At 37.5% G+C, this 64053-nt stretch overlaps 3 protein-coding genes across 3 annotated transcripts; 2 read left to right on the top strand and 1 right to left on the bottom strand.

Annotated features, from left to right (window-relative positions):
• The first annotated feature begins 8750 nt into the window (after positions 1-8750).
• LOC123273366 lies at positions 8751-10437 on the top strand. The gene is made up of 4 exons (XM_044740768.1): positions 8751-8966; positions 9053-9283; positions 9461-9658; positions 9791-10437. The coding sequence occupies exons 1-4, from the start codon at positions 8780-8782 to the stop codon at positions 10435-10437; spliced, it is 1263 nt and encodes a 420-aa protein (XP_044596703.1). The 5' UTR covers positions 8751-8779.
• Positions 10438-37917: 27480 nt separating this feature from the next.
• Positions 37918-38803, top strand: LOC123273367 (metabotropic glutamate receptor-like protein P). Its single transcript, XM_044740769.1, has 2 exons — positions 37918-38012; positions 38129-38803. Exon 2 carries the CDS (start codon positions 38165-38167, stop codon positions 38801-38803), a length of 639 nt encoding a protein of 212 aa, XP_044596704.1. The 5' UTR covers positions 37918-38012; positions 38129-38164.
• A 270-nt stretch (positions 38804-39073) lies between these two features.
• On the bottom strand, positions 39074-41524 carry LOC123273368. The gene is made up of 4 exons (XM_044740770.1): positions 41200-41524; positions 40858-41054; positions 39752-40684; positions 39074-39159 (listed from the first exon to the last, which is right to left on the bottom strand). Exons 1-4 carry the CDS (start codon positions 41352-41354, stop codon positions 39074-39076), a joined length of 1371 nt encoding a protein of 456 aa, XP_044596705.1. The 5' UTR covers positions 41355-41524.
• Between the last annotated feature and the right edge of the window lie 22529 nt (positions 41525-64053).

Raw genomic sequence — 64053 nt, forward strand, 5'->3', positions numbered from 1 at the left:
GTTTAACAACTGACGGCTTATGTTGCAGCTATAACTATTTTTACAATCATCAGTCAGAATATCTAAGGTATTATTTATAGCATGAATAAAAGCTGTGTTTATGTTTAATGGATATTTATCGAATATTTTGTCATCATTAATTTTTCATTTAAATGATCAGAATTTAGTTCAGAAAAGGTAACTGAATTAAAATACATTAAAAAAAAAATTGATTTTTTTTTCATGGTTCACGTAACTACAACACAAGATTCTACTTCCTCATGGCACGTGTAAAAGTCATCCGAACAAAAACAGTTTCACTGTAAAAAATTGCGCCAAGTCCACGTTCATAAAACTCATCTCAATAACATTTGCACTTTACAAAAAAAATTAGGCTCGTTTTAATAATTTTCATTATCTACAAAAAGATGTGAAATACAAAAAAATACCAAGAAACCGTCATAATGTTGAAAAAATTGAAAAAAAATTTGTTGAAAATTAAAAAATAAAAAAAAAAATTTTTTTATCGTACTTGGCGCGCGTCATTGAGTACCCCAAATTTTTTCAGGATAAAAAAACATCCTTTTAATGCTGAGAAATTTATAAGTAAGTCAACTATGAGTAAATTTAATTTTTTTCTAATAGTTAAGGTCCTTATTTATCTTATAGTGAGGTTTAAATTATACTTTACCGGACAAATTTTTGAAAAAATAAAATTTTTAAATGTTAGTATTTGTTCAGAGTCTTACGAGAAAATCAGACGTTTGCAGTATTTCTCGAATTATACTATCAGTCATGGATTAGATGAAGTAAAAAAAAACTAAAAATCAGATTTTCGAAATATTCAGGTTTCTTTTTGTGCAATAAAATATATCAGTTACCGATATATTTATTGAGAAATTAATATTTAAAAATTACAAAAAATTCTCAAGTTACCTACAATAAAATGGAGTCAAAAGATTTGGCAACGTTGCGTAGCGCGCGAGCTTCAGACCATTCAATAAATTCAAACTAAACTTTAACGCGCTTATGTTTTTCATGCATACTTATTAGTTAATTTATTGATAACAAATTTTCATAATTCATAATTGAAAAAAAAAACAATAATTAAAAAATACTAGCATTTCTGCCATGAGACATTAGAATGTTATGGTTTTGTGACTAAACATTTTTAATCAATTTATTTATTTACACTGTCTGCAAAAATTTAAACATGGTTAAGGTTATATTGTGCAAATGAAAATGTAAACAACCGAAATAAAGCGTTGCCAAATTACAAACAGGTTACTAACAGCTGATTTACAACAGTCAAATTAATTTTTGTATTTAACTATTTTTTTTTTAATTTTCAAAATTTCAACGATTAATGCCTCATATACTATTTATTTTTTAATTTTAGGAATTTTTATGGGTTTTGTATTTTAATTTATTGAAAATTTACTACTACAGTTGTTATGACTCAACTGGAGCGAAAGGACTTCCTTAAGGTGCAATTTCATGCTGACGCTTGACGCTGATTCTTATGAACTAAACAATGTTTAGTTTTAACTGACGCTGCATCAATTTAAGATGGCGCTCCAGTCGAAACTATATACAATTTAAGCTCATTTGACGCTCTAAGCCAGCGTCAAGCGTCAGCATGAAATTGCACCTTAAGACTTTGATTAGCTGACTTTTTTAATGAAAGCAAACCCAAACAATTTTAGCTCTCTTAAGTATTGACTGTTGTTACTAAATAAAATTTAGTTAGAAGAAAATATGAATAATTTTAAAAAATTCACATGTAAAGTTGTTTGATAGTTAATTCTAAAGATTTTATAATAAAAAAAAAATCTTAACATTTTTTGTGATTAAAAAAATGTTTAATTCAAAATTGCACGCCTCATAGCGCGAAGCGCGTGAGGTTGTGCTTTATACTCGACTAGTCAAGGTCAAGCAATTTTGTGATCTTTAAAAGCCTCTATCCCAATCATATTACACTTATACAATGATATAAGTAGATGTAAACCGGAAAAACACTTAAATTAAACCATCTTTTACTTTCTAAAATCATTTCATGTTGCTATTTTGGAAAAAAAAACGTTTTGAAAAAAATTTTACGTGGACGTCCGGATGTCACCCCATTAAGGATGTACCAACGATTACTCCCGAACAAATTGATATTTCAAGACCGGACCTTTTTTATTAGTTTAAGAATTCGATTAACTGGGTCCGTATTTCATATCAGTGGTCTAGTTTACGTATTTTTTTTTTAATTGAATTTTTATTAAAATTCACTATCACTACGTGATACAACCGTACAAAGCCAAACGAACTTTTCTAATTTGTCACGTGGAAACTATGGCGCCACTTGATCAAGCTAGATTTTTTTAGACTGCGTGCGCATATGACAAGAAAAAAGGGCGACGATATTTAAAAAAAAAATATAAAATACTCTGTAAGAAACTACTTAATTATAACTTTTTTTTTTTAATCAATTACACAATTAATTATTTTCTTAAAAAATGAATGAGCGTCATGAGGCGTGCACTTTTGGATTTTCCAAACTTTTTGTACCTTTCCCGCGAAAATTAAATCCCGCGAAAATTAAATGTTCCTAAAATTGTAATATTAATAAATTAATCTTTATTTTTCGTACAATATCTAGTTGCATTAATAAAATTTTATATAAATAAGCCGCATATACTCTTTGCTTAAGATTAATAAACTAAATTATCAATCAAAATCTTTATATTTCATATAATCGTAGAAAAAAAATTGATAATTTTTGTAACTCAAAAAATTGATCATTTAATTTCAATACTGTTTTGTTGGAAATTAAAAGTGAATAAATAACAAAATAATTGCAGACAAGATACTTCAGTTCATTAACATTTGTGAGAGTTTCTAAGATTTTAGTTTACTTCATCTATTCTACAGTACCAACTTTAATATTACGTTGGCTGCATTTTTCTTTTCATGGAAAACTATTTCGATTAAGCTATACTTTACGTAAAAATAATTCCAACGCACCCCGGCATGTGTAAATGCAGGATGTGAAATATCTTTGGGTGCGTTCGCGTTGGATGCATTAAGCGCTTACAGCACTACACCTATAACACGTTATACGGCGACATATATATATTTATAATATACACACGTGCTCACAGCGCATAAGCTTCCGTCGCGTATCCACCTTTTTTTTAACTATAGTTTCATACTTTTCTATCATCGGGAGGTTATGTTCCCCATAAGAAAAAAGTTAAAATCTAAAAATCTGGGTCGCTATAGTTTGTGCCAGTGAATTTTATGAATTTTAAATAGAATTCATATTTATCATTAACTATAATTAGTTAATATTGATAATATAAGATGTAACGTATTATTATAAAGTATTCTTGAAGGAAAAAAAGGTCTGTAAAATTAATAAAATTATGCAACCTCAAAAAACCGTTCTGCTTACGGTATATACACACTCGGTAGTCTGGCTCTCCGTTTGAACGGGACTTGGCGCCAGATTCTACCGAATCTGTGGATAAACAATACACCAGCACACAAAAAAAAAATCTGAAAAAGGGTTAACCCTGCGGGCCATTCCTGGAACTTCCCGCTTATTTTTGAGCGTAACGCTAAAAAATCAATCCATTTTTTGAGCTCTTTGAACTCAAATTTTTAAATGGCTATAATTTTCAAACGCGTTGTTCGACTTCGACTTGCTTGGTGGCATTCGACGCAATTTGTTTAGTACAAAAAAAAATCCGAAAAGAAATGTGAAACATACACTTGTTTCCAAATGTTTCATCAACGATATCTCTTGAACCAATCAAACGATTTGAACGTTCTTGATGGCGATCGACGTGGTTTTCTAAGCTCATATTTATTCAATTGCATCAGATACGATCCAAGAAGAAATGTCGGAGTTTCGTGAAAAAAACACTTGTTCCCAAATTGCATGTCTTAAGCACAAAGCGCGCAAGTATGCTCTACTCTCGCATAAAAATCGTGATTTCGATTTAAACGTGGTTTTCAAAATTTAAACGAAAATAATTATGGATAAAAAGCATTTGAGATAAATAATAATAACCAGGGCCTGGAAGTTGGGGCAAAACAATTAGCGATAAAAAGCGAGCAAAACTTTAGTAACAACGGCATGAAAAAAAACGATCGCAACGTAAAAAAGAAGCAAGTTTACACGTATCGATTGATAAAATAGTCTAATTCGAAATGTCAATAAAATTGAGGTTGGTTGTAAGCACGTGGATTTAGAGAATTACAACCTAAAAAAATTGAGATTGGCACATGCGCTATAGAACTTTCTTCTCAGAAAATGATGCAAAACTTGAATTTGATAAATGATCATTTTCTTTTTTGTAAAAATTGAACGACCGCTATGAAGCTTGCATTTTAAGATTTGCCAAACTTTTTTTTTCATTATTATAGATTTCATGTATAACAGTGATAATTGCTGTTTACATTTAAGGACTCTACTTTATATCATTCAATCCTGCCTTTTACTTTTATTTCTTGCCATTTTTTGTAGCTATGGCCGATTTTTAATTAATCTGTACTTGCATTTGCCTGTATTGAGAATGCACTAGTTACTGCTTTTTAAATATAGTGACTTGATTAGGGAAACCACAGAAAACCCGGTCGTAATTACTGTCGGCGCGCCATCTAGCGGCCTCCCAGTCCAAGTATACCTGAGGTACTAGTGAAAAAAATCCTGTTTATGCTAGAGTCTGGATTCAGTACTTTATTCGATCTAGGCGTCGGTTTTATGCCTTAGACTGCTCGGCTATACTGATCGGTAAATATAATAAGTTGATATAATTTTTGTTAAATTAATTACAATAAAATAATATTCATTAAGTTGTCATTGTATAAGCAATGAAAAAAAAAAAAAAATAGCTGTTTTATGCTTTTGAGCTCTTCGAGCTCAAAAGTCTTATCAAAGTTCGATGAAACACAATTTTTATAATTTTCAAACTGTTATAATTTTCGAATGAATCAACCGATTTTCACGTGGTTGGCGACAATCGATGTACTTTTTTTAGCTCTATAAAAAAAGTAGCTGTTTTAAGCTTTTGAGCTCTTCGAGCTCAAAAGTCTTATCAAAATTTGATAAAACACGATTTATTCAATTTTCAAACTGCTATAACTTTTGAATGAATGAACCGATTTTCACGGGGTTGGCGGCAATCGACGCAGTTTTTAAAGCTCCATTGAAAATTTTCAACTTTAAATCGATCGAGCCATGAATTTCGAAGTTATTACAAAAAAACACTTTTTTCGATTTTTTTCGACAACGATATCTCACGAACGCATCAACCGATTCTAACGTTTTTGGTGGCGATCGATGAGGGTTTTCAAGGTTAAGAGCTGATTAGATTTTGAGACCAATCGGTTCAGCCAATTCGGAGATATTTGAAAAAAATTAAAAAAAAAACAACTTTTTTTTTCACTTTTTTTGGATTTTCTCGAAATCTACCAGTCCGAATCGGTTCAAATTTTCAGGAAATCTAAGTTTAGTGATGCCCTTTCGAATGCCACCAACCGCGATGAAATCGGTCAAGTCGTTCAAAAGTTACAAGAGGTTTACATACACACACACACACACATCGACACACACACACACACACACACACACACACACACACACACACACACACACACACACACACATACATACAGACGTACGGACATCATCGTAAAAATAGTCAGGGAAGCTTCCTGTGACTTTCAAACGTCGAGATTTGATGAAAACTCGATTTTTGTAAAACGGGGTGAAAACAATAACTTCCCGATTTTTGAAAATCTGAGATTTTTAGCGGGAAGTTAAAAATTAGGAAAATGGTTGACCCTAAAGGCTATCCCTGCAACTTCCCGCTAACTTTATACTTAAGCGCTCAACATTTCACTCATTTTGTTTTTGAGCTCAGAGAAATGACTGTTCTATGCTTTTGAGCTCTTCGAGCTCAAAAGTCTGACGGAAGTTTCATATCACACTATTTTTTGAATTTTTGACCGTAATAACTTTTGAATGAATCAACCGATTTTTTCACAGTTTAAGACATTTAAAGCAGTTTTTTAAACTTTTTAAAAAATTTCAGAGCGCGAACTAGTCAGATCAAAAATTTCATAGAAATTAAAAAAAAATTAGGAAAACAGTTGACCCTGAAGGCCATATCTGCAACTTCCCACCAATTCTATACCTAAACGCTTGAAATTGCACTTATGACGTTTTGGAGCTTTTGAGCTCATAAATACAATTTGTGTATTATTTTGAGCTCTTCGAGCTCAAAAAAATGGCTTTTGTATGCTTTTGAACTCTTCGAGCTCAAAAGTTTGATAAAACACTATTTTTCTAATTTTCAAATCGCAATAACTTTTGAATGAGTGAACCGATTTCCACGCAGTTAGTGGCATTCGACGCAGTTTTTAAGCTTCATAAAGAATCTTCAAGTTTAAATTGATAGAACAAAAAATTCCGGAGTAATTCCGAAAAAACACTTTTTTCGGTTTTCTATCGTCAACGATAACTCACGAACGAATCAATTGATTTTGACCGGACTGGCAGCGATCGACATGGTTTTTTTATGTTAAGAGCTGATTAGTTTTTGAAATTGATCAGTAGAGCCGTTTAAAATTTATTGCAAAAAAACCTTATTTGAGAAAATTTTTTTTTGTAGTTTTTTTGCGATTTCTCAAAACCTATTAGTCGGAATCATTCCAAAGTAAGTTAAAAATCTAAGTTCAGTCAAGCCTTTTGGAATGGCACCAACCGCGATCAAATCGTTTCAGCCATTCAAAAGTTATGAGAGGTTTTCATACATCCACACACACATACATACATACATACATACATACATACATACATACATACATACAGAAGATCAACCAGTGGATGGATACAGTGAACCTACAACTGGCCAAGCAGAAGACCGAAGCAGTGCTTATTACCAGCCGAAAAGAAGTTGAAACAATTAAGATTAATGTCGGTGACCGAGAAATCACATCACAACCTCATATACGATATCTGGGAGTGATGCTTGATGCCCCACTCAACTTCAAGCAGCAAGTGGAACACGTCTGTACGAAAGCGTCAGTAGTGAGAGCTAGTCTCGCACGATTGATGCCGAACGTCGGAGGCCCAAAGTAGAGCAGGAGGCTACTATTGTCATCAGTAGTCACATCGGTGCTCACCTACGGAATATCAATTTGGGCTGACGCACTAGAGGTGCAAGATTCATGGAGAAAAGCTGGACGAATATATCGTATGAGTGCCCTACGAGTTGCAAGCACCTTTCGAACAATATTAGAAGAAGCAGTGTGTGTCATTTCCGGAACTCTGCCGCTTAGAGTTCTAGCTGAGGAAAGACGGAACCTTTACCAACGAAAGAGGTCAACCACACTAAGTGCCGAGGAACTCAGAGCTGAAGAACGGCAGAACAGCATCGCACGATGGCAATCGCAGTGGGACGCCGCGACAACAGGAAGATGGACACACCGTCTCATACCGAAAATCGACGTTTGGATAAACCGGAGTCATGGCGAGGTCAATTACTATCTGACGCAGATGTTGTCAGGACATGGATGTTTTCGGACGTATCTTCACCGCTTCAAGCATGATGATTCACCGGAGTGCCCGTCCTGCCCAGGAATCAATGAAGACGCGGAGCACGTTTTCTTTGAGTGTCCACGATTTTACCTACAGCGCGATGAGCTGGAGATGATCCTGAAGAAGAAAATCCAACCAGAGACAATAGTAGAAGCAATGCTGTCATCAGAGGCTGCCTGGAACGCCGCAAACACGTTTGCAACAGAAGTCCTTATAGACTTGCGTTCCATCGAAAGAAAAAGAGCAAATGACAACAACTAGAAGAAAGGTAAAATAATACCTAGTTACCAGAAGGAAGAGCAGTCGCTATATCCTCCCCCCACGAAGTAATGCCTAACGGCGGTTTCCATGAGGGATTTGAGGAAAGAGGAAAGGGGTTTAGGGTTTAGTGGGTAGGGGCGTTAGCGTCGAGTTTTAGTATGACGCTGCGTCGAGTCGCCACATATCCAGGCCAAACAGCTACGCCTAGAATCCGTAAAAAGGATTCCCCCCCCCTATGGGAAAAAAAAAAAAAAACACATACATACATACATACATACATACATACATACATACATACATACATACATACATACATACAGACATACATACAGACATTCAGACACCATCGCGGGAATAGTCAGGAAAGCTTCTTAGGACCTCGAAACGTCGAGATTCGATGGAATCTCGATTTTCGTAAAACGGGGTGAAAACGATAACTTCCCGATTTTTGAAAATCTTCGATTTTCTTAGCGGGAAGTTAAAAACATTTTTTCTAATTTTTTTCGACAACGATATCTCACAAACGAATAAACCAATTTTGACCGGGCTGGTCGCGATCGACGTGGTTTTTTGAAGTTAAGAGCTGATTAGTTTTTGAAATAGGGTTCCGTTTTGCCAAACTCAGCCACTTGAGAGCAGCACATTAGCAAGTTTTTTAAAGCGCAAGTTTTCAAATATGATCACCAAAAAAAGAAAAAGATTCATATGAAAAATTAGTTTACTAGTTATAATTAAACGAAAATTGAAAATTAATCGACGCAATAAACAATAAAACGTATATAACTATTTTTTTTTCATAAATTATGAGAATTTAATAATAATAATGATAATAATAATTATATTATAGCTATATTCAAGTTATACCTGATGTTTTGGAGTGGCCACTCGTGTTGATAAGACATTGTGTAAAAAATAATTTAAAAATATAATTAATACCGAAAAATGGGAAAGTGTTCAGTTCCTTTTTGTAAAGGAAAAGCTACTTTTACTTTTCCAAAATACGAAAAACGTCAGATTCTTTGGGAAAAAGCCATAAGTATCAATTTTCAATCATCAAAATCATCAAGGTTATGGTCAATCCATTTCGAAAAAGATTTAATTGTTGAAAAAAAAGAGAGTTTTTATACAGGTATGAAATTTATTTATTCAACGTAGATTTATATTTTAGTAATTTAATATCCGTATCAAGTAACTTTAATAGGCGGTTTTTTGTAGGAGTCACAACATCCAAGAAGTATTTAAAACCTAATGCTGTACCAACACTTATGTTGGAGCTTGAAGCAGAAAAATCAAGGCGTTCAGAAAAAATTCGAAAAGCTCTTTTCGAAGAAGGTTCTAACGATTCATCATCATCATTGCCTTTATCGCTTTTGGATGATCCAATGAATATCTCCGAAAATATTGCCCAGTTTGATCGAATCACTGATAAAGAATTGTATATTAACAGTATCATCATCATCAAATGAAAATAATGAAATTACTGAGCCACAAAAAAATAGAGCTTCGAAGTTCACTAATAAGTAAAGATACATTGATAGATCATCAAATTGAAGAGCCATTTGCATCAACTAATTAATATTATTAATATTATTAATATTATTAATTATTAAAATAATATTCAAGATTGTTCAACAATCTCAAGCATGTCATACATCCCCACTGATTACTATAATATCGATGTACAAATGGAAGAAGAGGTCTATTCATTGCCAATGCCAGAAAGTAGTAATGCAGATGACATGGAATCAAATCATGTGAAATCTTTGGGAGTGAAAAAACAAAAATCATCTGCCGTGAGAAAAAAATGTTTTAGTTCAGTTGGTATCCAAGTTGGCCGTGGACCTTTATCTGTTTAATCAATTTCTCACCGAGATGATGTAATACATTACTATACTGGATTAAGAAATTATGCTAAATTTCAATTTGTGTATGGTACATTAAGTAATTATGTAGATCGCATTACATATGTTAAAGGTCAAGTTAACTCTGTAGAACCTGAGGACATATTTTTGTTAATACTTATGAAGTTACGAAGAAATATTTCAGATTTTGGATTGAGTATCTATTTTGGAATTAGCGAAGCTGTTGTCCGCAATATTTTTAATACTTGGATCCATATGATTCACCAGCTTTGGTCATTGATAGATACTTGGCCATCCCGAGAAGTTGTCGACTTCTATATGCAAGAAGGATTTAAAAAGTTATATCCATCAACAAGAGTCATTGTTGATGCTACTGAAATACCCATTGATAAGCCATCAAATCTAATAGCTCAACAAGCAACATTTAGCACATATAAGAACAAAAATACTGTGAAAGTATTAGTAGGAGGATCACCTGACGGCATTTTATGCTATCATTCTGCAGCGTATGGAGGTAGTACAAGTGATAGGCAAATAGTAGAAAGATCGGATCTCGTTAAAAAATGTCAAAAAGGTGATTCCGTAATGGCAGATCGTGGTTTTAATGTGCAAGATATTTTTGAATCACAGGGAGTAACTGTCAATATACCTCACTTTTTGAAAGGTAAACAACTTCCTAGTGTGACAGTATTATCCGATCGCAAATTAGCATCGAAACGGGTACACATTGAACGATGAATTGGGTTGACAAAAACTTATAAAATCTTACGAAAACATTTGAATCCGAATTATACGCGTCTAGCAACGAAAATTTTTTCTATATGTCTAACGTTATGCAACTTTCGTGAATTTGTTGATAACTCGCTCGCATAAAAATGATATCTCCAAGACAAAGGACACACTTGAAAAATTTTAATAAAATAATGAACTTAAATTTATTTCGTGTACATTTTGTTTTGTAATTAAAATTTTTATATTTAAAACGATTCAGTTCTGATGCATAACTAATATAACAATAATTATACTTTTTATAAGAAAATATAAATCTGATTATAAATACATTAACTTTTATGTAAAACTTAAATTTTCATTACTTCTTTTTTACTTTTTAAAAATAGTACTGTAATTTTTGTATAAATAACGATCTAAAATAGCAACACTAAAATAATCCTCAAAGATATTTGTTAAACGTTGAATCATTAATGTTATTAAGTTGTCATCACGGTGAATAGTTATAACAATTGTTTCAATTGTTGTATATACTATAAACTTTGCAATGTATCTGCCTGTAACAAAACGCTGGCCTTGAATTTGGTAGTAGTACAGATGGTTTTTTTTTAATTGTAAATTGTTTATTTCGTCAAGATACAGGTATGGCAAAGTTTTTTCCGTTATAGGAGAGAATCTATGGGAATAAGGACACAACTTCTACTACTGTGTCATTTCCTATGAGCCCATCTGGAGAAGCTCCTAAAAAAGGGTGAGTTGGACTTATAAATAGTCCGCATTTATCTATTTTAACACCAGTGGATTCGTAGATTTGCAGCGCTTTACTTTCATTTTCCTTACCCCAATCTGTAGACTTTGATTGAAACGGTTCTTGATTAATCAAGCTAATAGAAAATTGTATTTGGGCTTCTTCATCTCGAATTATGCAGCATTTATAAAAATTACTGGCTGTGATTCTATTTTGACGATATTTTAACCAACTTTTACTTCGACTTTGCTCTCTTGTTTCTTCTTCAATTTCTTTAATATCATCAGTCGTTATTGACAGTAGTTTAAATTCATTTAACAGCTGTCTTCTGGATTTACATTGGTGTAGTTATGGTCCTAAATTGCATAATATATATTAGCTGGTTCGAACAGACAAAGGAATGGCATCGTTGTTCGATTAGTTGCAGCAAAATTTATTGCTCGATTGCGTTGCTTTTCGCAGTACAATTGTTTGTTGACAATACTTGGATCTAAAACTACTGGATCCGAAAATGGTTCGAGATTTGGATTTTTTTTTGGACAACAATTCAGCTTTGATGGGCGAACCAAAAAAAGATTTTGCCGGCTTATGAAATGATTGAAGTTTTTGAGTACAAACTGTTCTCAAAGTAATTTTCTTGTCTCGACCCTAAAAGTAACAACCATAATTATTAAGGTACAATTTTCTAGTCATGAAAGCTAAATTACTGCTAAGATTTGTAATATCAATCCAATTACCATTTCTTCCATTGCCGAAAGAAGTACTGTGACGTGCTCACAATGAGCTGTATCACCACCACCTACAGCATATTCGCAATGAGTCCCTTCAATAAAACCAGTATTTGACATTTGAATATTACATTTACATTGTACTGATATTTTCATTTGGGCCAAGCAATGTCCTTGAATGAAAATTGAGCTATTACTTTGTGCTATCCTGGCATGAAGAAGATATCGATTTTCGTACATTTCTTCGCCAAGATTTTTCAGCACATCATACCTGCAAAAAAATTTACTCTTTGTTCCATTGTCATACATTCTGTCAATTAAATCATGCGTATTATTATCATTATAAACCTCTGCGAAAAAAGTTCTACTCGTTCCTTGGTTATTAGTGGAATTTTAGTTGCAGCATTAATATCTCTATAATGCGTATTGTCTGGTGTCCAAAATACTGCATCAGGATCTTGTTAATGTAATTGGAAAAAACCTTTATTCTCATCCGCAAAAATTAACCTGCATAATTAGTAATAGTTACTTTTTTTTTAAATTAAATAAATTTTATTATTAATTAGCTAATTAAATATTGTAATGACATACGATATTGTTAGGTTAATTACCAAAATTTAATATTTACTTACCGTTCTTGGAAATTTTTTTTTAAGTGAAACTTCTTTACGGAGGGTAAAATTGAACGATTTGAGGCGGAAAAGGGGAAGTAGCGCTAGAGGAGAAGCATTGAGTGAAAGTTTAGAGTAGGCGAGTGGGGGAATCGCTTGCATAGCAAGCCAAGCAAGCCTTATATATTTTAAAGAGTGGGGAGAGTTATGAAGAGTCAAGTAGAGTGGACGAGTGCAGTGCGCGTGCGTCGTAATTCTACCACGTTACTTATATATATGTGTGTATATATTATATGTATATGCGTATATCAGCTATATGTATATGCGTATATCAGCTGTCGCAAACCGTTCTTATTTGAAACGTTTTAGTACAGATATATGCATAAATTAATACGTAAATACTTATAAATACATGAAAAATACACTTATTTGATATATATATTAAAATTTATTCCTGGAAAATTATTTTTCATTATATTTTTTAATTATTTTGTGTAAATAGTTTTGGGGTATAGTGGGGTGTATATATATTTACACGTGTTGACTCAAATATAAATTTCTCAATTCCTGTTTATACATTCGTGTTAATAATTTCATCATTATATTTTCTTAATCCTGGTAAGTAAATGATAATTATTGTAGGTTGCTTTATCGAGAGTTACTACGATTGAAAAATTATATATCGTTACAAAAAATAATACGGCTACTTTTAATCATGGGCGAACAGAGCCAGCTGCACTTCGTCCGTTAAAACTTGAGCTTTAAAGACTGTTATTAAACCCATTAGTGACATTAGAATCACAATTACTTGAATTTATCACTAAAAAGCCTGGTTTGTCAATTTATAGTTTGAATATTCAAAGTTTACAAGCCCATAACAATGACATTATCGACAAAGTAGCTGCTAATTCAAATATTCTACTTTTGTCTGAAACGTGGACTCATAATGATGAAGACATTTCCATTCCTAATTTTAATTGTGTAGTTAAATATAAACGCCCTAATATAAGATCTGGAGGTGGAGCTATTTATCAAAATGATAACGATACAACACACATTGTAACACCATCAATGGACATTTCAGTACATAATATACAGGCACTTGGAGTACAACTCAGTGCTGTAGGAGAAATCTGTGCCGCTGAATGTACAACGGAAAATGGCCAGTCAATTTTACTAGTATCAATTTATATATCACCGAATAAGTATATCACAGACATAATAAAATTTATTCATCGTGCACTACTACCATTTTCGGCTGCTGTTGCGGAAGAACTTAATCAAGACTTAATCAAGACTTAATCAAGAAAAAAAACCTATAATCCTTAGTGGAGATTTTAACGTAAATTTTTCATCGGAGTCATCGGCCGTTTTGGTTGATTTTTTAAAGACCAAATTTAATTTAGCGATAAATAATAATCCAAATGAACCAACGACAAAACATGGGACAACAATAGATGCGGTTTTTTCGAGATACTTAAATAGAATACAGACAAAAATATTTATTTCACATTTTAGCTATCACAAGCCGCTGATAACATTTGTTGATAATTCAATTAATAATAAATAATAAATAAGATGATAATTCTAAAAAATAAAAAGGAAAAATTGAACTTACATTTGTTGTAAACATAATATTAAAATTATATTAATATAATAGAATTAAATTCATTTAAATTTTAATTAAAAAATGTGTAATTGTTTTAATTCTTAAAAACCGAATAATTAATCCAATAAATTTATTTTGTTTGAGAATAAATGAAATGCTATAATATATATTTATATATATTGATCTGTTTATTTATTTAAAGCGGCTTAAAAAAGTTTCACTTCTATTGTGACCTTATGTCTGTGAGGCTCGCTCATTTTTTTTTACCTATGGTACGAAGTCCACGTCTTTTTAATTCTTGCTTTAATTGTTCAATATTTCAGGTAAAATATTTGTTTTCTTTATCCATTTTCTTTGTAAGCACATAACAGTCACTATTATTAACTTCGAATATTTGCGTGACAGAAAATGATCTATGCTGCTGCCCCCTGACTCGAGTTTAATGAAAACGGATCCCCATTGATCGGTAGATCAGTTTAAAAGTTATTAAAAAAAAACGAATTTTTGAAAATTTTATTTTTGAGATTTCTCAAAATTTATTGACTCGAATTTTTTAAACTAGTATAAGAAATCTAAGGGCAATGGAACTCTTTAGAACGCCGCTTATTTCGATTGAATCGGATAAGTCGTTCAAAAGTTATGAGAGATTTACACACACACACACACACACACACACACACACACACTCGGGGCAGAAGAGATACTGCTACCGGGCGCGTCTCCCCGAGCGGATGAGAGAACGCTCGCTGTCCTTGGATGACACTTAATCTCTTAGTTGATGAGGTACAGCGGGTAGGAGTCAAGCAAAATAACCAAACAAAATAAGCTCCCGTGGACAAAACTCCCCTTTAATGGGTTGGTCACACTAACTGACCTAGCAAGACGATTGGTTCCTGCTGTAACTCACTGGGAGTGTCCGGAACCTGTATCGTAGTTTCCGACGATGCAGGCCACGGCTGATGTGAGCTTGCTCTGCCGAGGTGAAAGTTGCAGCAGTGGATCAGGAGCCAGCCACATTAGGCCTTGATCAGAAAGTACGCAGTGAGTGTTAGAGATCGGAATCTTCACCGCTCCGAGCGAGTCTAGCCCGTCCGTGTATTCCGGGACTGGCTAAGTGTCGGCTAGGCCTCAGGGAACTGGGGTAGGAGTACTATCTCCGAGGGTAGACTTCGTTCCTAGCTATGGCAACCCGCTCCACTCCGTACGATGCGCTGGTAAATCAAAAAAGTATGAGTAAGTTACAGGGAACAAACAAGAATAGAAACGGGCTTCATGCTCAACAAGCAGCGATTGAAGCAAGCGCTGACATGAAGAGAACGCAAGCGTTGGAGCGCCATGAGAAGCTGACCATTGAGCTGCAAGAGTTTGTCCAAACTAAGGTCAATATCCACAAGGAGATAAAGACCAAGACAACCGGTGTAGTCAATGCTCTTGGAAGATTCAAGAAACTGGACGAAGAATGGCGCTCATCATTACACCGCACCCCTTGTGCTACATCGGAGAGAAACAGTCAAGTGGTTGTTGAAGAAGCGATGGACACTGGAGCCGAAGGTGACGGAGAATCAGTCGCTGAAGAAGAAAGTGTGTAACGGGTAATTTTTGATGTGTTTAAAAATAAAAATAATTAAACTAACGAAACAATGCTGCGACACAAACGCCCCCTTGCTCGAATCTGAAGCTCGCCGAATTCCAGGGTCCAAAGGGGGTTAAAACGGCAATAAACGTCAAACAAAACTCAGTTAACTGTAAATAAACTATAAGTAACTAAGTCTAAAAAATAAATTCAAAATGTCCAAAACAGGTTATGATAAAGTCAAAATAAAGAATTTATTTATCAAAAATCAATAAAGTAAATAAATGAACAAGATTACAAGTAAACAAAAACACACGTGGTACAATTTTAGGTTATATCAAAAACCCCAAAACTAAATCAACCAAATAATATTACGTCGGTAAACGCACGCGTACCTTCCGTCGGTAATCAAAACTGGTCTTTACAAAACAGACTCCTCTCACTCTTACTCTCACTCTCACTCGTCGTGAGCGTCAAAATCGCGAACTACTCTTCAAAAACTGGTTCCCCGCTTCCCCAGGAGACTAGCCGTCACCCCTGGGCCCTAAGCTCTACCCCGAGAGCGAATGGAGAGTGTCCTCTTCGCCCCCACCTACACGGCGTATGATCACCTACTGGAGTTTGACAGAAGGTCAAACGTCCAGGGAAGTCAAATCTTGTTAAGAGTGCAAAGGTACTTACCAATGTTCTAGACGAAACCAAGGTAATGTCCCTCCAGGTGTTATTTGTTGGAAGAGTATTCACCACAAATAACCACTCTGTCACAAGACTTGCCTTTCCCGAGCCAAATTTTGGCGGTTATCAGTTTTTTCCTAACTCTCTTGTAACGAAAAGGAAGAGTCGTTTTAGACACCTGTCCGGTGTTCTCGAACTAGCATTCAAAAATAATGATTTATTATTTTAATCGCAATTTCCTTCATTTTCTATCCATTCGTCTCGCCAAATTCTAAGTTTTTATTTTTGAAACTCAAATCTTTATTATTTTAATCGCAATTTTCTTCATTCTCTATCCATTCGTTTCGTCAAATTCACAATTCTTTATTATTTTAATCGCAATTTCCTTCATTATATATCCATTCGTTGGCTTTTCCATACTAACTTGTCCTCGGGACTTATAAAATTTTCGCTTACCTAATTTATTTCTTACAAAAATAATAATCGTCATTTCTTTCATTCTATATCCATTCGTTGAGTTTCCATACTAAATGGTCCTCGGGAGAATAATTTTGCCAGTCTTTTAAATTCTTTTACACTGTAATCATACCTTCGGTAACAATAATATAAAATTTTTAAATAAATACAAAAAATTAAATAATTAATCGCCGTACTAACAACAATAATTGTTTCTATTAATTTTTAAGTAATAAAAAAGAATAAACTAAAATACTCAAATACAAAAAGTACAATCTGGGTCATACCCCTCTTTCCTCGGAAAGAAAAGTGGTGAACTTGGTTTGCCACTTTTCTTTAGGCAAACTTTCCCACCAAGTCTTCAAGTCGTTGCTGGGTCAGTCGTAGAGTCGGTTTTGCTTGGTTGCGGGTCTGGGTGACCTTCCAGATCCGCCCTTGTTTATCATAAGCGCTGAACGTGCGCTTGCCTTTCTGTCCTGGTAGGAAAGGTCGACTCTGGATGTTTTCCCACGGTACCAGGGTCTCCTTCAGCTTTTCCCATGGCGTCTTGATCTTTTGGGGACCAGTGAACAGGTCTCTAAGTTCCTCTGAGAATGACTCTGGGTAGTCCTCCAGTGTTGGGAACTCTGGCAGGACCCAATTGTCGCAGGTCGGTGTGGGTGGAGCACTCGTCTGTGGTACTACTATTTGCACGTTCTTTGAGAACACACTGGAGTCTCGGATCTTCGGGCCTACCCGTTGGGGACTGCGTCTTGGACGTGGGCTCGGACGGGTGATGTCTCTCTTTTTAGGTGCAACTGGTACACTCTCAACAGGTTCTACAGCTTCAACGGCCGTTTCAGCGGCAGGTTTTCTACTTTCAACAGCAGGTTCCACAGTGTCCATAGGCTCGACAGGTTCAGCAGCAGGTACAACATCATTAGCTGGTACCACAGTGTCCATAGGCTCGACAGGTTCAGCGGGTGCAGCACGATCCCCCATAGCAGTTTCAGCAACTGGGTCAACAACCGTTTCTGTAACTGGCTCAGCAACAGGTACAACCGGTTCAACCCTGGCAGGCTTCGTCTTCTGCGACGCAGCGATCAACTGGGGACTGCGCTTTTGACGTGGGCCCGGGTTGGTAGTTGTGTTGTGGTTTTCGTCCTCATTGTTGGCACTGTCCGGTACCCTTCTTGGAGTCGGAGGAGTTTCCCGAGTGGGGCTGGCCCCAAAAAGGTCCTCCATTTTGCTGGCACTAGTTCCTGGCCTCCTAGCCAGTTTCAACGAACCGGTCGTGGCTGGTCTGATCAGCATTTTGGGCCTCTTGCGCTTAAACAGCCCGTGGCTGAATCTTTGCGGCTGAAGTTTGGGCACACTGGTCCCCATGCTGGGACTCACTGTCTCCGTGCTCGGCAACTTGACTGGTCTCTGATCAGGTCTCACAAAACCCGGGTTGGCCGGATCGTAAGGCTCTGGTGCTGCGATGTTTTCGGGACTAGGGCTCGATGATCTCGCTGTTTCTGGCAGTTGGTTGAGGATGAGGTGTGGCGGCTTCTGCAACATCTCCTCCAACAACCATAGTTCTTTTTCCATTGTGAATCGGGACTCCATCTCGGTTAAATCTAGATTATAATATAAATCACAATAAAATCTATTACGCTAGCGATACCAGTTTTGACCCTTAAATATAAATACCGCTTTAATTTTTCGAAAATATCTTTGTATTTCGTTTGATCTATTTTATTCATAACCCTGTATAGACATTTCGATTATAAGTAACAATTATCTGATTGGCTGCTATAACATTCGAGCAAATTTTTCAAACCAACCCAGTCTAAATCTGTCCAAAAAAAAAATGTACTTGATTCTAAACGTTTACCTGGCGTCCCGCTTTCAACCCGGTTCTCCGGCGGCAGAGGCTAATTTTGCCTTTTTGGCCATAGCTCGCGTTATACGTCGCGGTCCCAGGGCTTCATCTACAACCGGTTCAGAATTTCCGCGGTCAATTTGCTCATGGTCCGATTTTCCCAGGTTCAATTCCGGGGGGTTCCCCTCATGGAAAGGTTTCAAATCTTTAATATGCGCAGTGAAAGTTTTACCCTCTTTGGTAACCTCGAATACGGAAGGCCCGACGATTTTAGTTACCGTAAAACCCGTCGCGAACTTCTCCGCAAGTTTAGCCGAAAAATGATCAATCGCGGATGACAAGTGATGTTCCCTTTTGCTGACCAGGTCTCCAAGAGCTGGTTGCCAGGAACCACGTCTGCAATTGTAGTACCTGGCTTGTTTCCCCATAGGCTTGGGCCAGATTAACCTTGACCAACTCAATGGTGTCTTCCAAGGTCTTGGCTGCCTGATGCGGATCATAAACCTCGCTTTTCCCTCGGTCGGCTCGTGCTCTTATCGACAAAGGAGGCAGGATTTCGCGGCCATAATTCAAATACGCCGGAGAAAATTCCGTCGCGTCATGTTTCGCAGTATTGTAGGCAAAAACGAACTCTGGAACCTGTTTGTCCCAGTTTCTCTGGTTCGTGCCGACGAACTGGGCGATCATTGTCCCGATCACTCGATTCGTTCTCTCCACTGGATTGCATTGCGGCGAATATGGTGGGGTTCGGACGTGATTTATCCCAAATTGTTGCAACAAGGAGGTAAACTCCTTGCTTACAAAAGGGGTACCATTGTCGGTAATCACCGTGTCTACCCTTCCAAAACGCAGCAAGACTCTTTCCCTGAATGCAGTGGAGATCGCGGCGGCTGTTTGTTGCCGTAACGGTTGAACTTCTATCCACTTGGTGAATTTATCTTGGAATACTACTAAATAGCACATTCCTCGTGAAGATCGCGGCTTGGGACCTATTACGTCCGCAGATACCACCGACCAGGGCCTCAGAGCTGGGATTGTTCCCATTGGGGCCGACGGCGGTTGTTGTGAGGCCTTGTAAGCTTGACATGTCCTACACTGGCGCACATAGGTCGTGATTTCTGCCCTCATGCGCGGCCAAAAATACTGGCTTGAAACGCGGGCAATCGTTTTTGCTATGCCTAAATGCCCTGCCAAAGGGGCATCATGGTTCTCGTGGAGTATTTTGCTGACCCCTGCGACTGGAACACATAGTTTCCAGACGTCGCCTCGGTCTGCGTAGTCCAAACTATGATACCGATGTCGGTATAACAGGCCTTGTTTCAGGCAATACTCGGGATAACGTTGCGGATCGTTCTCGACTCCTTTGACGATTCTCTCGTACCAAGTGTCCCCAAGCTCTAGGGCTTCGAGAACTAAATCGGTTTCTGGCTCATGAGGATCTTCCTCGGCAGAGTTTTCCGGAGTACTTCGCGATAACGCGTCCGCGACTTTGTTCCACTTCCCTTTTCGGTACACGACGTCGAAATTGTACTGTTGCAAGTACAGGTTCCATCGTGCTACGCGCCCACTTGGACTTTCTATGGATCGGAGCCATTTCAGTGACTGGTGGTCCGTGATAACCGTGAACTCATACTCTTCGAGGTATGGTCTCAGTTTCTGGATTGCCCAGACCACTGCGAGGCACTCCTTCTCGGTCACGCTGTAATTCCGTTCGGCTTTATTCAGCCCTCGGCTCGCATATGCAACGACTTTTTCGGCGCCGTCATGGTCCTGTGTCAGGACAGCGCCTATTCCGACGTCGCTCGCATCCGTTTGTAGCACGAAACGTCTCGAGAAATCCGGGGACCAATAATGGGTCTGATTTCAAGTGGGTTTTCAATGTATCGAACGCGGTTTGTTCTGTGGTTTCCCACCTCCAACGTTTCTTCTTTGGGAGACGGGAGGACAACGTTTTGTTCAATTCTGCGCAGTTGGGGATAAACCGACGGTACCAGGATATCATCCCCAAAAATTGACGTAGTTCTTTGGTATTACGCGGAGGTGCAATCTCTGTGATGGCCCTAACCTTTTCTGGGTCCGTTCGGATCCCTTGTTCATCGATAACATGACCTAAGTACACAGTACTTTGCGTCAGAAAATGCGATTTCTCTAGATTCAATTTCAGGTTCGCCGCGCGAAGTCTGGTCATGACCTTTTTCAGGATTGACATGTGTTCGTCAAGTGTTTCACTAACGATAATTATGTCGTCCAGGTACACTACTACGTGCGTTTCAAGATCCGCGCCTAAAACTTCGTACATTACGCGCTGAAACGTCGCAGGCGCTGAATGTAGACCAAAAGGCATCACTCGGAATTGAAACAGTCCACGTCCAGGAATCGTGAAAGCAGTTAGCGGTTTGCTTTCTTCCTCCAGTGGAATCTGCCAATAACCGCTTTTCAGATCGATCGTGCTAATGAATTTAGCTTTCCGCAATTTATCAAGTGACGCATTCACGTGGGGTATTGGGAATGCGTCTTTTTCGGAGACGTCGTTTACTTTCCTAAAATCCACGCAAAACCTGTATTTCCGATCCTTTTTCTTCACCAACACGACAGGAGAGTTCCACGGGCTGTTAGATGGTTCGATGATTCCATCTTTCAGCATTTTGTCAACTTCTTCGTTCATGATTTGCTGCATTTTCGGGTTTTTTGGAAAGTAACGCGCCTTTACAGGTTCAGTTCCGGGTTTAATTTTAATTTTGTGCGTCGCACAACGGGTAGGACCTATTATTTCTTCATCCAGTTTGAGCCAAGTCTTTATCTCTCGCCGAGCAGCCTCCAAATCGTGCTCCATGTCTAATGCGTTGAATGATTCTGCCCCGCGTAGCAACTGATAACCCAGAATCGCTAGGTTATCTACGCCTAGGAGCATATCATTAGCATATGCTGGCATGACGTGAAATGGTAGCTCGTAAGAGCGATGGTTTTCCTGGACATTGACCCAAACTGTACCTGATGATAGAATCACGTGATTCCCTAATGTCGATCCCCGGATTGGTGCGGGGTTATGTTTAGTATATAGTTTATTCTCGTGTATAAAGTCCCAGACTCGTTGAGAGATTATAGACGCGGTTGCCCCAGTATCCATTAATGCATGGATTTTTATACCACCGAGTCCAATCTCGGCGAAAGGACGTTTCTCGCCGGGCTTCAGTGCTGTTGGCCGGAAGTGCTCGCCTGAGGCTCTGGACTTGTCGGCGCAGTGTTCTTTCCTTGGGGTGGTGCTCCCTGTGGGTTCACGGGCCGGTTTTGGGAGCGTGTGCCGGTCCGCGCGGCGTTTCCCTGGTAGGGGCAGCATTCGCGAGAATACACGTCCAGTTTCCCGCATCGCGTACAAAATTTCACCGCCCGATTCGTACATTGTTCTCTGGTGTGCCCCTTTTGGCGACATCGCCAGCAACAATCACGCCAGTTATACTCAAAGATCTCTACGGGTGCCGATTCGATGGGTTTCGCGGGCTTTCGATTGAACGAGGTTTCCGGTTTCCGGGCGGTTTGTTTAATTTCTTTGACCGCGGGGGGTTTCTCTTGAGCAACGAGTTGCTCGTATTCTGTCGCAAGCCGTAAAAGTCCTGGGACGTTAGCGAACTCTGTGCGCTTCATGTAACGTCGATATTCCGGTCTCATGTTATGATATAGCCGGGTAAGACGGGCCGAGTTTGACATCTGGCCATGTCTTCGCATCAAGGTTTGTAGTCTGGTTGCGTATTCCGCCGCGGACTCGGTTTCTCCCTGGACGCTGTTCCGGATCTGCTCTTCCAGCTCGAGTTCGAGACCCGGAGGCAGATAAAAAGATTTCAGGTCCGACACAAAATCTTCCCACGAGACCCAATCTCTCTTGTTGTTACGATACCAGAGGAGAGCCTTTTCGCGCAACAATATTGGGATGCAAGGCAGCAGGTGGTCCATCTCGAACCCATAACTTTCTGCCATTTCCTCCAGCCGTTCCAAAAAGTCTTGAACGTCGCGGTCCCCTTGAACACGACGTTCCACTTCCGAACCAGATCCTTCCTGCGGAGTTCAGCGGAATCATCCCCAAACACTGAGTGAAGATGCTGATTATGCCTGGGTGTCCCTGAGAACATGGGGCCTACTCTGGTCGGGCTCACTAGGTCAACCATGTGTTCCGATCGGCGGTTCCCGTCTCTGCCTTCTCGCTGCTCAATCTCCAAGCTCAAAACGCGATCCCGATTGCTACCGTGAGGGTTCAGGCGGGCCTCTTGCTCCGCCTTTTTCCGCTGCTCGGCCTCGTACCTCATTCTCGCTTCGTTCGCGTCGAGCTGAAGTTCGTAAGCTCGTTGTTCCTCCTTTTCCCGCAAGAGGCGCGCCCTTATTTCCTGACGCAATCGGTCGCGTAGCTCTTTTTCAGCTTCTACTTCGGCCTCGCGAGCTAACCTCTCCTGCTCTCTCTTTTCTTTTTCTGCCTCACGTGCTAACCGTACGCGTTCCTCCCGTTCTATCCTCTCCCTCTCAATCCGCTCCTTTTTTTCCGCCTCGATCCGCTCGCGTTCTTCCGCCTCAATCTCAGCTCGCAATCTTTTCTCCTGTGCACGTCGTTGTCTGGCAGTCTGTGCCTCGGGTGACGCGTTATCGCCCTCTGGGTCCTCGTCTGAGGGTAGCCCGTCATCATTCTCGGGATCTTCTCCCTCGGTCTCCACGGAGAGTTTGTCCAATTCGGCCTCGGATTAATCGAGATCGATCAGTAATTGGTCATACCGACCCGGACAACCCGCATTTGCTGCTAGCAATTTATTAAGTTCGGCTTTTAGTAGGAATCTAAGCTCCGGCAACGTCGCCTTTGGCTCGATTTCCACTCGAAATTTGTCAAGCTCACTAATAACGGCGTCCTTCTTGAGCGACCATACCCATGTTTGAGAACCCGTCTTTTTACTCATCTTGATGAGATAATAAGGAGAAACTAACTATCATAAAAAAAACAAAACTCGCAGTACCCAAAATTCCCGCTACCACGAAAATCAATACTAGTGTCCCTGTTCGAGCGCCAAAAATTTGTAACGGGTAATTTTTGATGTGTTTAAAAATAAAAATAATTAAACTAACGAAACAATGCTGCAACACAAACGCCCCCATGCTCGAATCTGAAGCTCGCCGAATTCCAGGGTCCAAAAGGGGTTAAAACAGCAATAAACGTCAAACAAAACTCAGTTAACTGTAAATAAACTATAAGTAACTAAGTCTAAAAAATAAATTCAAAATGTCCAAAACAGGTTATAATAAAGTCAAAATAAAGAATTTATTTATCAAAAATCAATAAAGTAAATAAATGAACAAGATTACAAGTAAACAAAAACACACGTGGTACAATTTTAGGTTATATCAAAAACCCCAAAACTAAATTAACCAAATAATATTACGTCGGTAAACGCACGCGTAACTTCCGTCGGTAATCAAAACTGGTCTTTACAAAACAGACTCCTCTCACTGTTACTCTCACTCTCACTCGTCGTGAGCGTCAAAATCGCGAACTACTCTTCAAAAACTGGTTCCCCGCTTCCCCAGGAGACTAGCCGTCACCCCTGGGCCCTAAGCTCTACCCCGAGAGCGAATGGAGAGTGTCCTCTTCGCCCCCACCTACACGGCGTATGATCACCTACTGGAGTTTGACAGAAGGTCAAACGTCCAGGGAAGTCAAATCTTGTTAAGAGTGCAAAGGTACTTACCAATGTTCTAGACGAAACCAAGGTAATGTCCCTCCAGGTGTTATTTGTTGGAAGAGTATTCACCACAAATAACCACTCTGTCACAAGACTTGCCTTTCCCGAGCCAAATTTTGGCGGTTATCAGTTTTTTCCTAACTCTCTTGTAACGAAAAGGAAGAGTCGTTTTAGACACCTGTCCGGTGTTCTCGAACTAGCATTCAAAAATAATGATTTATTATTTTAATCGCAATTTCCTTCATTTTCTATCCATTCGTCTCGCCAAATTCTAAGTTTTTATTTTTGAAACTCAAATCTTTATTATTTTAATCGCAATTTCCTTCATTATATATCCATTCGTTGGCTTTTCCATACTAAATTGTCCTCGGGACTTATAAAATTTTCGCTTACCTAATTTATTTCTTACAAAAATAATAATCGTCATTTCTTTCATTCTATATCCATTCGTCGAGTTTCCATACTAAATGGTCCTCGGGAGAATAATTTTGCCAGTCTTTTAAATTCTTTTACAATGTAATCATACCTTCGGTAACAATAATATAAAATTTTTAAATAAATACAAAAAATTGAATAATTAATCGCCGTACTAACAACAATAATTGTTTCTATTAATTTTTAAGTAATAAAAAAGAATAAACTAAAATACTCAAATACAAAAAGTACAATCTGGGTCATAAGTGAAACTATCACAACGGCAGAGACTGAATCCTTTGACCAAGACGGCCACATCCTGAGGAAGTTGAAAAGAAAAATTCGTTCTCCCGAAGGCGGAGCTTTTCATACTCCCAAGAAGCTGAAAGACGTTGGACCTGGTCATCCCATCAAGAAGCAGGAAGTGGTTAAGGATCTTCCACAAAACTCTTGTGAACAGAACAAGAAGCCAGGCTGGGAAAAGGTGCAGTCCAGAAAGGACAAGAAGAAGGAGCGCAAGAAACTGCCCCCAGAAAAACCTCTGGTGCCTCCACCGAAGCCGAACCAGAAGCCAAGAAGAACAGCAACGAGACCGGAGGCACTGATTATCTGTCCAGCGAACAAAGATAAGTATTCTGAAATACTTACACGGATTAAGGCGGACGTTCGCCCAGATCAGGTCCGCAACACAGTCGAGAAGATACGCAGGACCGCGACAGGGAACATTCTCATCACGCTGTCGAAAGGCAGTAGTGATAGAGGTAAAGACCTGCAGAAGACTATCGCGGGAATACTTAAGGAGGACGCAAATGTCATTAGTACAGGACCTGAAGAAGACCTGGAAATTCGCGATATTGACGATACTACAACTAAAGATGACATTCTAACAGCTTTACAAAAGGCAGCTGGAAACGATTGTGGTATAACAGTAGAGGCCATTAAAATTCGTAAGGTCTTACGTAGCAGAACACAAATTGCGTCGGTGACTCTGGCAGCAACGGTAGCGCAGAAAGTGGTAGGAGAACACGGTAAGATTAGGATCGGCTGGACCAATTGTCGTATTAGAACAGTACTAAGACCAGTCCGATGTTATAAATGCTGGCATTTTGGACACCGTGCGGTTCAGTGCACAAGTAAAGTCGACCGTTCCAAACTTTGCATTAAATGTGGAGAAGAGGGACACAAAATCGCCGAATGTAATAAGCCTGCTAAATGCGCACTGTGTGCAGATCAATCCGGTACAGAGAATAACGCCCATCATGCCGGCACAAGCAGTTGCCCAGTATACCAAGAGGCACTCAAGAAGATAACTGATAAACGAAAATGAGAATACTGCAGCTAAACATCAACCACTGTGAAGCGGCACATGATTTGCTCATGCAGACAGTACGTGAACAGAAGCTTGACCTTGTGCTTATATCGGAACCGTATAAACACCTCGGCGGCCAACCATGGGAAACTGACTGCACCAAAAAAGCTGTCATATGGTCCTGTCGCAAGCTCCCCTTCCAGAGTGTCGTTAACAATAGCAGCGCCGGCTTTGTAGCAGCATCGGTAGATGGCATCCGCTTTTACAGCTGCTACGCACCACCTAGCCTCACTATTGTTGAATTCATGGACTTTCTGGATCGACTGACGGAGGACGCGAAGCAGTACTACCCAGTGGCAATAGCTGGAGACTTCAACGCCTGGGCAGTGGAATGGGGCAGCAAACACACCAACGCTCGAGGTAAAGAACTACTGGAAGCTTTTTCTACGTTAGATGTAGTATTGTTAAACAGCGGCGATGATCCGACGTACACTAAAAGAGACGCAAGTTCTATTGTGGATCTTACTTTTGTCAGCAGCAGCCTCATCAGAGGAAACTACGACTGGAAGGTGATGGAGATCTACACGGCCAGCGATCACAATGCGATTCTCTGGGAAGTATCAAAGGACCTGAAACCTAGAAGACCGGCTAAGAAACTTGACATCGTTGGGTGGAAGGTGAAATCCTTTGACCTAGGTGCTCTAGTAGCTGCCCTAAATAGTGAACCGCTTACTACTGGATCTGCAGAAGGAATGACCAAGGACTTGATGAAGAGAGTGACCCAGGCTTGCGACACCTGCATGCCCCGTAAACGGGGCATGAACCAAAGACCTTCGGTGCACTGGTGGAACGAACACATCAGCTTCCTACGGAAAGAGTGTCTCAAGAAAAGAAGAATATCTCAGCGTGGTTATCGGCGGCCTGACTCAACGGAACTAGTCGCAGAATACAAGAAAGCTCGTCGACATTTAAACAAAGCCATCAAGGATAGCAAGAAGAACTGCTGGAAAGAGCTAATCAACGAGGTGGACAAAGACTTGTGGGGTAGACCTTACAAGGTAGTCATGGCACACCTGAAATATCAGCCAATGCCGTCTCTTACGTGTCCTCAACTCTTACAGAAGATCGTGACTGCGCTGTTTCCACGACAGCGCGTTTTCGACTATCTGTTGACACAGGACGAACTGAATGATATTCCATCTGTCACGAAAGAAGAACTGATGGAAGCTTGTAACCGCGTCGGGAATAATAAAGCACCGGGATTGGACGGAATCCCTAATATTGCCTTGAAAACATCTATTAAAGCAGCGCCAGCGTTATTCCTCGACGTCTACAACATCTGCTTGGAGGAAGGGATTTTTCCTCGGAAGTGGAAACAACAACGGCTGGTACTACTTCCTAAAGGGAAAAAGCCACCGGAAGAACCGTCATCTTATCGTCCACTCTGCATGCTGGATACAGCCGGTAAGAAACTAGAACGTATAATACACCAAAGGATAGAAGCAGTTGTCGATCCACTCTTGGCAGACAATCAGTACGGATTTCGGAAAGGACGATCAACCCTGGACGCGATCAACCTGGTTGTCGGTATAGCCAAAGACGCAATCGCCGGTACCAGATGGAAGGGGGGAACGAAGAAATATTGCCTGGTGGCAACTTTAGACATAAAAAATGCCTTCAACTCCGCCAACTGGGATTGCATCATGCAAGCCCTTCAAGAGATAAACGTACCAGGATACCTACGAAGGATAGTCGCTAGCTACTTCACAGATAGAGTCCTGAGATATGACACGAAGAATGGTCCAAAGGAGTATGATGTTACTGGAGGTGTACCGCAGGGTTCTGTTCTCGGTCCACTTCTCTGGAATGTCATGCACAACGGATTGCTGAGACTGAAACTACCAAGAAACGTCAAACTGGTAGCGTACGCGGATGACGTAGCCGTAGTAATAGTCGCCAAGCATCTTGATGAGATAAAACATATGTTCGCTATCACCTTTGAGCGAATTAACCAGTGGATGGACACAGTAAATTTACAACTGGCTAAACAGAAGACCGAGGCTGTACTTATCACTAGCAGAAAAATGGTGGAAACGATCAATCTAAACGTCGGAGACCAAGAAATCACATCCCAACCATTCATTCGATATCTGGGAGTGATGCTCGATGCCCGACTTAACTTTAAACAACAAGTTGAACACGTGACCACCAAAGCATCAGCAGTAGTAGCCAACCTAGTACGATTGATGCCCAACATCGGTGGCCCGAAGCAGACAAGGAGGTCATTGCTATCATCAGTAGTTACATCGGTCCTCACATATGGTATATCCATTTGGGCCGACGCACGTAAGATCCAAGAATCATGGAGGAAAGCATGTCCAGTTTACCGACTGAGCGCGCTAAGAGTAGCCAGCGCCTTTCGAACAATATCAGAGGAAGCAGTGTGTGTCATTTCCGGAATTTTGCCGCTCAGAGTCCTAGCTAAGGAAAGACGTAACCTTTACCAACGAAAGAGGACAACCGCACAAAGTGCCGAGGAACTCAGAGCTAAAGAACGGCAGAACAGCATCGCGCGATGGCAATCGCAGTGGGACGCCGCGACAACAGGGAGATGGACACACCGTCTCATACCAAGGATTGACGTTTGGCTTAACCGGAATCACGGCGAGGCCAACTACTATCTGACCCAGATGTTGTCAGGACACGGCTGTTTCCGGGATTACCTTTATCGCTTTAAGCACGATAATTCCCCAGAGTGTCCGTCTTGCCCAAGAGTTGCTGAAAATGCGGAGCACGTTTTCTTTGAGTGCCCTCGTTTTAACCCACAGCGTGATGAGTTAGAGAAGATCCTGAACAAGAAAATCACACCAGAGTCAATAGTAGAAGAAATGCTGTCTTCCGAAGCTGCCTGGAACGCCACAAGCACGTTTACCACCGAAGTGCTTACAGAGCTGCGTTCCATTTAAAGAAAAAGGGCAAATGACAGAAACTAGAAGGAAGGAAAAATAACACCTTAGCCACCAGAAGGAATAGCAGTAGCTAGATCCTCCCCTCACGAAGTAATGCCTGACGGCGGTTTCCATGAGGAATTAGAGGAAAGAAGAAAAGGGGTTTAGGGTTTAGTGGGTAGGGGCGTTAGCGTCGAGTTTTAGTATGACGCTGCGTCGAGTCGCCACATATCCAGGCCGAACAGCTATGCCTGGAATCCGTAAGAAGGATTCCCCCCCCTAAGATAAAAAAAAAAAAAAAAAAACACACACACACACACACACACACACACACACATACATACATACATACATACATACTAGGATGTCCGTTATTCACCAAGTTGATATTTTTTTCGTTGACGCCCTCTGGATTTTTAGTTTTTGACCTTAAAAAAAATATCCTATATAAATTAGTATTTAATTACTAAATTAAATTTTGCCCCAATGGAGTAACATTTTCCATTCAAATAACATGGGAATTTGCAGCTTTTTGTTATTAATTTTTTTTCACTAAAAAAAAATGCCTCTACAACTATTATCAATACATATTCTGATAGTAAATTGAATGTTTCACAAAAAAGTTTTCTTATAATTTTTCGATTAAATCATTCCTTTAAAAGTTATTCGTAGTGTAAGTTGTGTTTATAGTTATTATCATAGTTTTTCAGTCTTGCTATAAAGTTTTAGGTATTATAATCATTTATTTTATCTATAAATGTTCAAAAAATTTGATGAAAAAGATTTATAGTTACTGGAACATTAACAATACGATGTATTGCATACATTATTAATAATATAGCCGCATATTTGTATTTTTTCTGTCTCTAATTACATATATTTGTTATGTAATTTTTAGTCGCATTATGATAAGTATTTTTGTTTTCATGAATGATTTGCACTAAATATCATTTTTGTTCTATTTTATGACTCAAAATGTTGGTATATTCTTGAGTTAATTAAAGCACTCTTTCAACTACATCGTTAACAACCCATGTAGGAAAGTATGGCGGGCCCAAGCTTGGCCCAACTTTGGACAACTCTGGGCAGGGCTTGTTAACCAGAGTTGGCCCAGTCTTGTTTAATTCTGGAATGATACCGCTGGCCTAAGCCTGGTTACCAGGGTTAGGCCACAGTTAATTTTCAAGTCCGGCCCATGCCTGGTAACCAGGGCCATAGTTAATTTTCAAGTCTAGCCCATGCCATTTGATAAAAAATGAACTATTTAGGGTTTCAATTTTTTAATTTTAATTTTTAAGTAGAGCTAACCCAAATTTAGATAGTTTGACTCTTTATTTAGACCTTAATTCTACTAATTATGAAAATAAAGTGAAAATAACATTTGACCTAACCGAGATTTGAACCTAAGCCGCACGCTTGTTAGACCGATAACCAACCCCTGCGCCATACGACCGATAAATTGATTCACATCTCATCATTCATATAAAATAAATTTATATGATGACGACGTTTGACGGTTTATATTATTTATATAATTTATGTTATTCAATATTGTATTTTGACGAAAATTAACTGTTTTTTACAAATGTTTATTACTCAAAAAAATGCAAGAGTTGAGTTCTTATATAACTTTAGACTTTTTACATTGATCTGTACATTTTTTTAATATTTTAAAGGAAATTTTAATGTTAAAAATTATCAATATTAAAAATTAAACTGTGAATTATTATATTTTAATTTTTTTAAGACCATATCAATTGTGACGATATGCAATTGTTTTGGTTAAATAATAAATTTTCAATTTTAGCATTTGCCAACAAATATTCGTTAAACAATAAATATCTACTGTTTAAAATTCTATTACTTAATGATCAATCAACTCTATTAATTCTATTCTCGATTCTCAATCAATTCTATTGCTTAATGATAAATCAACTTTAGATTTTTCATTGAATGGCCAAGGCTAGGTTACCCAATTCTGGCTTAAGTATGGGATGCCATTCAACGGTTATGGCTAGGCTTCCCAGCCTTGGCCCAGACTCGGGTAATCATTGGACCAGCCAAGGCTTGGTTGCCTAGTCTTGGCCCAAAGCTAGGTTCTCTTGCCTCGGCCATTCTATGACGAATCAATGTTGGCCCAAGCTCGGATAATCATTGTAGTCCAGTCGGCAGGGAAATATTAGGCCGTTTGTTTACGACTTCCAATGCAGATGAGGTAAATTGCAATTTTTAACTTCCCGCTAAGAAAATCGAAGATTTTCAAAAATCGGGAAGTTATTGGTTTTACCCCGTTTTTCGAAAATCGAGTTTTCATCAGATCTCGACGTTTTGAGGTCCTAGGAAGCTTCCCTGACTACTCCCACGAGGTTGTCACTATGTCTGTATGTATTTATGTATGTGTGTGTGTGTGTGTGTGTGTGTGTATGTGTGTGTGTTTTTTTTTTTTTTTTTTTTTTATCTTAGGGGGGGGAATCCTTCTTACGGATTCCAGGCATAGCTGTTTGGCCTGGATATGTGGCGGCTCGACGCAGCGTCATACTAAAACTCGACGCTAACGCCCCTACCCACTAAACCCTAAACCCCTTTTCTTCTTTCCTCTAATCCCTCATGGAAACCGCCGTCAGGCATTACTTCGTAAGGGGAGGATCTAGCTACTGCTATTCCTTCTGGTGGCTAAGGTGTTATTTTTCCTTCCTTCTAGTTTCTGTCATTTGCCCTTTTTCTTTCAATGGAACGCAGCTCTGTAAGCACTTCGGTGGTAAACGTGCTTGTGGCGTTCCAGGCAGCTTCGGATGACAGCATTTCTTCTACAATTGACTCTGGTGTGATTTTCTTGTTCAGGATCTTCTCTGACTCATCACGCTGTGGGTTAAAACGAGGGCACTCAAAGAAAACGTGCTCCGCATTTTCAGCAACTCTTGGGCAAGACGGACACTCTGGGGAATTATCGTGCTTAAAGCGATAAAGGTAATCCCGGAAACAGCCGTGTCCTGACAACATCTGGGTCAGATAGTAGTTGGCCTCGCCGTGATTCCGGTTAAGCCAAACGTCAATCCTTGGTATGAGACGGTGTGTCCATCTCCCTGTTGTCGCGGCGTCCCACTGCGATTGCCATCGCGCGATGCTGTTCTGCCGTTCTTTAGCTCTGAGTTCCTCGGCACTTTGTGCGGTTGTCCTCTTTCGTTGGTAAAGGTTACGTCTTTCCTTAGCTAGGACTCTGAGCGGCAAAATTCCGGAAATGACACACACTGCTTCCTCTGATATTGTTCGAAAGGCGCTGGCTACTCTTAGCGCGCTCAGTCGGTAAACTGGACATGCTTTCCTCCATGATTCTTGGATCTTACGTGCGTCGGCCCAAATGGATATACCATATGTGAGGACCGATGTAACTACTGATGATAGCAATGACCTCCTTGTCTGCTTCGGGCCACCGATGTTGGGCATCAATCGTACTAGGTTGGCTACTACTGCTGATGCTTTGGTGGTCACGTGTTCAACTTGTTGTTTAAAGTTAAGTCGGGCATCGAGCATCACTCCCAGATATCGAATGAATGGTTGGGATGTGATTTCTTGGTCTCCGACGTTTAGATTGATCGTTTCCACCACTTTTCTGCTAGTGATAAGTACAGCCTCGGTCTTCTGTTTAGCCAGTTGTAAATTTACTGTGTCCATCCACTGGTTAATTCGCTCAAAGGCATTTTTTATGTCTAAAGTTGCCACCAGGCAATATTTCTTCGTTCCCCCCTTCCATCTGGTACCGGCGATTGCGTCTTTGGCTATACCGACAACCAGGTTGATCGCGTCCAGGGTTGATCGTCCTTTCCGAAATCCGTACTGATTGTCTGCCAAGAGTGGATCGACAACTGCTTCTATCCTTTGGTGGATTATACGTTCTAGTATCTTACCGGCTGTATCCAGCATGCAGAGTGGACGATAAGATGACGGTTCTTCCGGTGGCTTTTTCCCTTTAGGAAGTAGTACCAGCCGTTGTTGTTTCCACTTCCGAGGAAAAATCCCTTCCTCCAAGCAGATGTTGTAGACGTCGAGGAATAACGCTGGCGCTGCTTTAATAGATGTTTTCAAGGCAATATTAGGGATTCCGTCCAATCCCGGTGCTTTATTATTCCCGACGCGGTTACAAGCTTCCATCAGTTCTTCTTTCGTGACAGATGGAATATCATTCAGTTCGTCCTGTGTCAACAGATAGTCGAAAACGCGCTGTCGTGGAAACAGCGCAGTCACGATCTTCTGTAAGAGTTGAGGACACGTAGGAGACGGCATTGGCTGATATTTCAGGTGTGCCATGACTACCTTGTAAGGTCTACCCCACAAGTCTTTGTCCACCTCGTTGATTAGCTCTTTCCAGCAGTTCTTCTTGCTATCCTTGATGGCTTTGTTTAAATGTCGACGAGCTTTCTTGTATTCTGCGACTAGTTCCGTTGAGTCAGGCCGCCGATAACCACGCTGAGATATTCTTCTTTTCTTGAGACACTCTTTCCGTAGGAAGCTGATGTGTTCGTTCCACCAGTGCACCGAAGGTCTTTGGTTCATGCCCCGTTTACGGGGCATGCAGGTGTCGCAAGCCTGGGTCACTCTCTTCATCAAGTCCTTGGTCATTCCTTCTGCAGATCCAGTAGTAAGCGGTTCACTATTTAGGGCAGCTACTAGAGCACCTAGGTCAAAGGATTTCACCTTCCACCCAACGATGTCAAGTTTCTTAGCCGGTCTTCTAGGTTTCAGGTCCTTTGATACTTCCCAGAGAATCGCATTGTGATCGCTGGCCGTGTAGATCTCCATCACCTTCCAGTCGTAGTTTCCTCTGATGAGGCTGCTGCTGACAAAAGTAAGATCCACAATAGAACTTGCGTCTCTTTTAGTGTACGTCGGATCATCGCCGCTGTTTAACAATACTACATCTAACGTAGAAAAAGCTTCCAGTAGTTCTTTACCTCGAGCGTTGGTGTGTTTGCTGCCCCATTCCACTGCCCAGGCGTTGAAGTCTCCAGCTATTGCCACTGGGTAGTACTGCTTCGCGTCCTCCGTCAGTCGATCCAGAAAGTCCATGAATTCAACAATAGTGAGGCTAGGTGGTGCGTAGCAGCTGTAAAAGCGGATGCCATCTACCGATGCTGCTACAAAGCCGGCGCTGCTATTGTTAACGACACTCTGGAAGGGGAGCTTGCGACAGGACCATATGACAGCTTTTTTGGTGCAGTCAGTTTCCCATGGTTGGCCGCCGAGGTGTTTATACGGTTCCGATATAAGCACAAGGTCAAGCTTCTGTTCACGTACTGTCTGCATGAGCAAATCATGTGCCGCTTCACAGTGGTTGATGTTTAGCTGCAGTATTCTCATTTTCGTTTATCAGTTATCTTCTTGAGTGCCTCTTGGTATACTGGGCAACTGCTTGTGCCGGCATGATGGGCGTTATTCTCTGTACCGGATTGATCTGCACACAGTGCGCATTTAGCAGGCTTATTACATTCGGCGATTTTGTGTCCCTCTTCTCCACATTTAATGCAAAGTTTGGAACGGTCGACTTTACTTGTGCACTGAACCGCACGGTGTCCAAAATGCCAGCATTTATAACATCGGACTGGTCTTAGTACTGTTCTAATACGACAATTGGTCCAGCCGATCCTAATCTTACCGTGTTCTCCTACCACTTTCTGCGCTACCGTTGCTGCCAGAGTCACCGACGCAATTTGTGTTCTGCTACGTAAGACCTTACGAATTTTAATGGCCTCTACTGTTATACCACAATCGTTTCCAGCTGCCTCTTGTAAAGCTGTTAGAATGTCATCTTTAGTTGTAGTATCGTCAATATCGCGAATTTCCAGGTCTTCTTCAGGTCCTGTACTAATGACATTTGCGTCCTCCTTAAGTATTCCCGCGATAGTCTTCTGCAGGTCTTTACCTCTATCACTACTGCCTTTCGACAGCGTGATGAGAATGTTCCCTGTCGCGGTCCTGCGTATCTTCTCGACTGTGTTGCGGACCTGATCTGGGCGAACGTCCGCCTTAATCCGTGTAAGTATTTCAGAATACTTATCTTTGTTCGCTGGACAGACAATCAGTGCCTCCGGTCTCGTTGCTGTTCTTCTTGGCTTCTGGTTCGGCTTCGGTGGAGGCACCAGAGGTTTTTCTGGGGGCAGTTTCTTGCGCTCCTTCTTCTTGTCCTTTCTGGACTGCACCTTTTCCCAGCCTGGCTTCTTGTTCTGTTCACAAGAGTTTTGTGGAAGATCCTTAACCACTTCCTGCTTCTTGATGGGATGACCAGGTCCAACGTCTTTCAGCTTCTTGGGAGTATGAAAAGCTCCGCCTTCGGGAGAACGAATTTTTCTTTTCAACTTCCTCAGGATGTGGCCGTCTTGGTCAAAGGATTCAGTCTCTGCCGTTGTGATAGTTTCACTTTCTTCTTCAGCGACTGATTCTCCGTCACCTTCGGCTCCAGTGTCCATCGCTTCTTCAACAACCACTTGACTGTTTCTCTCCGATGTAGCACAAGGGGTGCGGTGTAATGATGAGCGCCATTCTTCGTCCAGTTTCTTGAATCTTCCAAGAGCATTGACTACACCGGTTGTCTTGGTCTTTATCTCCTTGTGGATATTGACCTTAGTTTGGACAAACTCTTGCAGCTCAATGGTCAGCTTCTCAAGGCGCTCCAACGCTTGCGTTCTCTTCATGTCAGCGCTTGCTTCAATCGCTGCTTGTTGAGCATGAAGCCCGTTTCTATTCTTGTTTGTTCCCTGTAACTTACTCATACTTTATTGATTTACCAGCGCATCGTACGGAGTGGAGCGGGTTGCCATAGCTAGGAACGAAGTGTACCCTCGGAGATAGTACTCCTACCCCAGTTCCCTGAGGCCTAGCCGACACTTAGCCAGTCCCGGAATACACGGACGGACTAGACTCGCTCGGAGCGGTGAAGATTCCGATCTCTAACACTCACTGCGTACTTTCTGATCAAGGCCTAAAGTGGCTGGCTCCTGATCCACTGCTGCAACTTTCACCTCGGCAGAGCAAGCTCACATCAGCCGGGGCCTGCATCGTCGGAAACTACGATACAGTTTCCGGACACTCCCAGTGAGTTACAGCAGGAACCAATCGTCTTGCTAGGTCAGTTAGTGTGACCAACCCATTAAAGGGGAGTTTTGTCCACGGGAGCTTATTTTGTTTGGTTATTTTGCTTGGCTCCTACCCGCTGTACCTCATCAACTAAGAGATTAAGTGTCATCCAAGGCCAGCGAGCGTTCTCCCATCCGCTCAGGGAGACGCGCCCGGTAGCAGTATCTCTTCTGCCTCGAGTCTCTTCTGCCCCGAGGTTCTCTTGCCTCGGCCATTCTATGACGAATCAATGTTGGCCCAAGCTCGGATAATCATTGTAGTCCAGTCGGCAGGGAAATATTAGGCCGTTTGTTTACGACTTCCAATGCAGATGAGGTAAATTGCAATTTTTAACTTCCCGCTAAGACAATCGAAGATTTTCAAAAATCGGGAAGTTATTGGTTTTACCCCGTTTTTCAAAAATCGAGTTTTCATCAGATCTCGACGTTTTGAGGTCCTAGGAAGCTTCCCTAACTACTCCCACGAGGTTGTCACTATGTCTGTATGTATTTATGTATGTGTGTGTGTGTGTGTGTGTGTGTGTGTTTTTTGTAGGGGGAATCTTTTACGGATTCTAGGCATAGCTGTTTGGCCTGGATATGTGGCGACTCGACGCAGCGTCATACTAACTCGACACTAACGCCCCTACCCACTAAACCCTAAACCCCTTTCTCTTCTATCCTCTGATCCCCCATGGTACCGCCGTAAGGCATTTCTTCGCGGGGGGAGGAATTAGCTGCCGCTCTTCCTTCTGGTGGCTTGTGTGTGTGTGTGTGTGTGTGTGTGTGTGTATGTGTGTGTGTGAACCGTTTATATCTTTTGAACGGCAGATTCGATTTTATTGTGGTTGGTGCTATTCGAAAGCGCTTGGCCAAACTTAGATTTTTAGTATAATTTGAACCGATTTCGATCAGTAGATTTTGAGAAATCTTGAAAAAACTAAGAAAAAAAATTTTTTCAAATGTGGTTTTTTTTGGATAACTTTTAAACGGCTCCACCGATCGATTCCAAAAACCTATCAGCTCTATACAATAAAAAACCATGTCGATCGCTATTAAGCTGGTCAAAATCGGTCGATTAGTTCGAGAGATATCATGAACGAAAGAAAACCGAAAAAAGTGTTTTTTTGGGATTACTCCGAAATTTTTGGTTCGATCAATTAAAACCTGAAAATAACTTATGAGGACAATAAAACTGCGACGAATGCCACCAACCGCGTGAAAATTCCAAAAATAGTGTTGTATGAAACTTCTATCAGACTTTTGAGCTGGGAGAGTTCAAATGCATAGAAATATTAATTCTTTGAACTCAGCGGGCTCAAAATAATACATAAATTATATTTTGAGCTCAAAAATCTCAAAAATATCATAAGTACAATTTTAAGCGCCCAGGTATGGAATTAGCGGAAAGTTGCAAGGATGGCCTTTAGGGTAAACCGTTTTTCTAATTTTTTTTTCTTAAATACTCAGAAAAATATGTAGATCATTTTTACAAAAAAAAAAAAAAAAAATCGCAGAAATTCAATTATTTAAAAAATAGCCTTTTTTAAAAGTAGCTTTAGATTGAAATATCTCGGAAACTACGCAAAAGTAGTCAAGACATGCTAGGTATCAAATTTAGAAAATTAAATAAGGAACAAAATGAGCTAAACCCGATGTCTCTACGACATTTTTTTTTATTTTTGTTGGTGTATAGTTCCAACGTGTAGAAATACTGGTAAATCGACACCAGAAAAAATTTTCATTAATGTTCCATCGAATTCTGTTAAACGGAAAAATTGGTTAGATGCATGCAGGAATGAAACTCATCATCAACTCGGCTTTATTGTTGTGAAGATCATTTTGACGTAAGTATTTATTAAAAATAATTAAAAATTTCTTTTAATAATTACATAAAATTATAACCTAAAATTGTGATTTTCAACTCATTTCATGAATTGATGATGAATTTCATTCATTTTAGCTTAAAGTGGATTTGGAAAATTGGTTAGAATGGACAATGGTTGGTGGTAACAAACGGATGAGGAATAATATTGTGCCTCATAAATTTATTGAGCAATCAAAATCCTCAAGCATGAATGATGCTCCTTCAATGGATGTAGATCAACTAGGTACTGAAACAATGAATTTAAATATTGCCAAGTTACGGCTGGATCAAATCTCTGGAAGTATAACGGATAATTTAAATTCTGAGTGCACAAACCAATTTAATTTCAATATACAAGAAGATTATGATAAGAACAGATCCAATATCTGCGATGACCGCCCTGCTATTGGAAGTCAAAAACTGAATGTTGGTGTCCAAGTCAAGATAAAGAGTTTAAACAGGAGTGTAAAAGTTCAATGTAAACCTGTGACTAAAGATCGTCCATCATCTCCGATTGAGCAGTTGATAGAAAATGAAAATGCGCATAATTATTGTTCTCAACCAACGAATAATGATCCATTATCAAATCCTTCACCTAATACTACAAATTTATCTTCTAATACAACTGCTAGTTCATTCCCTACTTCATCAGATAATTTCTTAACAACAAATGGAAGTACAGAAAATGAATGGAAAAATACATTTCAACAAGAAGAATTTCAGAAGCGTAATTTAAAGCAAACACGAAAGAATTCGGTTTTCACCTCGTAAATACATCGGGATTCTGAATGATTGCGTGGATATTATTTATATTTTACGTATGGCTAATTTAAGTGACATTGATATATTTATTACGTTAAAAAAAATAAGATTGAATAAAAATTTTACGATTTTAGCTGATAATTTTGGAATGTCCACTTCTAATATAAGTCGCATCTTTACTAAGACTTTGCCAATCATAGCAGAATATCTAAAAGACTTTATTATATGGCCTTCATCAACAAGAATTAAACGTCAGTTGCCAATAAGTTTTCGAAGCCGTTATGCAGCAGTAGAATCAATCATTGATTGTTTAGAAATTGAAATTGAAAAGTCAACAGATCCTGTCAAACAATCATTGACCTGGTCTGAATACAAAAAAATGTAATACGGTTAAATATTTAGTGTCTTGTACACCTGATGTCATAGTTAATTTTATTTCACCTGGATTTGGTGGTAGGACATCGGATGCTGAAATAGTTTCTCAATCTGGATACTTGGATTGTTTAAAACCAGGCGCTGCTGTACTTGCTGATAGAGGCTTCAAACACATAGAAAATTTTGTAGTTGAAAAAAAATGTACATTAATTAGACCACCAACAGTAAGTTCTGAGAAGCAACCAAGTCATAACGAAGTTATAGCAACAAAACGAATCGCCAGTCTCCGTATCCACATTGAAAGACTAATAAGAGGAATACGAGAATTAGAAATTTGTGAATCTCATTCATGTGTAAATATTAAACTTATTCCTCAGATGGATAATATAATGACAATCGCCGCAGCTTTAACTAATCTACAGGGACCATTGATAAAAAAAACATGAGTTATAACAGTTGCTGTTCAATAAAAATGTAATATTTATTGTAAGATTTCAATTTTTGTATTTTTGTTAATAAATAACTTAATTTATTGCAATGAATTAAATAAAAGTTTGAAAATACAATTTTTCCAGAATCTACTTAGATCTTTTAGTAATTTTTCAACTAGTTGTGAGTCATAATCAATGATAAGAGATTTGAATTGTCGTGTTTCTTCAAAAGTTGGGTCTGCTACGATAAACATTGCTTTTTTTCTTCCTGTGAAAAGCATTTGCATCTGCATTTGAGTAATATATTTCATTGAAATTTTATTATAATTTGCAGTGTCAATATAAGTGTGAAAGCTTTTTTCTGACGCCAGGCATTTAATTTCTACCACGAATTGGTCATCTATTGCATCTGGAGAAGCTCCTAAGTATGGGTAATCTTTGGATAAGAATAAACCACACTTTTGGAATTTACGCTTCAACTTCTGCTCAACTTGTTGTAAAACCGTAGCTTCCAGCTCTTTACCTCGTTCCATAGCTTTTGTATTACGTAGTTTTTGGCCTCCAACAAGCAACTCTACTAATGTTCCATTAGGTGTATTACAGCGAGATGCTTCATAAGCTTTCGATGCTGTTATTCGCCCATACCGCAATGAGAACCAAAAGTCACAATCTGCTTGATTTTGAGTTTCTTTTTCTATATTATCACACAAGTCAGGAGACATTCGATTTACACTAAACTGTAAGAAATCATCACATGATATTCCTCCTAAATTAATAAAGTCCACTAATAAATTGTGTATTGAAAGACTTTTTTCAGTATTCTCAGAGTTGAAATACTGCAAGATTTGGCTCTGTACATTTTTTTGTTTTGTTCTATTGACAAATTCTTGCAATGTATTAAAAGACTTAGGTACAGCAGTAGTATTTGTATCAGAAGCAAAATCTTTTACTCGAATAAATTTGATTGCTGACCCAACTTGAGATAAAACTGATTTACGCCAGTAACTTTCAATATCAGTTGGAGATGGTTCTTCAGATCGTCTGTGTAGCCACATCAAAAATGCTATGGAGTGCTTACATCCACCTAAAAAACAGTATAAAAAGAAGTGATTAGTGGTCATAATACTATCGAAATATTCAATTTAGCTTATTATGTAACGTGTGTATTATGTATAAAGTTTAATAGTAGAAAATTATGAAACAAACAAGAACTGTCATGATTTTATTACTTGAATATTGTAAAATTATTTTATTTACCTAACGATGCGGCACAATCATGACACTGAATCGATAAAATTTCTTCATCAACAATATTTAAAACTACAGTCACTCTATATGATTTATTATGTACTCTGTGTTCAGGACAAATAAGACATTTGAGAGTACATTCAGGTCCCTGAAGCTTAACTTGTACATATGCAATGGCTGCATCTCCATATGACTTTCTCCCAGATCTATAATTAAACAAATATTAATTTAAAATAGTGAAATAAATATAGTAGTGACAACTAATAAATACTTTTTCAACTTTTTGATAAAAAATCATCAATTTATTTCTAACTAATATCTAAATAAATAGCTGTATTAAAATATACAAACAGGCTAGCTTTTGCTCCTTTCATTTCTGCTGATACAAAATCAGAATTTGTGGCGAGATAAGTTGCAACCATGAATGCATCAACTCGTGGTAAATTATCAGACCGTGCTTCACTAAAACCAAGATCCACTTTTCGTCGAGGCATTTTTCTTGACATGTTGATATTCACTAACTAAATTGTTGAACTGATGCTTCCCAAAAGTCTTAGTATTAAAACAACATTGACATGTTCATAACCTCCAAACACATTCACTTTAAAATTAGAAAAACATTTCACAAAAATTTGTTTCACTTTTAATTATTTTCAGTAAAATGTGGCATAAAAAATATAATGTGTAAAACCTAAAATTGAAACAAACTTAATTTTAATTTTTTTAGTACCGTAAAATATTATACATGACTTATTGCTCATTCAAATATTCGCGCTACAAACAGCACAATGACGTCACACCAATCACATCAAGTATTACATCACGTGACTTTTATGTAATTTAGGACCACATTTATTTATTAAATTATTTAAATTTTTAAGAACAAAATCGAAAAATGTTTTTTTCAAAAATTTTTAAAAATGATATAGAATGTAAAAATATCAAAAGTTAATGAATACCAAAATCATGCAATTACCCAATTTATATGAATAATTTTCAGTTTATTGAATTTTTGCATGAAAAAATAGTTAAAATTAAAAAAAAATTATTTTTTTTGCATAAAAATATTTTTTCGTCAACAAAGAGTCAATACGAAGAAAAAAAATTTTTTTTTCAATTTTTTTAATGCAAATAAACAGTTAACAAGTTTAAAAAAATATGAGCTCTGCGGGGATTCGATGTCCGGATCCGAGAAAGTGCGCGTGCGCCATTCCCCTCAAACCTTTGTCGGAGAATGTTGGGGGAAATAATAATAATGTGAAGCGAATAATAACAATAGTAAGTGCCCGCCCAGATTTACATCATTTTTATAATTTTTTCTCTCTTAATTAACTTTTGAAAACTCACTTTCACAATATAAGTATCAAACGATTGAAAATTTCATGAATTGTAAAGATATCCTATCGTGTAGAGAGCTTTTTTTTAATAAATTTTTTCTATTTTTTTAAACAAATAGTTAATCAACAATTAAAAATTTGTTTCCACAATGTAGGTATTAAACGATTGCAAATTTTTCATAAAATCGATTCATAAAATTTGCAACCGTTTGATACCTACATTGTGGAAACAAATTTTTTATTGTTAATTAACTATTTGTTTAAACAAATAGAAAATATTTATTAAAAAAAAGTTCTCCACATTATCATATGATATCTATCATAGGATATCATCATAGGATATTATCATAGGATATCTTTACGATTTATAAAATTTGCAATCGTTTAATACCTACATTATGGAAACAAATTTTTAATTGTTAATTAACTATTTGCTTAAACAAATAAAAAAGTTCATGAAAAAAAGTTCTCTACACGATAGGATATCTTTAGGATTCATGAAATACTGAATCGTTTAATACCTACATTGTGGAAACAAATTTTGAATTGTTAATTAACTATTTGTGTAAATGAAAAAAAAAAATTTATTTAAAAAAAGTTCACTACACGATCTGATATCTTTACGATTCATTAAATTTGCAATAGTTTGATACCTATATTGTGAAAAACAAAGTTTTTTTCGTTAACTATTTGTTTAAACAAATAGAAAAAATTTATTGAAAAAAAGTTCTCTACACAATAGGATATCTTTACGATTCATGAAATTCTGAATCGTTAAATACCTACATTGTGAAAACAAATTTTTAATTGTTAATTTACTATTTGTTTAAATAAATAGAAAAAATTAAAAAAAAAAAAGTTCTCCACACGATAGGATATCTTTACGGTTCATAAAATTTGCAATCGTTTGATACCTATATTGTGAAAACAAATTTTTTTTCGTTAACTAACTATTTGTTTAAACAAATAAAAAAAATTTATTAAAAAAAAGTTCTCTACACGATAGGATATCTTTACGATTCATGAAATTTGCAATCGTTTGGTATCTATATTCTTAAATTGATTTTTCAAAAGTTAATTAAGACTTAGAAAAAATTATAAAAATTATGAAAATCTGGGCGGGCACTTACTACTGTTATTATTCGCTTCACATTATTATTATTTTCCCCAACATTCTCCGACAACAGTTTGAGAGGAATGGCGCATGCGCACTTCCTCGGATCCGGACATCGAATCCCCACAGAGCTCATATTTTTTTAAACTTGTTAACTGTATATTTGCATTGAAAAAAAATTTTTTTTTAATTTTTTCTTTCCGTATCAATTCTTTGTTGCCGGAAAAATATTTTTATGGAAAAAAAATATTTTCTTTCTAATATTAAATATTTTTTAATGCAAAAATTCAATAAACTGAAAATTATTCATATAAATTCAAAAAAATTTTTTTGAGCTTAGCTGATTTTTTTGCTTATAGGAGACAACAAAAGCATCAATTTAAAAAAAAAAAAAAGTAAATCGATTGCGGAGTTACAGTTATTTGTTTATAAGCGCTCGACCGGAAACGCGTTTTTTTTTTTCATTGAAAAACTAATATCTCGTAAACTATTGGTCGTAGAGACATCGGGTTTGGCTCATTTTGTTCCTTATTTAATTCTCCAAATTTCATACGCAGCATGTCTCGACTACTTTTCCGTAGTTTCTGAGATATTTTAATGTAAAGCTACTTGCAAAAAGGCTATTTTTTAAACAATTGAATTTCCGTGATTTTTTTATTTTTTGTAAAAATGATCTACATATTTTTCTAAGTATTTAAAAAAAAATTTCAATTGACCTTATCTGTATTGGAAGTCGTAAACAAACGACCTAATATTTCTTTGCCAACTGGACTATTGGGCCGGCCGAGACTTAGTTGTCCAGTCTGAAAGAAACGTGAATAGAGACAGAAAAAATACAAATAATTATTTATAAAATGGCTCAAGCAGCAATATTATTAAAATTGTATTCAATACATCGTATTGTTAACGTTGCAGTAACTTTTAATCTTTTTAATAAAATTTTTGGAACATATATAGATGAAATAAATAATTATAACACAAAACTTTATCGCAAGACTGAAAAACTTTGATAATAACTATAAATACAACTTAAACCACGAATAACTCTTAAAGGAATGATTTTATCGAACAATCATATGAGAACTTTTTTGTAGAACATTCAATTTCCTATCTAAGTATGCATCCATAATAGTCGTAGTGGCATTTTCGTTAGTGGAAAAAAATTAATAACAAAAAGTTTCAAATTCCCATGTTATTTAAATGAGAAATGTAACTCGATTGGGGCAAGGTCTAATTCGGTAATTAAGAGTTTATTTATATAGCAGAGTTGCAAAAAATGCATTACTTTAGTTAATGCATTAGCGTTTCATTACTTATTACTATGATAATGAGCAATGAAATCAGTTTTCATGACTCATTACTATAATAATGAGTAATGAAATCAGTTTCCAGTACTCATTATTTTTTTTTTTTAATGGAACAAAAATTAATTCTCATTACATTTTTTTTTAATGAATAATGTTTTATTTTTACATTACTTATTTTTTTATTGTAATGAGTATTTCAACGATTTACATTAAAATTCTCAACGTTAATGAGTAATGTACTAACTTTTCATCACCCATTTCATTATATTTAATGAAGCATTAATGAGCATTCCATTACTCATTATATATAAATATAATTACTATTTGTGATAATAGCTGTTACACAGAAAGAAAGGTTCACTTGAACCAAGAAAATATTTTTCTTCCAAATTATTTTCTTAGGCGAAAAAAAAATTTTTTTTGACACATGAAATTTTACCTATTCCAACAAAATTAATTCCTTGCTTCAAGAAATACATATCTTGATCCAAGACAATTTATTCAACTCAAGAAAATTTTCTTGTTTTGAAAAAATTTCTCTCTTGCTCCAAAAAATTAAGTTCTTGACAGAAGTAAATTTTCTTGTCTTGAGAAAATTTCTCTCTTGCTCCAAAAAAGCATATATCGATGTAAATTTTCATTAATATTTTTATTAACTAACATGTCAAATGGGAAGATCAAGTAATATTGAATCATTTTTTTTTCATTCAATATGTATAATTGCGCGCTAAAATAATCTAAAATGGGTATCAAATATTCAAGAGAAAAATTTTCTCAAGGTGAGAAAATTTTTTTCTCAGCTGAAGTAGGTGGCGCTGCTTCCCCAAAGTATCTAAAAATCTTGATCAAATGTTAAAAGTTATTGTATCAAGTATTTATGATAATTTGAATTAAGAAAATATTACTTCCTCCAAAAATAAAATTTCAAGAAAAATTTTTACTTCGGCCAAGACAACTTCGGACTTCCTTCGGGCACCCGAAAATTTACTTGAGCCAAGAATTTTGTTCTGGAGTCAAGGAATATTTCTTTCTGTGTATTTAGATGTTGAAAAAGTGAGAACATAATCACAAGTCGAAGATAAAAAATGTAATCTAATTTAATGTCAGATTTATTAACTAAGCATCATTTCTGTGTTTATAACTTTTCATACTTAAGCGTAAATACTTCTTGAGCTGCGTTGAGTAGAGAGTAAAATTTAGAGTGCACACGCTGCCACAAAAAATTTCTTTAAGACTTTTTTAAAATAATTTTCGAAGACTATTTTAAGATGACCTCACAGTGACTTTTGTCACACGGCCGCGCCGATGCTCAAATACGACGGCAGTTGCGCGGAACTCTATTTTCAACATTAAATAAAAATTATTGTTTTTCAAGCTAGAGTTCCGGGAGTCGAGACTTTTTTCAGAAATTTCCTCCTTTTTAAGGATCTTCTTTCCGATTTTCGATATCACCTATAGTTATTGACTTATTCATGAAAAACTGTGATTTTTTATTTTGTTTTTGTTTTTTGTTAATAAAAAACTGAAATTTTTATCAAAATAGTAAAAAAAACAATATAATTATGTTCAGAATTTAATTCTACAACGAATAAGTGATTCTTGATATTTTTATCACAATTTCTAAGACTTTTTATCAGCAAATTTACACAAAATTCTTAGAAAAATTTTCGTTATTATATAACATAGTAATGGTTACCGTTCTACATAGGAATCAGATCTATTCTTTTCTCTTCGTGTATATGGCTAAAAATTTTAATAAAAAATTTAGTTTCATCGAATAAAAACTCAAAGGCAATCTAGAATTTTTACTTTCAGACGAAAACTGACCATATTTTCACGCGTTCGTCCTTGACGACTTATTTAATGAAAAGTCATTTATTTATGGATATAATTATAATGAGAAACTATTAACTTTTAGTCAAAATTATATATTTATTAAATATTTCATAAAATGCCCTTAAACGTTTCTATAATTTTATATAATATAATAATCAAAACGAAATTTATTGCAAACAAGTGACATTTTTCTTTGTCTTCACGTAATGGATGTTAGTAATTGTAAAAGACAAGAATCAGGTGTCTGTCTCTTTTTATTGAATCTCTCACTTACAATGCCGTGTAAGAGTGTGCACAGCATGCAATGCTGTTACCATGACGGTGGGGGTAATACAGCGATTTCGTGAGCCGTCGCAAGCATAAGGTCGTTGCAGCTGAACGATGGTTGCGGGACTGGCGAATAAGAGGTAGCCGTACGCTATATACAGGCTCTTCCAAGAGTATTGCAGGTGAGAGATTTAATATAAAGAGACACAGTCTTAATTTTCACTTTTTACATACTAATGTTTATTGCGAGGAGGAAAAGAAAAGTCTCAGTTGTTTATAATAAAAATTGTTTTAAATATATGATTCATACGGATTCATGGTGATATTTAAATTATAATTTTAATTGATTTTATTTCATTACTACATTTTGAATAGATAAAGATAAAGATAACCCTACATCTAAACTATATTCTCACTTATATTCTTTGTTCTAGATATTTTAAATTTGCAAATTTTAACACGGAAAAATTACTCTATTATTATATAAATAATAGAAAAAATTACTTACCTTATTAGGAAATTTTAATAAAATATTTTGATTCTTCACAATAGTATTTTTTTGAACAAAAATTGAAAATACTGATCACTTAAGCTTCACGTGAGTAATTAGTTATGACCGCCTTTTTAGTCAAAGCTCAATTATATTCACGGTGGAAGGGATAACCACCACTACCTTTATTCGCAGGTCCTATCGATCGACTTTACGTGCGATCGATCTATTGTTTCACTGCCGTAACTCTTTTAATTTATACCTTACGCTACTTACTCTTGTTATATCCGGCGTCACCTCATATAACACTCGGGGTCTCTGCCTCACAACGAAAAGTGCAGCGCTTGCACTTTGAAGGACAATCGGACAACACCTCGATCACGCCTTGAGCACACCATGCCCACGTTCTGTCAAACTTGCAATTTTAGACCAATAACAAAATTCAATTCCCTCCCAAAAAGTCGCGACTCGAGTGCTTAAAAACCTTAAGCACCGCGGCACGCGTGTTCAATCTTTTATCAAAGAATACGAGGGAAGGTATCCTCGTAGAATCCGTGTGTGTCCCTGTACCGCGTTACGTACGAGGCAGTATAAAGCACTAGGTCGCTTATACAAACTTCTAAATTCACTATTGTCCTATTTAATTCTTTAAATTATATCGTCTACGAATCGTGCCAATGTGCTCTTCGAGCAGGATCGAGGGCCCCGTTGTCCGTAGTGATATCTTTCTCTAAATTCCAACTTTTCGATCTGATATTTAATTAAGGGTGGATCTAAGTATTCGCCGGAGTCGTTACTCTGTCCACGAACTCATAATTAAACATTCTAAATCACAAAATATAGTTATAAGTGAATAGTTATTAAGTGAAATATTGTGCATTGAGTGCGTCTCGCCTGTAGGGCTAAAATTTTGAATAAACAGTAAAACTCCGAATATCGTGGAACCCATCATTTCTAAGATTAGTTCCTGAACCTCTTTCATTACATCGATCTCAACCACGAGAGAAGGAAGAGAAAACAATCCAGGATCTACCGATCGACAGCTCAAATTTAAATCAACAATAGAATTCATAAGGGACGAAGGTAAGTTCAGTTCCTGTAATCGACTTCTCTTTAAATTCGCCGTTTGGAACTCCTGGCTACCGGGAGGCGTTCGAAATCCACATTAAAAATAAAACTCTTGTAGTTTATCTACAAGAGAAAATCTATCTAAAAGCGTGTCCGAGCGTCCTCAAGGCCCACTCTACCAATAATTATTTAATTATAATTAATTCGGACATAACACTCTCATAAGCGCTGCAATCGCGTTTACTTTTCAATTTCTCGCTTAAATATTTTTAATTACTTTCATCTTTAGTCGTATTTACAGAGGACTTAAGTTATAAATTCTTTTATTTATTATAATTCTCATAAGCAAACCATAAATTTTTAAGAAAAATATTTTGTTTTTCATTATTAGGAAGCACCAAACTATCTACTATATATATTAAAAAAAAATTAAACTTTTTTCAAGTACTCAGATAGTTGAGTAAATAACACATGAAAAAAATTTATTGTTTTTTCAGTTTTAAATTAAGTAGCCCTACCTGACTTATTAACAACACCTGAGAAAAAGTTATTTATGTATAATTTCATTCATTAAATTTTATACAATTTTATGTCTTCATTAAATTGCATAAATGATGTCAAATTTAGATAAAGTTTCATGAATAAATATGAAACTTTATACAGTTATAATTATTAAACCTTTATACAGTTTAAATCTTATAAAAAATGCAGAAAAATTGTTTTTTTTGTACCGAATATTAGTTAGCTAGATAGTTCGTTAGATAGTTATGACTTTAGAAAAAAATTAATTCGATAAAAAATATCAGTATAAATTTTATCAAATTCATTAAATTATCAAGAAATTCAATCTTAAATTCATAAAATAATATCGATTTTTTAAAAATTGTAAAATATTTCGTATAATGTAAAGAATTAAATCTTTGATTGGTGGCAAGAATTTTACAGAAATTTACAGAATATCAGTAAATTTCACGAGAATTTGATATGAAATGGCATCAAATTTGATAAATTTACATAATGTTAAAAAATAAGTTTTTCCTGAATAATTGAAAAAGTTTATACAGCATCTAGTCAAAATACTGTGAAGAAGGTAGTAAAAGCGGGGGGCGGAGGGGTGCTGCAAGCAACGAGAGCCGGCACCGTTAGACTCACCGACGGTCCAAGTGAACGACGGACGCGAGCCACCGCTACCGCGACCGCGTCGTTCGCCCATATCACAGCTTGTGCAGCCAGATCGTAGGTAAAAAGCTCCCCTTCCCCAGGCGAAATAACACGGTGCGTAATGCTAGGTGGGGGTACTTTTTACCTACGATCTGGTCGCACTGGTAACAGCGATTAATTTTTTTTATTTAATTAATCAGCGATTATTTTCTTGAAATATTAAAATTATGAGTTTATTATTCTGTTTAGTATCAATTAGTTATTATTATTGCTACATAATAATTCATTATTATATTGTTTTTTGTTTATTATTATTTTGTTGATTAAAATTTATTATAAGCTACAATATAATGAAAAACAAATTTTGAAAGTTGCTATCATCGCGATAGATGGCGACGACTGTACGCTTGTGGTGAAAACCATCGAGCTGATAAGAACTAAATATTAAGGTAATAATTTTTGTTCTTAAGAAGAAAAAATTAAATTTGTTCGAAATCATGTACACTGATAAAAAATTTATTAACTGTTAATAATTTAATTGATTTGAAGATAATTATTTAATTTATTAAATTTATTAAATTTTAATGAATATTTTTTAACATTCAATAAACCTCTTCCTACCTTTCATAAGGCCCAAGATACCCTTTAAATTCACGCTCAGAGATGTCGATAACAAATAATCACCCGTCGATATACCAGATAATGCTAGATAAGTTACCGACAGAGGGTACACAACTAATTGTAGTTCCGGTTGGTGGCCACTAGGTGGCGCTCGGGAGTTGGCACTAACCCCCTGTTTAACTACTAACAAAGTTGCCGATTTCCGCCTTCGTCGGACAAAAAAAATAGTATACAGCCCTTAGGAAGTAAAAAAGAAAACCTCAGATCACATGTTTGTTGACCTCGGCTTCGCCTCGGCCAACAATTACATGTAATCTAGAGCTTTTCTTATTTTCCTTCCCAAGGGGTGTAATATACTATTAAACAAATAAAAACTTGTCCAGAAAAGAAAATTAGACTGGCTAATAACCACAGTCTAATTTTCGCCCACGAGACCTAACCTGGTACCTGGTAAGTCGACGATCCTCGCAGTCACAGCTTCTTCTCCTTCTATCCTTGTCGTCCCTGGTTATTCTCGGGGATAATCAACTGCTTCCAACCGCAAAAATTAATTTCCTAAACGTACAACTTGCATTAGTATTTTATATTTATTGATTATAGACTACAATAAATAATAATCATCGCTACGTTCCAATGAATGGATATTTACTTTATAATTTGCAAGTATGTCCGGAACGTTTGGTGGCACAACCTCTTCTGAATTTCATCGGTCGCAACTCGCTTGCACTCGGCTCCGGCCCATCGCCCTCTCTCCCCACTACCTAAAATGCCCAAAGATCGAGACGCACCAGTGCTGCGTCGAACGATTATCGATTTCCGGTGGCTTATCGATTCAGGGTATATTTTACCCTGTTACAATGGAATTAGCGGGAAGTTGCAGGGGTGGCCTTTGGAGTCAACCGTTTTCCAGTTTTTTTTTTTTTTTGTATTATGATACGAAATAGGAAAAAAAATTATGAAAACGATTGACCCTAAAGCCATCCCTGTGTTCGCAGTATTTCTAGAGACGACTAGCTACTGGGATTTCCCTCAACCATGAATTGAGATCTTACGTAACTTAAAGAGCGTGATGGCCTTGAGAAATGCCTTTTTGTTATTTTGTAGATACGGACTTGAGCGTAGCGAATTCATCACTAATGTGCAGTACTGAAGAGGTGACCTTGATGGTTGAAACTAGCTTACTGGCGTGAGATGACGTTTGAGGCAGCAAACTACTGATTAGCCAAGATCTGGTAAACAGATTGACCGGGTGACCCAAGGTCACTCGCTCTCAAAGAGGAGCTTATTTGGAGTTAGCTCTGAAAAGAGTCGGTCGTAGAGCTACAGGCTCTAGCGAAATGATGGAAATTGACATTCAAGAAATCTATGAAGAAAAGGTTGTAAGTGAAGATGAATATTTTGATATTGAAGCTGAATCATAGAATATAATCTCACCAGTGATCAAAGTTATTATGCCATTCATGGCGTGCATGATATTCAGGATAACATGGAATCAGAAGCGAATACTGTTGTTCTTCTTGATGATAATACTGAATCTGCTGCTGATACTATTCTTATTTATACTAATCATGATGTTGAAAATGGTTATAGTTATTTACATGATCATGTCAATGTCGAATATTACAATTCGGAGTAAGAAAATCTTAAAAAAGCTAATATTTTCTCAATAGAAGAAAAGAAAAATTTTATTTATATGGATAATTACGATGATGATGATGATAATGATGATAATGATAAATACTCTAAAGAATTTTAGCAAAAGCATTGTTGATAATTGCAATCCGAACAAAAACAGTTTAACTGTAAAAAATTGCGCCAAGTCCACGTTCATAGAACTCATCTCAATAACATTTGCACTTTACAAAAAAAATTAGGCTCGTTTCAATAATTTTCACTCTCTACAAAAAGATGTGAAATACAAACAAATACCAAGAAACCGTCATAATGTTGAAAAAATTGGCGCGCGTCATTGAGTACCGCAAATTTTTTCGGAAGCATGTCAACTCAAGAAAAAACGATTTCGCTTGTATATATATAATCATATTATATATTTATATAGATTTACATTAGTCAAGGATACTGAACTCATTGAAAACATTGCTTTGAAACATTACTGAACTCATTGAAAACAAATCTGAAATTATATAAAATTTTCGGATTCATTTTTTTTCAGCTTCGTCATTAATCTTTAATGAAGAACTTTATGCAATATTAAAGCTTAATATTGCTTCGTTTAGTTGTAATTAACACATTTTGATTGGCACTCACACCGCATTTTCCCAATGGAGTCGGCCATATGTTTTATTTTTTAGTAAACACAATTCTCACAATGCAACCGACCCAATGTGTGCATGCGTATCGACTTGTATGTAGTTTGCATAACTGCGTATGGAATTCCGATTTTACCTAACTTTTGCAAAACTTATTATGAAATAATATAGGTTCACTTACTTATAAATTTCTCAACATTAAAAAAATGTTCATTTATCCTGAAAAAATTTGGGGTACTCAATGACGCGCGCCAAGTACGATAAAAAAATTTTTTTTTTATTTTTTAATTTTTAACAAATTTTATTTCATTTTTTTCAACATTATGGGGGTTTCTTGGTATTTTTTTGTATTTCACATCTTTTTGTAGAGGATGAAAATTATTGAAACAAGCCTAATTTTTTTTGTAAAGTGCAAATGTTATTGAGATGAGTTCTATGAACGTGGACTTGGCGCAATTTTTTACAGTTAAATTGTTTTTGTTCGGATTTCATATCTTTTTGTTAAGTGTCATTTTTTGCTCGCCTCTACATTACACTTGTAACTTACAGACATAAGTGTGCTATGTTGTATCTAGTAAACCTTCTACCCTTGATTCTATGTACAGTGTATTTAAAAAAAGAACTTGAGAGGTGTCAAGGGACACCCGGATAGAACGAAGTTCCTTTAGATTAATTAGTGAAGGAATTGTAATAAAATTATCTATTGGAAACTTTACATTTCAGGAAAAAACGAGTGAGCCTCACAGGCATAAGGTCACAATAGAAGTGAAACTTTTTTAATCGTCAAGTTGGTCTATATTATATGTATATTTATAATATAGCATCTCATGTTTTGAAAAACACAAAAGATAATTTTATCAACTACCCGGTATTTGAGAAATAAAACGCAAAAGTTTGAAAAATCTAAAAATGCACGCCTGATAACGCTAATTTATTAGAAAAATTGTGTAATTGATTAAAAAAAAATTAGGAATATGGTTGACCCTGAAGGCCATCCCTGCAACTTCCCGCCAATACCTAAACGCTTGAAATTGCACTTATGACGTTTTAGAGCTCTTCAAGCTCATAAATACAATTTGTATATTATTTTGAGCTCTCCGAGCTCAAAAAAATAGCTTTTGTATGCTTTTGAGCTCTTCGAGCTCAAAAGTTTGATAGAAGTTTGATAAAACACTATTTTTTTAATTTTCAAATCGCAATGACTTTTGAATAAATGAACCGATTTTCACGCGATTGGTGGCATTTGACGCAGTTTTTTAAGCTTTATAAAAAATGTTTGAGTTTATATTGACAGAGTGGAAAAATTCGGAGTAATTCCGAAAAAACGCTTTTTTCGGTTTTCTTTCGTCAAAGATAACTCACGAACGAATTAACCGATTTTGACCGGACTGGCGGCGATCGATGTGGTTTTTTGATGTTAAGAGCTGATTAGTTTTTGAAATTGATCGGTAAAGCCGTTTAAAAGTTATTCCAAAAAAACCACTTTTGAAAAAATTTTTTTTTGTAGTTTTTTTGCGATTTCTCAAAATCTACCGGTCCGAATCGATCTAAAGTGTATTGGAAATCTAAGTTTGGTCAAGCTCTTTCGAATGCTCTTTCGAATGCCTTTCGAATGCCTTTCAAGCCCTGTGGATCAGCGAACTTGATGTTTTCATAATGAGGCTATTTGGGATCAGCGATCATGAACAATGGTAGATCTACCGTCAGAGTTGGTAGAATATACATGCTGACTTGCATTGAAGCGGGCATATACAGTTAATGAAGTTCACGGGTGACGGACCTAGACTAAAGTGGTAGCGAGTACTACTTCGGCGGAAAGCGGATCTTGTTCGGAAGCTGTTGGTTGCGGCAAAGCTGGTTTCATTGGTGCATCAAAATAGATGGATGTGTGACGTTGACAACATTTTTGGCAAACTTGAGCGGTCTTGCAGTTAGCGACGTGGTGCGGAACAAGGCAGTTGAAGCACAAGTGGTATTTTTAAACTATCTTGCGTCGTTCTCCATAGAGAGGTTATTTTAGGCCCGAGTCTTCGGTATGATAAATGGAAAGTTCAGCGTACCAGTGTACGAATGACCACCAGGAGCAGCACCCGATGTGCTCAGCGAGGCTCCCGACACTCAACATTTCCTAGCGGATGTTCAGTTCACTCAACACTTCACAATCTACGGTAGAATTGAATTAATTGAGATATTGCCAGCCTGATCCGGCTCAAGGGACCAAATGTAAAATACACTATCAAGTGGGAAATCTCGGTTTAGGTTTAGACTGGTAAACTCAATTAAAAACACAAAAATATCAACAAAAATATGAACTATAAATTTAAGCTCTTCGAGCTCAAAAATAGAATCTATGTGTTGTTTTGAGCTCTCCAAGCTTAAAAAGATACCTTTTCTATGATTCTGAGCTCTTTGAGCTCAAAAGTCTAATAAAAGTTTCATAGAACACTATTTTTTGAATTTTCAAACCGCAATAACTTTTGAATGAATGAACCGAATTTTACGGAGTTGGCGGCATTCTACGCAGTTTTTTAAGCCTCATAAGGAATTTTGAAGATTAAATTGATCAAACTAGAAATTTCGGAGTAATTCCAAAGAAACACTTTTTAACTTCCCACTACGAAAATCGAAGATTTTCAAAAATCGGGAAGTTATTGTTTCCACCCCGTTTTGCAAAAATCGAGTTTTCATCAGATCTCGACGTTTGAAGGTCACAGGAAGCTTCCCTGACTATCCCCGCGAGGTTGTCACGGTGTCTGTATGTGTGTGTGTGTGTGTGTGTGTTTTTTTTTTTTTTTTTTTTTTAAGGGGGGGGGGGAATCCTTTTTACGGATTCTAGGCATAGTTGTTTGGCCTGGTTATGTGGCAACTCGACGCAGTGTCATACTAAAACTCGACGCTAGCGCCCCTACCCACTAAACCCTAAACCCGTTTTCCTCTTTCCCCTAATCCCTCATGGAAACCGCCGTTAGGCATTACTTCGTGAGGGGAGGATCTAGCTACTGCTCTTTCTTCTGGTAGCTAAGGTGTTATTTTACCTTTCTTCTAGTTGTTGTCATTTGCTCTTCTTCTTTCGATGGAACGCAAGTCTATAAGGACTTCTGTTGCAAATGTGCTGATGGCGTTCCAAGAGGCTCTTGATGACAACATTGCTTCTACTATTGACTCTGGTTGGATTTTCTTCTTTAGGATCATCTCCAGCTCATCTCGCTGTGGGTAAAATCGTGGGCAGTCAAAGAAAACGTGCTCCGCGTCTTCATTGATTCCTGGGCAGGACGGGCACTACGGTGAATCATCATGCTTGAAGCGGTGAAGATACGTCCGAAAACATCCATGTCCTGACAACAACTGCGTCAGATAGTAATTGACCTCGCCATGACTTCGGTTTAGCCAAACGTCGATCTTCGGTATGAGACGGTGTGTCCATCTCCCTATTGTCGCGGCGTCCCACTGCGACTGCCATCGTGCGATGCTGTTCTGCCGTTCTTCAGCTCTGAGTTCCTCGGCACTTTGTGTGGTTGTCCTCTTTCGTTGGTAAAGGTTCCGTCTTTCCTCAGCTAAGACTCTGAGCGGCAAAGTTCCGGAAATGACACACACTGCTTCCTCTGATATTGTTCGAAAGGCGCTTGCAACTCGTAGGGCACACATACGATATATTGGTCCAGCTTTTCTCCATGATTCTTGCTCCTCTAGTGCGTCAGCCCAAATAGATATTCCGTAGGTGAGCACCGATGTGACTACTGATGACAATAGTAGCCTCCTGCTCTGCTTTGGGCCTCCGACGTTCAGCATCAATCGTGCGAGACTAGCTCTCACTACTGACGCTTTCGTACAGACGTGTTCCACTTGCTGCTTGAAGTTGAGTCGGGCATCAAGCATCACTCCCAGATATCGTATATGAGGTTGTGATGTGATTTCTCGGTCACCGACTTTTAGCTTAATTGTTTCAACTTCTTTTCGGCTGGTAATAAGCACTACTTCGGTCTTCTGCTTGGCCAGTTGTAGGTTCACTGTATCCATCCACTGGTTGATCTTCTCAAAAGTGATTTCAAACAGATGTTGAATCTCGTCGAGGTGTTTGGCGACGATAACTGCGGCAACATCATCCGCATACGCTACCAGTTTGACACATCTTAGAAGCTTTAGTCTCAGGAGCCCGTCATACATGATATTCCACAGAAGTGGACCAAGAACAGAGCCCTGTGGCACACCACCGGTTACATCATACTCTTTTGGACCATTCTTTGTATCGTATTTCAGCACTCTATCTGTAAAATAGCTAATCACTAGTCTGCGAAGATATGTTGGCACCTTCTTCTCGTCGAGAGCTTGCATGATTCAGTCCCAATTAGCGGAATTGAAAGCATTTTTGATGTCCAAGGCTGCCACCAGGCAGTACTTCTTCGTTCTACCCTTCCATCTAGTTCCTGCGATTGCCTCTTTGGCCGTATTAATAACCAGGTTGATCGCGTCGAGGGTTGATCGTCCTTTCCGGAATCCATACTGGTTGTCTGTCAAGAGTGGGTCGACTACTGCATCTATTCGCTGATGGATGATACGCTCAAATATCTTACCCGCCGTATCTAGCATGCAGAGTGGTCGGTAAGATGACGGTTCTTCTGGCGGTTTCTTTCCTTTAGGTAAAAGTACTAACCGTTGCTGTTTCCACTTACGAGGAAAAGTCCCCTCCTTGAGGCATGCGTTGTAAGCGTCTAAAAATAATGTTGGTGCTGCCTTTATGATGGTTTTCAAGGCTATATTAGGGATTCCGTCCAATCCCGGTGCTTTATTATTTCCTACCCGATTACAGGCCTCCAACAATTCTTCTTCAGTGACAGGTGGAATGTCGTCCAGTTCATCTTGCGTTGACTGATAATTGAGACTGTGTTGCTGTGGAAACAGCGCAGTGACGATTTTCTGAAGGAGTTGGGGACACGTAGGTGACGGCATTTGTTGTTTCTTCAGGTGCGTCATGACCACCTTATACGGCCGACCCCACACGTCTTTGTCGACCTCGTATATGAACTCTTTCCAGCATCTTCTTCTGCTCTCATTTATGGCCTTATTAAGTTCACGACGAGCTTTTTTGTACTCTGTGATCAGCACTGCAGAGTTAGGTCGTTGATAGCCACGCTGAGATATTCTTCTCTTTCGATGACACTCTTTACAGAGGTTGCTGATATGATCATTCCACCAGTGTACCGCAGGTCTTGAATTCATAACACGTTTGCGAGGCATACTGGCATCACAAGCTTGTGTTACTCGCATCATCAGGGCCTTAGTATATTCTTCTGCACATCCAGTCTCTATCGGATCACTATCGAGGGATGATAGCAGTACTTCTGGGTTAAAAGTTTTCATCTTCCAACCGACGGTGTTAAATTGCTTGATAGGCCCCCTGAGGTTCTGGTCGTTTGACGTTTCCCAGAGTATCGCATGATGGTCACTGGCAGTGTAGATGTCCAGTACCTTCCAGTTAGAGTTACCTTTAGCAAGGCTGGTACTGACAAAAGTGACGTCTACAATCGAGCTTGCGTCACCTTTGGTGTAGGTCGGCTTGTCACCACTGTTGAGCAAGACTACATCTAGTTTAGAAAGAGCTTCTAGCAGCTCTCTTCCTCGTGCATTAGTCTGCTTACTGCCCCAGTCCACTGCCCAGGCGTTAAAGGCCCCGGCTATCGCCACTGGATGATGTTGCTTCGCGTCCTCGGTCAGTCGATCCAAGAAGTCAGTAAACTTAGCAATTGAGAGGCTAGGTGGTGCGTAGCAGCTGTACAAACGGATGCCATCTACTGATGCTGCTACATAGCCAGCGCTGCCATTAGTAGCTACACTCTGAAAAGGGAGCTTACCACAAGCCCAGATCACAGCTTTCGTGGTGATATCCGTCTCCCAAGGTTGTCCAGCTAAATGTTTATATGGCTCCGATAAAAGCACAACGTCGAGCTTTAATTCCCGTACTGTCTGCATAAGCAGGTCATGCGCAGCTTCGCAGTGATTGATGTTAAGCTGCAGTATCCTCATGTTCGTTTATTTGTCAGCTTCTGGAGTGCTTCTTGGAAGACTGGGCATCGGCCAGAACCAGACCAGTGAGCAGTGTCCTGAGAGCCAGGTTTTTCCGCACATAACGCACATTTTACTTTATTTGGGCATTGAGCAGCTTGATGACCTGTTTGCCCACATTTGATGCAAAGCCCAGATCGGTCGACTTCGCTTTTACATTGGGCAGTAGTGTGCCCAAAGTGCCAGCACTTATAGCATCGTAGTGGTGTCTTAACTGCTCTGACACGGCAATTTACCTAGCCAATCCTTATTTTGCCTGTCTTTCCGAGTATCTTCTGCACTATTGCTGCTGGCAATCGTACCGAAGCAGTTTGAGTACCTCTGTAGGCCGGACGAATTTTAATGACATCTTCAGGTATTTCGTAGTCATTTCCAGCTGCCTTTTGTAAGGCCTTCCGGACATCGTCTTTAGTTGTTTCGTCGTCAATGTCCCAGATTTTAAGCTGTTCCTCTGGGCCTTTACAGATGACTTGCGCTTCTTCTTTAAGGATGCTCTTGATGATCTTCAGCAAAGCTTGTCCTTTGTTTGCGGTCTTTCTGGAAAGCGTAATGAACATATACCCATCATTCGTATTTTGAACCTTGTCAACGACGTCACGGGTCTGATCTTGTGGGACATCTTTTTTAATCCGACGCAGTATCTCGGCATATTTTGCCTACTCAACGGGTCGGATAATTAAGGCATCTGGTTTGGTGAATTTTCGCGGTTTTTTCCGCTTAGGCTCCGGCCGAGATTTGTTCACTGGTTGTTTTGGTAACCGCTCTCTCGCTTGCTCCTTCTTCTCCTTCTTGGATTGGACCTTCTGCCATTCAGTCACCTCTTTTTTTTCGGCGTTCTGCATTGCCGTGTTTTTCGGAGGGCTTGGTTTCAGGTCCTTTTTCTTCACAACTTGGCTGATCGTTGGGTCGGGAGAAGATCGATCTTTTCTCATATTTGACTTGCTGCTAGTTCTGCTTCTGTCTTCCGCGACTGATTCACCGTCATCTTCGGCTCCAGTGTCCATTGCTTCTTCATTCACGACAGTTGCTTGAATGCTTCTCTCCGGTGTAATGCGAGAAGTGCGTCGTACTGTTAAACGCCATTCTTCACCAAGTTTCTTGAATCTCTGGAGGGCATTAGCTACGCTGGTCGTCTTGGTCTTAATCTCCTTGTGAATATTGACCTTAGATTGGATGAAGTCATTTAGCTCACTGGTCAGCTTTTCAAGGCGTTCCAACGCTTGCGACCGCTTCATTTCAGCGCCTGCTTCAATCGCTGCTTGTTGGGCATGAGGCCCGTTTACACTATTGTTGTTTTCCTGAATTTTACTCATACTTTTAAATTCACCAGTGCATCGTACGGAGTGGAGCGGGTTGTCATAACTAGGAACGGGTGTACCCTCGGAGATAGTACTCCTACTCCAGTTCCCTGAGGCCTAGCTGACACTTAGCCAGTCCCGGAATACACGGACGGACTAGACTCGCTCGGAGCGGTGAAGATTCCGATCTCTAACACTCACTGCGTACTTCCTGATCAAGGCCCGAAGTGGCTGGCTCCTGATCCACTGCTGCAACTTACACCTCGGCAGAGCAAGCTCACATCAGCTGTGGTCTGCATCGTCGGAAACAGCGAGCGTTCTCCCATCCACTACGGGGAGACGCGCCTAGTAGCAGTTTTTCCTCTGCCCCAAGTGTGTGTGTGTGTGTGTGTGTGTGTGTGTGTGTGTGTGTGTGTGTGTGTGTGTGTGTGTGTGTGTGTGTGTGAAAGTATGTGAACCGCTTATAATTTTTGAACGGCTTGACCGATTTTATTGCGGTTGGTGCCGTTCGAAAGGGCTTGACCAAACTTAGATTCTTAAACCTAATTGGACCGATTCAGATCAATAGATTTTGAGATATCTTCAAAAAACTGAAAAAAAAATTTTTTCAAATGTGGTTTTTTTGGAATAACTTTTAAACGGCTTGATGGTTTAATTCAAAAAACTAATCAGCTCTTAAACTTAAAAAACCACGTTGATCGCAACCAGTCCGGTCAAAATCGGTTGATTCGTTCGAGAGATATCGTGAACGAAATAAAACCGAAAAAAGTGTTTTTTCGGAATAACTCCGAAATTTCTAGCGCGATCAATTCAAAATTTATGATTCTCTGTGAGGCTTAAAAAACCGCGTCGAATGCTGCCAACCGCGTGAAAATCGGTTTATTAATTCGAAAGTTATTGTGGTTTAAAAATTCAAAAAATAGTGTCTTATCAAATCTCTATCAGACTTTTGAGCTCGAAGAGCTTTAAAGCATAGGAAAGCAATCTTTTTGAGCTCGGAGAGCTAAGAATAACCCATAAATTATATTTTTGAGCTCGAAGAGCTCAAGAACGTCATTGGTGCAATTTTAAGCGCCTAAGTATGAAATAAGCGGGAAGTTGCAGGGATGGCCTTCAGGGTCAACCGTTTTCCTATTTTTTTGGGTTTTCTTTCCTGCACGATATCTCTCGAACGAATCAACCAATTTTGATTGGATTAGCGGCAATCGACTTGGTTCTTCAAGTTTAAGAGCTAATTAGTTTTTGAAGTTGATCGATGAAGCTGTTTGAAAGTTATTCCAAAAAAACCACTTTCAAAAAAATTTTTTTCCACACACACACACACACACACACACACACACACACGTACGCACGCACACGCACACACACACACACGCACACGCAAACACACACACACACACACACACACACACATACATATACATACATACAGACACCATGGCGGGAATAGTCAGGGAAGCTTCCTAGGACCTCAAAACGTCGAGATCTGATGAAAACTCAATTTTCGAAAAACGGGGTAAAAACAATAACTTCCCGATTTTTGAAAATTTTTAATTTTCTTAGCGGGAAGTTAAAAAAACACTATTTTCCGATTATTTCAATAGATCAAAAATTGCATAGGTATTGAAAAAAGCTGATTGAAAATATTTTTTCTTGTTTATTGCTTGATCATTTCTTTTATACAACGAGTACTTAAGACATTTATTTACTAATTTACGAAAATTTTATTAGTGTCTTTCATTTAATTATTTTTCAGATCTCGAAAAAGTACGACTGCTTGTGGATATCAAACAGGTCTTACCATTGCAGTAAACCAAAATATAAATGATTTTTTCGGACTGATTTTAGGGTCACCAGGAATAAAGGTCGGTACAAAAATATTTATTGTAACTTACTGTCTCTAAAGTCAATCATGTTACGTCCAAACGCAACTAAAATTTAATTATTTTCACCCTAGCCGTTAGGCTAATAGATAAGGATATAAAGCTTATGGGAAGAGGTTGAAATTGTAAAAAATATGAAATCAAATTTAATTTACTAAATATATTCCAAAATTTTAATACAATGATTGAAGTTATTGGAAGAATACATAAGAATCTTAATTGAACTTACTCAAATATCATTGATACCGTTTCTATGCCTGTTTCAATTTATTATTTTCTTGATTTAAATTTACTTCACAAACAATTTATTTCAAATCTTACGCGTGGTTTCATTGAAGCTTAATAAAAACTTTTTATGATGTTAACACAAGGACGTCAGGACAACAAAAGAGATTTTCGTTGAAAATCGTGAAGGCATCGAATTTTAGGGCGTTAGTTATTTTCACTAAATGGGGGAAACAATGTTTAATTATTAGTATATCTTCTTGGGCCCCTACCCTTTCACTTTATAATGAGAGAAAAATCCATAGTTAGCTGAACTAAAACATCACCATTAAAAAAATGTAGTTTCCACAATTATTTTTTGTAGTTCCTAAAACCATACATTAGCTGAAGTAAATATTAATGAATTGCTTATAAAGTATGTTTTTGTAAATATGTTTTCGATATCATGTTGATGAAAAAAAATTGGTTGCAGTAACTATACCTTTCTCAGCTACGATAATTTGAAGTTACTAATTTCTTTTATTAATTCGTTATAGTTTTAATAACTATATGAAATTAGATAGAGTAAAATAGTAGAATTAACTATAAATAAATTATTTTCTAAACTGATATTATAGTAATTAAAGCAATCTTAAGCTTATAATTTTTCTAATTATTGAAAGATGGTATCTGGTAGAGAAAAATACCAAAATTTTAGAAAAATCGAAAAGGGTCGGGTTCAAAAGTGGTCGATTTGGCATGAAATGCCCCATACATAATATAAAAATATAATATAAATAAATATATTTTTTGTTCTTCTATATATAGATCAAATTTAGATATAATTGACAGACTGAATATAGATAAATTAAATAAAAAATTTTACGAAATAAAATAATTTGTTGTCGAAAAACAAAAAAAAAAGTTATTTTTGACTTTTTATAATTTTCGTTATTTGAAGCCCTGTAACTTTTTTCCTATGTATTTAAGCGAAAAAATGAAAGACCTTTATTGTAGAGAATTTAATTTCCTACAAGATAACGAAAAAGGAAATTAAAAAAAAAAGTTTTTTTGACGATTTACAATGAAAATACAGAAAAAAGTTTTTTTTCAATGTATTTTAAATGGGAAAAGGGACCCCCCCCCCCATGCGCTAGCTCAATTTTCAAGATATCAAGCTCATCTTTTAGGAGATTTTTTTTGGTCTTACAAAAAAACTTTTTAGATGTACAGTCGTCGTCATTGATTTGTAACGGTTGGCAATGATTCGGGTAGAATAAAAAATTCTCAATTTGGACATCTCTCACTAAAAATTTCAATCAATAATATGTTTAGAACTTAAAAAAATATACAAAACTATGAAAAAAATTTACATAAAATAAATAATTGTAAGCTCAGACAAACATAATTATAGAAATTTATCCAAATAAAAATTACTATGCATAAACATAATTAAAGATGAAAAATTCCTACATGGTAAATCACCAGATAAATAATTTGAATATCAAAAACTATACAAATAAAATATTTCAAATAAATTTGATGTTCCAATTGAAAGAAAATAAATAAAATATTAGTCTCCTTATAATTACAGTCTTAAAAATAAACAATATCAAATAACTATAGCTCAATATAAAGACATTTACTAAATTATTAGATCATATTATTATACAAAATTAAAATTTAAAAGGCCTAAAATTAGAAAATAGTGCATTGAAACAATTTAAATTAAAAAAATGATGTGGTGTCGTGGGACACCAGGTAGGAACGAAGTTCTTTCGGCTAATGTAAAATCGACACAAATTGCAAAAAAAATCGTGCTCAATTTTATGTAGGTTTTCTTGATTTTTCTCTTAAATTTTGCTGATTAGTTTTTATTTAAATACAAGTAAGTATTTAGGAAATTCAGTATTTTAGGAAATAATAAATTACTTAAAATAAAAAAACATCGTAATTCAAATTATCAACTAAAATAACAAAATATGTCTCTTTATTTTTGTTTGACAACATAAATTTACATAAAAATAGAAAAATAGAAATAAAAATAGAATTATCGAAATATATATATATATATATATACATATTTAAATGTTTGGAATTGAAGGGATAATTTTTTAAATTAAAATTAAAAAAAATAACTTAAAATTAAAAAAAAAAAAATATTCAATAAACTTTTTAAATATTTTCATTAGTTTACTAGATATTTTTGCTTGATATTGTACCTTTCTTGCTTATCCTTTTAGCTTTTTGGCGTTCTCTATACTCCTTTTGATACTCTGCTTTGGTTTT

Source organism: Cotesia glomerata, linkage group LG10 (genome assembly GCF_020080835.1).
Source record: "Cotesia glomerata isolate CgM1 linkage group LG10, MPM_Cglom_v2.3, whole genome shotgun sequence".
Classification (NCBI taxonomy): domain Eukaryota; kingdom Metazoa; phylum Arthropoda; class Insecta; order Hymenoptera; family Braconidae; genus Cotesia; species Cotesia glomerata.

Bases quoted from the DNA above. Each gene is read 5' to 3' on its own strand.
- LOC123273368 (XM_044740770.1), bottom strand. From the start codon at position 41,354: ATGTCAAGAAAAATGCCTCGACGAAAAGTGGATCTTGGTTTTAGTGAA. The intron at 41,055-41,199 runs GTTTGTATATTT...GTTTAATTATAG, and splicing joins AAAGGAGCAAAAGCTAGCCT to ATCTGGGAGAAAGTCATATG. The intron at 40,685-40,857 runs GTAAATAAAATA...ACTGTTTTTTAG, and splicing joins TGATTGTGCCGCATCGTTAG to GTGGATGTAAGCACTCCATA.
- LOC123273366 (XM_044740768.1), top strand. From the start codon at position 8,780: ATGGGAAAGTGTTCAGTTCCTTTTTGTAAAGGAAAAGCTACTTTTACT. The intron at 8,967-9,052 runs GTATGAAATTTA...GGTTTTTTGTAG, and splicing joins AAAAGAGAGTTTTTATACAG to GAGTCACAACATCCAAGAAG. The intron at 9,284-9,460 runs GTATCATCATCA...ATAATATTCAAG, and splicing joins TAAAGAATTGTATATTAACA to ATTGTTCAACAATCTCAAGC.
- LOC123273367 (XM_044740769.1), top strand. From the start codon at position 38,165: ATGGTTGGTGGTAACAAACGGATGAGGAATAATATTGTGCCTCATAAA.